This window comes from Otolemur garnettii, unplaced genomic scaffold (genome assembly GCF_000181295.1).
Source record: "Otolemur garnettii isolate 467f Iridium unplaced genomic scaffold, OtoGar3 scaffold00073, whole genome shotgun sequence".
Classification (NCBI taxonomy): domain Eukaryota; kingdom Metazoa; phylum Chordata; class Mammalia; order Primates; family Galagidae; genus Otolemur; species Otolemur garnettii.
In genome coordinates this window covers 1,585,581-1,649,849 of record NW_003852468.1, presented here as the reverse complement: position 1 = coordinate 1,649,849, position 64,269 = coordinate 1,585,581, and the positions used below count along the sequence as shown (strand labels likewise).

Genomic DNA, 64,269 nt, shown 5'->3' with positions numbered 1-64,269 from the left:
TTCTTCTTTTTTTTTTTTTTTTTTTTTTTTTGCCAAGTCTGGGTTTGAACCCACCGCCTCCAGCATATGGGGCTGCCGCCCTACCCTTTTGAGCCACAGGTGCCGCCTGCTTTAGATATGTTTAAGTTAAATACAGTTTTGGGGTGCTATCAGAAGTAACTCAATTATCCTCCTCACCCCACAGCATCCGAAGCTCCTGGGGAATGAACCAGCTAGGCTTGCTCTGTGCCCTGTGCCCTAATTTCCTGTTAAAGGAAAACTAGTTGTTCAGCTAGTTTTTTTTCTCCCAATTTCTAGTAGAGATGGGGTTGCACTCTTACTCAGGCTATTCTCCAACTCCTGAACTCAAGCAGTCCACCCGCCTCGTCCTTCCAAAGTGCTGGAAGCAGCAATTACTTAAATAGAGGCCTTCACAGGACTTACTGCCCACCTTGCTCTTTTCTCCTCTCTATCCCTCCCTCCAACGCTTTCCTTTTACGTGGCTTACTGGACCGACTGTGTGAACCACACAGTTAACAGTTGTGAACAAATTCACAAATACACAAGACATAGTACTGCCTTCACGCAGTTCACACCGTAAGAAGGTTTAGTCAGGGATAATAATTCAAAATAACCTGTATTTAACCACCAGTATAAACTGTAAGCGTGAGCCCGCCTCATCTCTTGCGTCCGGGCCGCTGGGTTTAGCCAGCAGCGTACCGGAGGCGTGGCCACGAGGCAGTGCCGGGACGGGGCGTGGTCACGGGGCGTGCCAGAAGCAGGAGGCGGGGCTGGGCGGGGACGGGATCTGTGAGGTGAGGGGGCGTGGCCACGGGAGGTGCAGGGACGGCAGGAGGTGCCAGAGCGGGAGTGGGGAGGGTGGGGCTGCGCTTGAGTCCTGGATGTAGCCAGTGGCCTTCCTGGGAGACAGAGATTTTGAAAATGACTGGCGTGGAAGACCATCTACCAGAATGGAATCTGGCTGAACTCTGTGGGCAGAATCTTAGCTGTTGAGTAGGAGGTGGGGATTCAAGAAGAGATGCTCAGGGTTGTGGCTATTTAACCGTAAGAAAATATTCCACTTTAAAAAAAACGGTATTTTAATAACCATATTAGTGCATACAGTTGAAGGTCGGTCTAGACACAGTGATTATTCTTTTGTCGGCCAAGTACACCACCACCCTCTGAGAGATGCTTTTCCCACTTACACAATCATGTAATCTAAATGGGAGCTGCCATTTACTTTCAGACCTCTTCTCCAAAGCAACGGCGTTTGGGCCACAGATTACCAGGATTGCTATTTATTCATCTTCATCGCCTAGCTCAGTGTCTGGAATATAATTAAGCACTCCAGAGAATTGTTTATGAATGGATAGAGGCCGCTAACTATCGCTTTGTTAGATCTCACTTGCAAAATTTTTAAGACAGGCAGGATGCTAAGGCAGGAGGATTGCCTGAGTTCAGACTGCAGTGATTTATGATCTGCAGCCACTCTCTGATCTATAGGCTACACAGTGAGACCACATCTCTATCTAAAAAAAAAAAAAAAGCAAATACCTCTGTTATAATGGAAAGTCTTATCCTGTTTTAGCAGCTTAATATGAATTGATTTAGATATGTACATCACTCAGTTACAAGAATTTGAGGCAGGTGTAGCTATGATATTACAGGCTTATGTTTACATTTTTTTTCCTAGTCCGACATTTACAGACTCCAGGGTTCTTGGAGTTTACCCATTTCAAAGGGTTGTCAGGTTTTAGGCAAAGGATATATATGAGCATTATTAATTCTAAAGTTCTGAACAAATGTTTGTTGATACTGTTTTGTTTTTTTTTTTAGACAGAGTCCCACTTTATCACCCATGGCATCACAGCTCACAGCAACCTCTAACTCTTGGACCTAAGTGATTCTCTTGCCTCAGCCTCCCAAGTAGCTGGGACCACAGGTGCCCAGCACAATGCCCAGCTATTTTTTTGTTGCGGCTGTCATTGTTTAGCAGGCCTGGGCCAGGTTTGAACCTGCTGTGTGCCAGCACCCTAACCACTGAGCTATGAGTGCCGAGCCTGTGGATATTCTTTTTTATTCAATGTAAAATAGTTGAAGACTTCTATGTACTGATTACAGCATTAGCTATTATAACATAATCCTATGTTGCTCAAAGTATCAAAGGGCAGGAGCTCAAAGGTAACACCTGGATATGAAAAAAATGATGCTGATCAAGTCATAAGCAAAAGGCCTCAGATTCCAGAGTTCCTAAGGTCTAAGTATTGGGCAATTTCAGACAGAGATTACCCTAGCTTTCTCCTGATGACTGCTCAGCAACTGTTCTCTTCCTGGGATAACACTTTCAGTGTGTCTGAAGAATGCCAGATTCATCTAGTGTGTTTAAGAGAAAAAAGTAAGAGGTATAAGTATGAATGTTGTTGTTCCAATAAATAGTTGACACAGGGTGACTCTGCATTCCTGTATTAGCTACATTTTCTTCTGTTGTTGTAAGTAACAGAAACTAACTGAAAGCAACCTAAGCAAAAAGGCGGGGGGCGGGGGGCGCGTTGTACTGGAGACTGAGGCAAGGGAATCACCCAAGCCCAGGAGTTGGAGGTTGCTGTGAGTTGTGTGATGCCACAGCACTCTACCATGGGCAATAAAGTGAAACTCTGTCTCTAAAAAAACAAGGGGGGGGGGATTATAAAGAAATAATGGTGTCAGGCTGGTGCAGTGGCTCATGCCTGTAATCCCAGGACTCTGGGAGATGAGGGCCCATGGGTTGCTTGAGCTTAAGAGTTGGAGACCAGGGCAGCACCTGTGGCTCAAGGAGTAGGGTGCTGGCCCCATATATTGGAGGTGGCGGGTTCAAACCTGGCCCTGGCTAAAAACTGCAACAGCAAAAAAAAAAGAGTTAGAAACCAGCTAGAGTATAGCCGGTGTTGTGGCAGGCTCTTTAGTCCCAACTACTCAGGAGGCTGAGGCAAGAGAATCATTTGAACCCAGGAGTCTCAGGTTACTGTGAGCTATGACACCAAGGCACTCTACCAGGGTGACAAAATGAGACTCTGTCTCAAAAAAAAAAAAAAAAGAAAGAAAGAAAAGAAAAGACAGAAAAGAAATGATGGTGTCTGGGTGTCTATCTCCAAGGAAAAGAATCAGGGCCTTGGCAAGAGCCTAGAGCCAGGAACTGAAAAGCTGGAGCTCGTGCTCCGAATCTGCTTTTCTGTACATGACTACAACATTCTCTCTCTGCTTCTTTGATCTACACGGCTATAACCTTAAAATATTTATATCATTAATTCCCTTTAGTGGAATTGTGCCAGTTGAGACTGGATGACTATGGCAGGAGGCATGTCTGTAGTGAGTGGGAGGAAGGGAAGTTAGAACAGATTACATCTATGAGCTATTTAAATGTAATACATTATATTCTACCAATTAGATTCCTGTATACACAAGAATTACCTTCCTTTGATCTTTCTCACTGTTTCTGTGAATAACACCATTGATCCTTTTTTTTTGCAGTTTTTGGCCAGGGCCAGGTTTGAACTTATTCTAGCTCTTCATCTTTCATGTGGAGTCAGTCAGTCACTAAGTCTTTTTGAGTTTTCTTCTCAAAAGGCTCTGATGAAATGATGCTAGTTTTCTCCTAAAAGCTGAAGGGCATTAGGAAAGATAACAAAAACATGAGCTCTTTCACCTAGGAGTAAAAGTTAAGACAGAATCACATTAGGATTTGGAGTTGAACCTGAGTTCATATCTTCGTTTCCATCACTGCTAGGTATGTGACGTTTGAAAAATTGCTGAGTTTTTTCCCCAAAATCCAAGGTTGGGACCTAATAAAAAATAACCTTACTGGGTTGTTTGTTTAAATTAATTAATATCTATAAAATGTTTAGCAGTGTTTCTATTAAGGTAAGAACCAACTGTATTTTTTTTTTTTTTTGGCAGTTTTTGGCCGGAGCTGGGTTTGAACCCACCACATCCGGCATATGGGGCCGGCGCCCTACTCCTTTGAGCCACAGGCACCGCCCACCAACTGTAGTTTTTTAATTTTTAATTTTAAAAATTTTACTGAGAGGTGTATTGAGCTGAGAAAAAAACAAGAACCACAGTAAGCACTTAGTAAAGAATAGATATTAAGTTATAATAAATAAATAAAAACAACATTTTTATCATTTTTTTTAAGTTTATGAAACCCTAATATTCACAAAACCGTAACAGGCTGATATCCCCATCTAGGGTACACTTCCTTAGGTGTAATTGTCTGGAAGTTGCTCCAGTACGAAATGATTGCTCAACCACAGGAAGTTCTAGTAAGGCTACCCTGGTACCTATCATAGCTGTAGCAGAGATCTTGGCTTTTGATAGGTTGACTGATCTAGGTGATATTGCGGTCCAGTACTTTTTCATTTATACATGCATGCAATAAATATTTATTGACCTCTTAGCAGAAATTGTTCAAGGATCTGGGGATACAGCATAAATAAGCAAGCAAAAGTAACAGACAAAACCTCTGTCTAAGTATATGTATAAAGATAGAAAATGTTATGTATATAATAGCATATACAAAATAAAAAATTAAATATGAAAATACATAACCTGATTTTCAGTTTTTTTCTCCATACCCTTCAACAATGTACCCTCCATCTCCCACCCTTCTTCCCAGCTCGCTCTCAAAACAAAGTATCAGGAAGTAGAAAATTATGTTTCAGTTTAAATGCTACAGCCGCTCAAAAAGCAAGGCTTACTCAAAGCTCAATATCCAGAAAAGTGGGCTAGACCTTGGAAGTGGATCAAGGAGGCAAGAGAGATTGCGGAACCAGTGTGCCAGTCGTTGTAGTTCTCGGTGGGAAGCCAATTCTGCGGACCGGTAGTGGGAAGCTCTTGCACCGTTTCCGGCCACCTCAGCGGGAATCGCAGACGCAAGGAGTTGGCTTGTAGTGAACTGAGCTGGAGGTGTAACTGTTGTTGCGGCGGAAAAAGTGAAGACGACACCCAAGGTTGTGCGGGCCAGTGCTGCGTCCCAGTAGTCTGTGAAGATGGTGTTGCTAACAATGATTGCCCGGGTGGCGGACGGGCTCCCGCTGGCCGCCTCGATGCAGGAAGACGAACAGGTGAGCTACTTCTAGATTCCCGCGACCCCAAGTCCCTACCGGCGCACTTTGCTCTCAGCACTGGATTTTTTCCTAGTACGTAGGAGATCTTTTAGTGGTGTTAAGACTAGTATGAGTGGAAGTCTTTCCTGAAGGCGCAGTTAGATTTTTGTGTTACCTGTTTATCTTTACAAAAACGCTTCAGAGAAGGGATAGCTTCAGCTATTGTGATCACGCAGTGTTCTGTGAGTCTTCAGGGACTTTGTTAAAATTAAAACTTATAATTTTCTGCTGCTAAAAAAGCTACTGACAGATCCAGAGGGGAAAAATCACCTAAGTTCTTCAACTCTTTTTACTGTCGTATCTGATCCTTGACCCGGCTTGCTGACATCTTTTGAAAGTGGGTGAGGTCATATTGCCACATATAAGTACTTTTTAAAGTTCAGTATAGTAAGATATCTTCTTTCAAGAGTAAGATTAATTCCTACTTCCTCCAATAAACCTTATCAAAATCTTGTAATTCGTCATACTTTATTTTTTCTCTTTGTCTTTCAATAAATTGCAAGACTTGCTAGCTATCAAATGACAGGTCTTAATCATCTTTGTATTCTCCATAGATTTTTACAACAGGAGCTTTGTGCTAGTTGTGTCAGAATCGCAAGAGAAATTTCTGGTGTGAGACAAGTTCTGGACCAAGTTTGGGAGGTTCCTGAAGATATGAGACTGAGGAAAAAAAATTTATAATTTATGTAAAGTGACCAATTTTTATTTTACTTTCCAATAGAACCCAAGTAGTTTTTTAAAACTTGAGGCTTAAAGAAGATGAGTTCTAGAAAAAAATTTTTTGCACATTTCTTCTCTTGAACTTTTCATTCATATATTCATGCAAACTAAAAAAAAAATTATTGAGCACATCAAACGTTCCAGGCATGATGCTAATGCAGGAAGTTAGAGAACACATTCTCTACCTTCATGCAGCTCACAGTCTGGTGGAAAAGTCAGATACAAAATTAAAATGTAAAGTAACTGCTGTGGCAGAGGAAGAGGGTTCTGTGGTTGAATATGTAAAAGGTATCTAAGTAGGTTTGGGGAGATCATCGAAGTCTTCCCAGAAGAAATGACATCTAAGCTGATAGTATCTCATAGTAAGGAACTCTTCTTTTTGTTTACATGCCTTTTTAGGTTTGATTTGGAAATAGGTTTACTTTTAGGAGAGGAGCGATACAGATTTAAAGTTGCAACCATGCTAGGTGAATCTGTTCATTCCACAAAATAAAGTCAATGAAATAAACTGTAAAAAATGTAATATAACTAAATCTTAAATTGTACAATATTTTACTCTTAATTCTCTGATTTGTTGAGAATTTTCTAGGACTATTCTGCAGAAGGAGTAGGAACAAGAAAGATAGTGTGGTAAAATTTCCTTGAAGTATGTGTAATTTGAGAAATAGTTTTCCCTCAGTGAGTGGTGGGTAGACTCTTGTTAGTTTTCTGAGTTTTGCATTGAATTTCAATGTGGTTAAAGAATAAAAAGTGGATTTGAAAGTCTACTAAATTATTAGTAGGCCCCTACTCTCTTCCTTGATACTCTTTTGAAACATTAATTGACGTATTGTTGTTTGTTTTTAATTCTAAATTTGGCATTGATTTGGTATTGGTCTGCCAAGATAGATTCCTTTGTTTACTTGACAAGGAAAGAAATTTTGTGCAAAGATATTTTTGTGATTGTGATTTGATAATGTTTTCCTTAGGAATTTTGACTTTGAATAATAAAGTTTTTCCTAAACTATGTGAAAATACAAATCTTAGACTTATTTTTACTGTTATAATAGTGTACAAAACATTTATAAGAGCACCTGCTCCATACCCAGCCTGTTAAGTGCATTATTTCTTTTCTTTTTTTTTGCAGTTTTGGCTAGGCCTGGGTTTGAACCCACCACCTCCAGTATATGGGGCTGGCGCCCTAGCTCCTTGAGCTACAGGCGTGCATTATTTCATTCAATCCTTACGTCAGCCAAATTAGAATAGATACTATTATTATCCCAATTTATAGATAAGATAGCTCTGAGGCTTAGAGAGAATAGGTCATTTTCCTAAAGTCACAGCCAGTAAAGTAGCGTAATGGAGTTTTTCATCAGGATTTCTTCACCTGGGCCCTTTTGACATTTTGAGATAGGATAATTCTTTGTTATGGAGGACTGTCTTGTGCATTTTAGGATGTCTAGGAACATCCCAGGCCATTGTCCCCGATATTCCAGGAAAACCATGACCCTCACCCGCTTTGTTGGGACAAAGAAAAGTATTTCCAGACATTGCCGAGTCTGGAGTTTTAATAAGCATTTGTCTGACTCTACACTAGAGCCTTAGTGCCTAACTACTATACTCTACTACCTTGTTTTAAGACTTTTTAATAAGGTATTTACTTCTTAGGAATCCAGGAATAACTTTTTTTTTCTTTTTTTTTGAGACAGAGCCTCAAGCTATTCCCCTGGGTAGAGTGCTGTGGCATCACAGCTCACAGCAACCTCAACTCCTGGGCTCAAGCGAGTCTCCTGCCTCCACCTCCCAAGTAGCTGAGACCACAGGCGCCTGCCACAATGCCTAGCTATTTTTTCGTTGCAGCCATCATTGTTGTTTGGTGGGGCCCGGGCTGGATTCAAACCTGCTACCTTAGGTGTATGTAGCTGGCGCCTTAGCCACTTGAGCCACAGGCGCCGAGCCCAGAAATAACTTTTTAAGAAACAAATACCTGGACTAAATAGTTTAATATTTAAGTACCTTGATTATCCAGGCCAATTAATTGAATATACTTTCAATTATAATATTAGATATCAAATTTTAGGTATTTACTAGATGCTAGTCTGTGTGCAAGAGACCTTATTACTAAGTAAAATTCACAAACAAACAAATATAGATGGAATATTTCATACACAGTATTTCCTTTATGCTTAACTACAAATTTAGGCTTAGGGCAGATAGATGAGCTCTTCTCCTCAGAGTTCCTAACTGATATCCTGTCTTTTTCCTTTCCACATTCTTTTACCATTTGTTTCTTCTTTTAGGATTTTTGCAATTTCTGTATCTGCCTTTCTATTTTGCCTCAGAATTACTGTGTTCTCTTTCATTTCCTCTGGTGCTGTAGAGGGCAGTACAGAGTGGAAGAAGGTATTAAATCTAACCAAGTAAACAACAAGGAGCTTCAAGAAAGCAGATAATCTGTTGTAGAGTTAAACTGCCTTACTCTGCCAATCATCAAGGGCTGATTAATCAACTTGCTGTAACTGCTTTTAGAGGAAAATGGTTGGTTGTTGGTGCTGCTGGACTTTGACCAGCTGAGTTCAATAGGGATTTAAAAATGGTAAGAGCTTAGCTAAACTTCTTAAAAAGGTAAAAGATGATACTTGATACGTGTTGTTTAGTAGTCCTAGGTGACACAAAAAAAGTATTTGGTTATATGGCAGACGACTGCCTTGTACCTTGTGTAATATGTAGAGTCAAATCCTAAATATGCTATTAGATAACCTCAAATTTATTTCACAATTTGTCTAGCTATTCTGATCCAATTACTAGAATATACCGTTATACCATATGCAAAGTTTATTAATTTGTTCTAGGTAAAATAGAAAACAAAATAAGGACTTCTACATATTTTTAGGTGGACTAGCTGATTGTGGGCCCTTTGACTTTGATCTTGAAAACAAACTAAAGGTCAGTTTGTGAAGCAGTGGTTGTGTCGTTTTGTGAGACCTAGATCAGAGCTGTTGCACAGCTTCTTAGCATTTTCTATGAATTAGATTTAGTATAAAATAGTAAAACATTACCTAAAAGGTGGATCTACCATTGAAGCAATTGCATTCATAGAGATTGTATAGCACAATACTTATAAGCAGAGGCTGTCTAGATAGAGCTAGATTGCCTGGGATAAAATGCTAGCCCCTCCCCTTTTAGCCTGCAGTCCTTGGGTAAGTTGGACTTAAACAAAAAAAATTAGCATAATTCTAATCACCTCGTAGGGTAGTTATGAATATTAAATAAATGAATTAAATTATATAAAATGTTTAGAACAGTGCTTAGCAGAAAGTAAGGACTTAATAATTTTGTTTGCCCATTTTTGAAAATTTCATATTGCCTTTCTTACAATTCATAGCCTAGGATTGCACACACTAAAGGAGGGTGCAAATGCAATTAACAGGAATGAATGATTTTTCTCATTATAAAATTAATTCATGCATATTATAGAAAGTTCAGTAAATATGTACAAGCAAAATGACCAAAATGTTAGTAATGATTGTTACCTATAATCTGTACTGAAATTATATCTGTTTTGATAGATGGTCTTAAATATACTTGTGTGTGTATGATTAAAACTAAATAATGAGTAATATTGTAAGTCTGTCCCACCTAATTTTTTCCACTTAGCAGTGTCTAACGAATATTTTCCCAAGTCATTAAATATTATACAACATTGTAATGGCTGTATGATATTCTATTTTATGAACATATATATATACGTATATATATATATATATGTATGTATACCAGAATGATTATCATTTAGCCAAAAAGATTGTTCCAGCATTGTATTCTCAGGGATGGTAGTGCTAACCGAACCAGCATTGTAAAGTGTTGGTTGGCATACCATAATCTGTATGTATGTATGTCCCCAGTGTTTTATGTTGGTAATCTTTGCTATATTGTTTGCAAATTCCTAAAATTAAATCAGGCTTTTGGCTATAGTTTCTTGTAGTTGATATAGTTTTAGTCTTTTTTTCTCAGGTTGCAGTAGTTTTTACAATTTCTCATAAAGTCAAGGGGTTTATACCAGTCTTTTTCTGACTGACAGTTTTTTGCCATCTTTTCTTCAGCTAGTTATTTTAAAGTGTTCACCTGCCTTTAGCAAAGAACTTACATGTAACATCTGTGGTTGTGGCTATTTTTAAAATACCAGTGTCAGAGCTCTACCTCTAAGATGCTAGTTTAATTGGTTTAGAGGTAGAGATTGAGCATAAGTAGTTTTTTTTTTTTCTGCAGTTTTTGGCTAGGGCTGGATTTGACCCTGCCACCTCCGGCATATAGGGCTGGCACCCTACTCCTCTGAGCCACAGACGCCTCCCCGAGCATAAGTAGTTTTTTAAGATCCTAAGTGATTGTAGTGTGAAGCCAAGGTTGAAATTCTTGTTAATATTCTTTCTTAGCATTTTAGTAGCATATCCAACATTATTTGCATCCCTGTTGATTACTCTTGTGAGTTCAGATCTCTTCAGAATGCCACATAATGGCACTGGTAAAACAAACAGATTGGTAAGTACCATTCAAAATGTAGAAGAGTAGGATTTTGTGCACTAGTTTTTATTGGCTTAAAGCATGTGATCATATTCATGCTCCTTTATGGGCTGACCATGTATTAGCAGTACTGTTTAATATGCTAATCCTAATATACATTATAATGTTAATTACTATAAAGTACTGTTTAACATATAAAACTGTAGATAGACACATGTATATATACATATGTTAATACAGAAAAAAAAATTTTTTTTTTGAGACAGAATCTCACTATGTCACCCTCGGTAGAATGCTGTGACATCACAGCTCACAGCAAACCTCAGACTCTTGGGCTTGAGCCAGTGGTCCTCAACCTTCCTAATGCCGTGACCATTTAATACAGTTCCTCCTGTTGTGTTAACCCCCAACTATAAAATTATTTTCTTTGCTACTTCATAACTGTAATTTTGCTACTGTTATGAATCATAATGTAAATATCTGATATGCAGGATGGTCTTAGGTGACCCCTGTGAAATGGGTTGGGACAAAGGTACTCCTAACAGTGGAAAGAATACTGGATTAAAAGTTAAGGTGCCTTAAATGTAGTTGAGGTGTGTACTTGTGCTACTTAGCAAATAACTAATGTGATCTTCTTAAAGAACTAGGGTTTAGGTTTTTTTTTTTTTTGTTCTAAAAGTAGGCCATCTAAATGGTCGGCCCCATGTACCAAGGGTAGCAGGTTCAGACCCAGCCCCAGCCAAACTGCAACAACAAAAAAAGCCGGGCATTGTGATGAGCGCCTGTAGTCCCAGCTACTCAGAAGGCTGAGGCAAGAGAATCACCTAAGCCCAGGAGTTGGAGGTTGCTGTGAGCAGTGTGATGCCATGGCATTCTACCAAGGGTGATAAAGTGAAACTGTCTCTACAAAAAAAATAAAATAAAAGTAGGTCATCTTTGTTTTGCTAAGTAAATCTTATTAACCATATATAATTGAAGGACTTTATTCACATTATGTTCGCATAATATGGTGCTTCTCACTAATTAATAGCTTTTTTTGGTGGAATATTCTTAAATGAAAGTGTCTTCTTTCAGTCTGGCCGGGACCTTCAGCAGTACCAGAGTCAAGCTAAGCAACTCTTTCGAAAGTTGAATGAACAGTCCCCTACCAGATGTACCTTGGAAGCAGGAGCTATGACTTTTCAGTGAGTATAATCCTTATTTCTTTATGATCATTTAAGTATGAAATACAGTAATATAACCCCTGATAAGAACAATAACAATTTTGTAAAAGTAAAGATTATTTTAAAAATATAATCTCTTCATTGAAGCAACTTCCTGTGCTCTAATTCTACAAAAGTGAAATCTTTGTTTGTTTGTTCAACAAGCTTATAGTAATTTAACCTGTTATCTAATGAATTCTGTATTCATCATGCCATGATATATAACATCTTGCTTTGGAAATATCTTGGAACCAGATACATGTAGCTTAGTACCCTTGCTCAAACATTTCCTAATAATGTAACTTTGAGCAACTTTCATAACTTCCAAGTCTCAATTTCCTCTGTAAAATAGGGAAAATAATCACAGGAGTTTTGAGAGGATTATAAAGAAACCATGTATATTAGTTAGCATCTTGCCTGGCACATAGGGAAAAGTCAAGAAATATAGTTATTATTTAGAAAAAAGAATATCATAAAAGATAGTCCAAGAGCATCTCAGTCAATGGTTATAGACAACACATATAGCTAAGAAAGGGGTCAAGGAAACTATTAGATTTTAAATTATCTACAAATAATTGGTGTTAAATATTTAATACATATCAAGTTTGAAGCTGATAAAACAGGAAGGATTAAAAAGAAAAGAGAGTATGAAATCAAAGAAAAATAAAAAGATTAGTAAACTAATCCTACTTTTTTAGGTACCCAGATAATAAGGTAATTTAGGCCAGGAAGGAACCTGTTATGTTTAACTTAAAAAAAAAAATCTTCACCTATCAAAAACAAATCCATCAAAACAAAAACAAAACCCATATTTTAAGAAAATAGTGGACATTACATTTCTTAAAGTATTAATTTGCATAGTATCTGAAGCTTTTTCTATGAGTCTAATTTTTTAACAACAAAAAATATATAATCGCTTAATACATAGTTTCTGGCCAGGTATGGTGGCTTACTCCTGTAATCCTAGCACTCTGAGAGGCAGAGGCAGGAGGATCACTTGAGCTTAGCGTTGGACACCAGCCTGAGCAAGAGTGAGACCCCATCTCTACTAAAAATAGAAAAATTAGCCAGGTGCTATGACAGGCACCTGTAGTACCAGTTACTTGGGGGTGAGGAGGGCTAAGGCAGGAGAAGTTTGAGGTTGCTGTGAGCTAAGCTGATGCCAGGGCAACAGATTAAGACTCCTGTCTCAAAAAAAGAGAGAGAGAAAGAAAATATATACATAGAGAGAGACAGAGATTCTTTTTTTTTTTTTTTTTTTTTTTGAGACAGAGTCTCACTATGTTGCCCTGGGTAGAGTGCTGTGACGTCACAGCTCACAGCAATCTCAAACTCTTGGGCTTAAATGATTCTCTTACTTCAGCCTCCCAAGTAGCTGGGACTAACAGTCGCCACCACAATGCCTGGCTATTTTTTCTTTTTTTGTTGCAGTTGTCATTGTTGTTTAGCAGGCCCAGGCCGGGTTCCAACCTGCCTGCCTTGGTGTATGTGGCCAGCGCCCTAACCACTGAGCTATGGGTGCCAAGCCTATATAGTTCTTTATTTCTACCAAAGGTTAGGGAACAAAAGACCTAGGAAAGTTCTCAAGGACTTGAGAACAGATTTTCTTCTGCTTGGTTCCTTTAGGACCTTTATTATCTTACATCCTTTATTTTCATCCAAGGGTTAGATGGAAAAAGATTTATTCTTTGCCAGACCTTGGGTTGAGTCCTTTTTTTTTTTTTTTTTTGCAGTTTTTGGCTGGGGCTGGGTTTAAACCCGCCACCTCCAGTATATGGGGCCAGCATCCTACTCCTTTGAGCCATAGGTGCTGCCCCTAGTCCTATTTTTAATATCTATATCTTTTAGTGAGCTAGTTACTGTAATACTTGGGAACAAAAAACTGCTGTTAATCTGATATGAATGAAATGTTTCAGGAGCAGAGAGAAGAAAGCAACAAATACCCATTTGTGAGGGATAAGTTTGAAGAAAGAGCATAGGGGAAGGGAGAATACAGAGAAGTTCTTTTGTTTTTTAGTTTTTTTGCAGTTTTTGGCCAGGGCTGGGTTTGAACCTGCCACCTCTGGCATATGGGGCTAGGGCCTTACTCCTTTGAGCCACAGGCGAGACCCAGAGAAGTTTTGCAGAAAAAAATCATAGTAGAATTGAGAATATGAAAATAAACAGGATTTTCCCAGGTACATAAAAGAGCAATAACAATTAGAAAAAACGACATAAGCCGAAGGCCATAAAGATGTAAAGGACTTAGGTTCTTGGAGAACAGCATTTGGTTATTAGGATATATGACAGAACATGTCTTACGCTGATTTTGAAGAACTGTAAATACTGTACAGGACTATGACTTTATTCTTTGGGGATTAGGGAACCTCAAGACTTTGTAAGCAGGGTACTGTGGTAATTTGGGGGGAATAAAATTGGTGGTATAAAAGATGGTGTGGACTGAGGGCAAGGAGACCAGTTAATTCAGATGCCCAAGCAAACAACAGTACAGCTGTATTACTAACATTATTTTAAGGGGCCTGAGACTTGATATAATAGTCTTTAAATTATCCTCTCTGATGCCCTAGGATGACTCAGGAACCAAACAGGAAGGGCAAGGATGGGAGTATATATAATGCTTTGGACCCTTAAACTCCTACTTATTTTTTTCTGGTTTGTTTGTTCGTTTGTTGTTGGCATGTAATTATTGTACATACTTATAGAATATGGAGTGATGTTCCAATATGCATATGCAATGTGTAATGATCAAATAAGTGTAATTAGCATGTCTACTGCCTCAAACATTTATCATTTCTTTGTTTTGTGAATATTCAAAATCCTCTCTCCTAGCTTTTTAGAAAATTTGATAAATTACCGTTAGCTGTATTCACCCTACAGTGATGACAGTGTCGCAGAACCCTAGAACTCGTTTCTCCTACTAGCTATAATTTTGTGTCCATTAGCCAACCTCCCCTGTGTTCCCTTCCTTCCTACCCTTCTCTGCTTCTATCACCCACATTTCTACTTTATACTTCCATAAGCTCAAAAAAATATTTTTATCTCCCACATATGAGAACCTGAGGCATTTGTCTTTCTGTGTCTGACCTACTTTGCTTAACATAATGTTCCCCAGGCTCATCCTTGTTGCAAGGAATGATAAGAGTTCGTTCTTTTTCGTGGGTGAATAGTATTCCATTATGTGTATATACCATATTTTCTTTATCTGTTCATTTGTTGATGGACATTTAAGTTGATTCCATATTATTAGCTATTGTGAATGGTGTTGTAGTAAACATGGGTGCATATATCCTTTTGACATATTGATTTCCTTTCCTTTGGATAAATATCCAGTAGTGCAATTACTACATGATATGGTAGTCCCATTTTTAGTGTTTGAGAAATCTCCATAATGTTTTCCATAATGGCTATAATTTACATTCCTGCAAACAGAGTATGAGTTCTCTTTTCTCCACATCTTTGCTGATACGTGTTACTGTTTGTCTTTTTGATAATGGCCCTTCTAACTGGGGTCAGATGATTCCTCATTGTGGTTTTGATTTGCATTTCTCTGATGTTTAGTGATGCTAAGCATTATTTTTAATCTATTTGTTGGTCTTTTTTATGTCTTCTTTTGAGAAGTGTCTATTCAACTCCTTTGCCCACTTTTTAAGAGGATTATTTATTTGTTTCCTATTGAATTGTTTGAGTTCCTTGTATATTCTGGGTATTAGTCTCTTGTCAATAAATCTAGACCCCTGTCTTTTACCATATACACAAATCAACTCAAATTGGATTAAAGATTTAAATCTTTAATTTAAGACTTAAAAGCCCAAACTCTAAAACTACTAGAAGAAAACGTGGGAGACACACTTAAGGACATTTGTTTAGGCAAAAGTTTTATGTCTGAGACCTCAAAAGTACAGATGGCAACAACAATAAAAACTAGACAAATGAAACTATATTAAACTTAAAACTTCCACAGCAAAGGAAATGTCAACAGAATGAAGCCTGTAGAATGGTAGAAAATATTTACAGACTCCTATATAAAACAAAGAACTTCTGAATATAAGTTTTGTTGGAATAAAGAGAACTATGGCTAAAACGAAGTTTGAAAACCACTTAGTAGCCTAACCTTTTCTCCAGCCTATATCAGACATACAGTCATATGGCCCTTTCTAGGGTGCCAGGGAACTCACTATCACAAGAGGAAATCCAGTCTATTGTTGGATAGTTTCCAGTTGATTATAGAATTCTCCTAGCCTGGAAATTAAGAAGTATTATTAGTGCTGAAGTCACCATTTTCTATACCCAGTTAATATTATGACACTAACCTCCAACTTTTAAGTATCCACAAAAATTTCTAGCTTCACTGTTTTTCCTTGTGCCTGTAAGGAGTTTAAATATGTGTAAACTAGTTTAATATACAGAATCAAAGGGTAATAGAGTCACAACGCTGAATTTTTCAAGAAAAAGTCTTAGGTATTAAGATGTGTTAATTGAATAATTATATAATGAGTGAATAAAAAATTATGTCTAAATACTCCTTTTGGAACATACTACTAATAATGGAAATATGTTTGCTTTCTGGTTGCAAGAATTTGTGTTTCAAATTTACTTTCTGATTTAGCCAGCCTCAAAGGATTTAGGCTAGGTAGCTTCAAACGCTTGTATGGTACTAGGTTCAGCCTGTTAGAGGCACTGTTACTTTACAGCTTTGTTTTGCTTTTTGTCTTTCTAGCTACATTATTGAACAGGGGGTGTGTTATTTGGTTTTGTGTGAAGCAGCCTTTCCCAAGAAGTTGGCTTTTGCCTACCTAGAAGATTTGCACTCAGAATTTGATGAACAGCATGGGAAAAAGGTGCCCACTGTGTCTAGACCCTATTCCTTTATTGAGTTTGGTAAGTTTTTGCCCCTCCCTTCTCCATCAAGGGAGGGAACAATATGGAGAAGTTATTTGTTATACTGCTATAATATTGACATATTTGTTATCATGTTTACTGATATAATATTGATACATTTTGATCTTGTGTTCACTTCCTAAAGTTTTGACTGCTGCCTCCTCATCCATTCCACCTCTTTTTGTCTTTTTGAATGAATGAGGCTTCCTTCTTGTAATTTTCTTTAATCTTTTGATCTTCCCCATAAAAACTGTTGCCTTTTGCCCCGTTTTGTTGTTTGGTTTGGTTCACCATGAGGGTCATGTGCTTGATTGGCATAAATTAAATAGCTAAGTTGTCTTTCCCAACCCCATAAACACACACAGTAAAGTTCACAGTAAAGTTCTGATCACGTGGAGATCAGAATTTGGAAATCGGAAAGACTGGCACTTTGTTTCTTTTAGAATAACATACTTTAATTTTAAAAAAAAAAGGAGATGCATGATGTTGATAGTATTAGAGCAGCGGTTCTCAACCTGTGGGTCGTGACCCCTTTTTAACAATGAAAATACATTGTGGCATTAGGAAGGTTGAGAACCACTGTATTAGAGGATAACATTTACTACATTTAGAAGTAGTGAGCATGGGTGTCTGTGTTTGTATAAGAATTATAGAAAGACTCGTCACGGTCAGAGCTGGTGAGTATCTCATGCCAGTTGATCAAAGGAAACGTGCTTAGTACATTAAGTACCTGAAGTGAAAACAAGTAGGATCAGGCTGCATCACTAAAATTTTTAAAAAGAAAGTAGTTTTACTACTTCAGAATTTCTGAAGTGTTTCACATTTGCTAGGTAATTGTGTCATCTTGCTTTTCAGAAAGAGAAAATTTGGCAAAGCACTCAAGTCTAGTCTCATAACTACAAGCTCTCCAAATGCTAATTTATATAATGCCCAGTTTTTCAAATTTTACTTTTGAATACAATAACAGTCCAGTAAGCCAAGAAAAAAATAAGACAAATTAATCAGGGTCATACAGGAAGTAGATGGTATACTCAGATTAGCTTAAGGGATGGTATGAATGGTCTGTAGGGGAACAACAAGGCACAGTAACCTGGAATCAGTAGCAGTAGTCATCACTACCTGTATGCCTGACAGTGTAACGGGAAGGAACAGTTTCTGGAACTGAAAAGGAGAAAATTGATGGAGAAGGCCAACTTGAGAAGTAACTTTTGGTAGAGGGTTACTGCCAGCTCAAAGGGACTTCTGAGGAAGGAGCCCGGGGAATACATAGCCCGACATCACTGTCTGTTCTCCTTCTTCCGACTGCTAAGCTCCTTCATTACCTGAGCCTAACTGGAAGTCATAGGGAAGGAGCCCATTCATGGACTTTATACAGGTCAGTTTCCCAAGGCAGACAGCAAGGTGCAGAAGGGTGGAGAGGAGACCTAAAGAGGCAAATGAAAGGTGTCCTGCACACGTAATTTAAGATTTTTGCTAAAAGTTAAAAAGGTCTTTAGTAACGAGTCACAGTTTTGAGAAAAACAGATACAAGGTAAAGATCATTAAGACTGTAGTTTTATATTGATATTTTGGGTAACTCCCTATTACATGTTTGCTTTATCTGAAGTTTATGACTGGGGTATAATTGAGAATGTATATTAATAAAAATGCATTAAGGCAGTTTCTCATCTTTTTAATGATCATTAACTCTTTTGCTATTTTAGGCTATAATGATCCTAGAGTTGTCAGCATCCTTTAGGGAATGTGTAAGTGAGAAGAGATAATTAAAGAGTTAAGGACCTAAGGGTCCTTAGAATATAATTTCAAAATTTCTGCTTTCAGGAAAGGCTGACTATACTGAGTCTTAATTTCTCTAAGGCTTCTGATAACAGGTATTTCTTTTTTTTGTAGAGACAGAGTCTCACTTTATTGCCCTTGGTAGAGTGCTGTGGCATCACAGCTCACAACAACCTCCAACTCCTGGGCTTAGGTGATTCTCTTACCTCAGCCTCCGGAGTAGCTAGGACTACAGGCACCCGCCACATGCTCGGCTATTTTTTTGTTGCAGTTTGGCCAGGGCCGGGTTTGAACCTGCCACCCTCAGTGTATGGGGCCAACACCCTACTCATTGAGCCACAGGCGCCACCCTGATAACAAATATTTCTAATTCAAAAGTGTCCAAAGATGTTTCTCCTGAATGGTCATCTAGTTCTGTCTTTACATTTTACAAAACCCAAAATGTAAAACTCACCCAAGAACTAGATTAACCAAGAATACTGGCAGATCTAGGCATAAACCCAGAACTTTTTTTTTTTTTTTTTTGCAGTTTTTGGCCGGGGCTGGGTTTGAACCCACCACACCTCCGGTATATGGGGCCAGCGCCCTACTCCTTTGAGCCACAGGCGCCACCCTAAACCCAGAACTTTTCAGTCTATTACCACTTTCTTGGATATCAAAGAAGTTGTTAATGGTCACTTCTCTTCATCATTCTAGATACCTTCATTCAGAAAACCAAAAAGCTCTACATTGATAGTCGTGCTCGGAGAAACCTAGGCTCCATCAACACTGAATTGCAAGACGTGCAGAGGATCATGGTGGCCAACATTGAAGAAGTGTTACAACGGGGAGAAGCACTCTCAGGTATCTGAAAGCAAAAAGAGTCTTATGAACAAGAGGCTTGTGTTGCATAGGCAGGGTCAGCTTATTTTGCAGTATCTTTCATGCTATCCAAGTCTACCTAAGACTGTTAAGAATTCCTTTCTCAGAAGTAGATTACATTGTAAAGCTTCCAAAAGGGTATTTTTTTATTTTATTTATTTATTTATTTATTTGCCTAGCATGATTAGTATTTGTTGAGTTGGAGCACTGTAAAGGGCTCATGCATATTATAAGCAGTTACCATTTCAAAGATGTTTTTAAAAATAAGTAAATTATATGCAGAAACACTTGGACAAGTTAAGGGAAAGAAAAAGAAAAAAGAGATCCTTTACTGCTGCCAGATCACTATTTAATGCCATTTTCATCAAGGCATTCCTTTCTGAAAAACTTAAATCTGGGGCTACAGAATATAATCCCCATTCTACTCATTCATTCATTTAGTCATTGTTACTGAGTACTTGCTGTGTGTGAGGTATTGTGCTCTGTATGTGGAAGATGAGGAATGGCAAACATCTGTTACTGTCCTTCACAAGCACTGTCCCTCAGCCAGGCCAGTTTCCTCACCATCCTTAATGGCCCACTCTCACCTGACACTGGACCTCTCCTTCAACATCTAGACAGGAACTGCGTCTTCAAAGAAGTTTTCCTTGTTCCTCATTACATAGCCCATATCCCATTAATCTCTTCTGTACCTTAAACTCTTAAAAAGAGCTTACATTATATGTTTTACATGTATAGTAGAACCTATAAAGTGGACTACCCAAGACACTCTACCAAACTGCTCAACATACAGAGGTGGTCAACATAAGGAACTAGGTCAACTGTAATAATCTATGTCCAGTCTATGAAAATTAGGTGAACTTGAGGTGGTCAACCTAGGGAGGTGATCAACTGTGGAGGTTCTATATCTATGTGTGTTTGTATTGATTTCACTAATTTACCTCAAATATACATATTTATTAAATATAGTTATGTGTTTACCTAATATATAAAATATGTGTTAGATACATTTATATTATATAATGAATATTGAATATGTATTTCATATAAATACATATTTTATATAGATATTTAAGTATGCTTAAGGTAAATTAGGTAAATATGTATATAAAATTAGATGTTTTTACCTATAATCTAAACATTATAGGTAATCAAATAAAATTAAATTACATATATTCATCTTTTTGCCAGATGTTTAAATGTTACCTAAATATTTAATGTGAATGTGTAAGCTCTTTTTTTTAATCCAAGGTCTTCCTCTGTTGTCTGAGCTACAGTACAGTGGTGCCATCATAGTTCACTACAAATGCAAACTTGAGTTCAAGTGATCCTCCTGGCTCAGCCTCTTGAGGAGCTGAGAATATAGGCTCACATCACTGCACCTGGCTAAATTTTCTTTTTTTTTTTTTTGATAGAGGCAGGATTTCACTACCTTGCTTAGATTGTTCAGGCTGGTCTCTAACTCCTGGCTTTACTTCAACTGATCTTTCTGACTCTACCTCCCATAGTGCTAGGATTATAGGTGTGAGGCACTGCATGGCCCAAGCTTTTTAAATATAGTATTTTTTTGTTTTGTATCTGTTTTAATACTTTCATATCCCTCACATTAATGGTCACAAATGGGTTTCTTAGTATTTCTTGAATTCAGCCTTGTTACATGTTTGTTAGTAAATGAGTTTTTCTTCATTATGAGTAGCAAACATTAACCTTTATGTTAATGGTCAGCAATTATCCCAGCTTTTTTTTTTTTTTGAGACAGAGTCTTCCTCTGTCATCTGGGATAGAGTGTAGTAGTGGTGTCATCAAACTTTCACTGCAACCTCAAATTCTTGGGCTCAAGTGAACCTCATGCATCAGCCTCTGAAAGAGCCAGGACTAGAGGCGTGTGCCATGACATCCAGCTAATTTTTCTGTTTTTAGTAGAGATGAGTTCTTGCTCTTGCTTAGGCTGGTCTTGAAGTCCTGAGCTCAAGCAATCCTCCCACCTTGGCCTCCCAAAGTTCTAGGATTATAGGTGTGAGCCACCATGCCCAGCTTCATACTTTTAAGCATTAAATTTTGAATGAGTGGGTCTGTGTAAGTTTTCATCAAATAGACTTCTACTTACTACCTGGGGTAAAGTAGACCATCACAAAAATTCTTCTTACATCTGAAATTTTTATATTTGTAGTTTATCAGTAGTGCAAAGGATTCTTGTCAAGTGCTTTGTTGTTTGCCGCAAAGCTGATATGCTGAATGGAAAAAAAAAGTATGTTTTTACCCTTAGTAGCTTTGACTGGTTGGGAAGATAAGAAACATTCTCACTTTCAGCTGGAATACCATCTTCCAGTAATTCACCAAAATGACCAACACAAAGGGAAAGAGGAGAGGCACCCAATACATTTTCTCTAGGCCTTTCAAAAAACATGGAGTTGTTCCTTTGGCCACATATATGTGAATCTACAAGAAAGGTGATATTGTAGACATCAAGGGAATGGGTACTGTTCAAAACAGCATGCCACACAAATGTTACCATGGCAAAACTGGAAGAGTCTAAATGTTACCCAGCATGCTGTTGGCATTGTTGTAAACAAAAGTTAAGGGCAAGATTCCTGCCAAGAGGATTAATGTTCATATTGAGCATATTAAGCACTCTTTAAGAGTCAAGATAGATTCCTGGAACATGTGAAGGAAAATGATCAGGAAAAAATGGAAGCCAAAGAGAAAGGGACCTGGGTTCAACTGAAGCGCCAGCCTGCTCCAGCCAGAGAAGCCCACTTTGTGAGAACCAACAGAAAGGAGCCTGAGCTCCTGGAACCCATTCCCTATGCATTCATGGCATAATAGGCATATAACATAGCACAGAGGAATACCAGTGGACCCATGTTTTCAGGTGCTGGAACCTATTTATTCCCCATGAGCTCATGGCATAATAGGTGTACAGCATAACACACAGGATAATGAATTAGACCCCATGTAACAGTGATACAAGGTGCTGGAACCTATTTCCCATGAATTCAAAAGTCAGTCAACACTTTGTCACATTCAATGGCAAGGTGCCTCCCTGAGCTACTGGAACCTCTTCCCTATGAATTAATGGCATGGTAGATAAAAATAATAGCCTACTGCTACTATAAAAATGTTTCGCAAACAAAATATTCACTAAAAGTTTGATATTTTTTCCCCAAAGAAGTATTAAAGCAAATTTTAAAATTTTAATGTGTCCTAAAAGAAAAGAAACATTCTCACAGAGTAATTGATGGTGTAAGGGAACAAAAACCTAGTGAGCACTCAATCAGGTTTAGGCAATATTCTAGGGGGATATGTATTATTTAATCTTTATGGTAATACCATGTGAAGTACGTGGTATTAAAAACAGTTTTATAGATAAAGAAGCAGAGACTCAAAAAAGTTACATAGCTTACTAAAAATTACCATGCTAGCACCTGGCAAATCTGTGCCTTCTGGGTTCTTGTCAATTTTCAGAGTATGATAGTTTTAAGTTAATATATAGACAAGAACCATATTAAAAGTTATATCTTATATAAGAATATAGAAGGAAATTATGTTTTTTGTAAGAATAGATATGGAAAGAAGTGTAAAATAGAAGAAAAAAATAGAATATAGAAGGAAGAAGATAAATGTGAAGTAAGGAAGGTGTGAAGAATGGTATTGTAAGTGGAAAAAAAAACATATGTGAACAGAACATATTTGAAGGACAGTAAAGGGATTGACCTACCTCAAAGAATATTTTCTTCTTTAAGTTTCTTGAAGAGAAAGAAACTAAGAATCCATCTTTCGTATCTTCTTCTCTTTCTGATTTCTGGGTTTAGAGCTATTCTGCTTTGCGTCAAAGACCTGAGAGTAGTTTCTGTGTGTTCTTTCAGTATAATCAAATTATGTCCTTTTTCACTGCCTGAATACACCTATTCTTTTAAGCCACAGGTTTTGGTTTTTCATTCCAAGTTATCACCCCTATGAGATGATCTGCAGTTCCACAAAGGCATGGATGATGTGTATTTTGATCATTTTGTGTCCTGCACCACTAATATTAATATTTGCTAAATGATGTCTTCAGCAATAGCTTTGTCTATAATGTATTTCAAAGTGTTCCGAGATAGAGGATTCTCTTAACTATTAATTTCATGTGACCTAATAATTGTTCTTCTACTCTGTTATTCTCAGCAGATTTAGATTCTTACAGTAAATATTGAACGCTGACTCTATGCCAGGCCTTATTCTGGGCACTAGGGATATCATAGCAAACAGTAGTTATAAAACCCTGTCCAGTGGAGTGTACACATTTTAGAAGACTGGCTTGAAATTTCCTTGAGCATTGTCATGGTTATTTCTCACCCCTAACTATTCTCTTTCATGAATAGATGTTTTTCTAGTTGTTGCTAATGCAGATGTGGCTGTCATGCCTGTGTTACTAAGTAATCCCACATTTCCCAGTCAAAACCATTCCTCTATTAAGCAACTCCAAATATTCCAAAAGCATCCTCTAAAGAAGAACAAACAAATTCATATTGCATAATAGTTTTTAAACAACTAAAGAAGTAAAAAATTGATCAGAATTTATTTATATCAAGCAGAGAATTTGTTTTTATTATTAAAATGTGCTCTATATTTTAATGTGCTCCAGCTTGTGTCCATCTGCCTATTTCTCTAAGTGCTTAGTTAAAAATTATAAGAAGATACAACATTATCCTTGGTTGGGGGAAATCTTCAGAAAATTTCCAAAATCTTAATTTACCAGATATTACTGGGTTTTCAGTACCTGTTATTTTGGGGGTTTGTTTGTTTTATTCTTTTTATAGAAATGAGGTCTCTTGTTACATAGGCTGGTCTTGAACTCCTAGTCTCAAGTGATCCTACTGCCTTCGCCACCCAAAGTACTGGGAGTTACAGGTGTTTGCCACTGTGCCCAGCCACCTGTTATTGTACTTTAGTTAAAATACAGCTTTCATATGTCTGTTGAAATATAATTTGTTAGCTTTAACTTTGTATCAGTCATTGCTATATGGAGAATTTTAGAAATTTTAATAGTTATCCTTGAAGTGTAGCTTAAGACAGTGTCTAGATAATTGAGTTTACTAGGTAACTGAGTCTTATTATATATGGATTATCATTTTTTCAAAATATAAAAGAATATGACTCAGACCACTAAAAGATGATGAAGATGATAATAACTATTAGAAAAATATAAGCTAGAATTTACCAAGTGCTTACCATATGTAGACAGTGTGCTCATTTTACAGCAAATTTATGTACCTGCAATTTTTTTTTTTTTTTTTTGAGGTGGAGTCTCAGTCTGTTACCCTGGGTAGAGTGTTGTGGCGTCACAGCTCACAGCAACCTCAAGCTCTTGGGCTTAAGTGATTGTCTTGCCTCAGCCTCCCAAGAAGCAGGGACTACAGGTGCCTGCTACAACGGCTATTTTTGTTGTTGTTGTTGTTGTTGTTGCCCAGCTATTTTTTTTGTTGCAATTGTCATTGTTGTTTTAGCTGGCCCAGGCTGAGGTACCAGCTTCAGTGTATGTGGCTGGCACCCTACCCACTCAGCTACGAGTGCCACCAGTGTACCTATAATCTTATGATATAGTTACTATTCCTATTTTCTAGATGAAGAGACTGAGTTTTAGAGAATTAATGTGACTTAACCAACGTAGCATGGCTGGTGCCTCTGATATATTTTTTTGTTGTGAGACAGGGTCTTACTTTGTCACCCTGGGTAGAATGCCATGGTGTCACAGCTCACAGCAAGCTCAAATTCTTGAGCTCAAGCAATTCTCTTGCCTCAGCCTCACAAGTAGCTGGGGCTACAGGCTCCCTAAACAATACCTGGTTATTTTTAGAGACAAGGTCTTGTTCTGGCCCTGGCTCAGGCTGGTCTTGAACTGGTGAGCTCAGGCAATTCACCCTCCTCGGCCTCCCAGAGTGCTAGGATTGCAGGCGTGAGCCACCGTGCAGAGCCTGCCTCTGATATTTGAACCAAAGAGTCTGAGGTCAGAGCCTCTACTAACCACCTCACTATGCAGCCACAAGAATTTATTCTGATGATTTTTAAATGTGTTGTAGATTTTACAGTGTTTGGGGATCACGAGTTGATCAGCATATGCAACCTTACCCTTAAAATAAAAATGATTTAACTTTCGTGGTTGGTTTCTATAGTGCCATTCATTTTAGCTACTTTTGTGCCTTAATACTTTTCATAAAATACTTCCAGAGACTAATTTATGTTTTCATTTTTCCTTTTTTGACAGCATTGGATTCAAAGGCTAACAATTTATCCAGTCTCTCCAAGAAATACCGCCAGGACGCGAAATACTTGAACATGCGTTCCACTTACGCCAAACTTGCAGCCGTAGCTGTATTTTTCATCATGTTAATAGTGTATGTGCGATTCTGGTGGCTGTGAAGTAGTGAATGTAGTCACTGGTAAAGGAGAAACTAGAACCTGACAGGTGTATGTTTTCAGGAAGCTGCGCTTACAGGGATGTGTATTAGAATCCAAGTGGAACTTCTGCCTCTAAAGACCTTGCAAGAACAAGTCCTGAAAATGAAAGGTTACACCTCATTTAATGAAGCTTAACCTTATGCAGAAAGTCTCTTTGGGGGGCAGAGGCTTTCTCTGGGTGCTAAGCCATATATGTTAGGGAACAGTAGATAGTTTTATTTTGTTTTTTCTTTCCCAGTACATTTTTAAAATATCACTGACTGGGGCATTCTCATTCTCTAATGGAGCCATCAGTGAGGTTTAGCTTAGCCAGCCTGTGCTAGCAACATTCTTAAATTCCTTGAAAGAAGGCAGCCCTTTGGGAAGATTTTTGACTCTGATCAACATTCCTTTTGTTGGTGACAGTTGTGATTTTCAGTAATCTAAGTTTTTGATGGCCTTTCAAACAAGACTCCAGTATGTGAAGGTTAATCGCTGTGCTGCACAGATCTTGTCTGTTGGCCCCTGTAGGAAGTTAACCTTTGTTGTTTTCCTTCTGTATTTTGCTTATTGCACAATTGCTTTAGGGTTAAATGAATTATATTGAGATGCCTTGAAATTATATTATAGCACTCCTCAAGTAAGAGACTAAAACGTTTTCTCTCATTTACTCCTTCTATAAGACTTAAATTAGTTTGGGACATTATTGATTTTATTTTGCGGCATCTGGTTTATGTTAATATAAGAAAGAGTGAGTATAGCACATGGATAGTGAGGCCTCTGGCTTAAGGGAAAGGAAGGCCCAGCTCATAACTATGGTTTTGTCCTGCCCCTTCCTCACTTTCTCTTCCACAGTTTTTCTCACTCTTTTGTTTTCCTCCTGCCACAATTTGCTAACATTTTAAAATTTCCCTGGGCCCAATAGTTTTATGTTCCATAAACATCTTCTCAGGATATTCTCAAATTTCCAAATGGAAAATGTTCAGCAATGTAGTTAAAGTTTTTGCAGATCAGCTACTCAAACTACTAAATACACTCACCTGAGAAAGTCTGAGAGCACCTCATTCCTGTTTCAGTTTATGTAAATTCTCTGAGAATGACCTAGAGACAGCTAAATAATTAAAGTACCTATGATTTTTTCCTTTTTTGCTCACGGATGATGGGGATTTCCTTTTACCTTCTGGGGTAGAATTTTTTATATGGGGAGAATAGGCCTTTTAAATATTATCATAATATAAACCTATTAACTCCTGCATATACTGCAAATATTTCTTTAAATTATATAGAAAAATGAGCCAACTTCTTAAAACCTTTGAAAGAAATTTAACCAGTAAGCAATTTTATAATCCAGAGGGTTCATCAAAGCCACTGTCCTTATTGCTGGTAGAGAAAAAGTCTTACTTTCTTATAACAAAGCAAGGGGAAATGCATATTTTATTCCTGATAATTTACAGAACTAGAATTGTTTTTTCCTTTCTATTATGGACCGAAATCTGCCAGTTGGAGTTTTGTGCATGAAGTATATGGAATTGCTTTTTATAGAGAATAAGTGCTTTTAAGTCCTTAAACGGCCTCTAAGTAATGATGTTGGTAATAGCCTTTGAAAGGCTGGAACCTAAGTAGTGGTACCATAGCATTTGGTGCTTCTGTAGGACTGGAGAGTGGCAGCTCATTGTTTAGAGTTGCATGCTGCAATCTAATGGTCAGCACTGAAATAAATACTTCTAGAATGTTCCCTGCAATGTGAAGTTTTTGTTCTCTAGTTCATGTATGTACACATATCCTTTTTAGGCACATTTCTGCCTAATCTCAGTGGTCTAATTAAACAAGAAGGGGCAGGGTAAATGATGAACAAAGGACCAAGACAGTGATTTAAGAATGGACCATCAGAAAAAGAGAGAATAGGCTGTCGTAATATGGCTCCTACTTCTGTTCTTGATAGGATGTGGTGGGGAAGATTTTCAGGCGTCCTCAAACTTTTTAAACAGTGCCAGTTCACTGTCCCTCAGACCAGACTGCGGGCCTGGGATGAGTCAGCTGCGGCAAAAACACCCAGCAGGCTGGATAAATGCAGTGGGCCACATGTGGCCTGCAGGCCATAGTTTGAGGACTCTTGGACTAGATACATAGAAACGTATCAGCAACTAAGTGGACATCTAACATATAATGTGATAAATATGACATGGAACTATTGGGGGCACATTAAGGAGGGACACTTTATTTGGGGAAGGAGTATGGTAGGAGACTTTCTGGAGAAGAAGGAGAGAATGGGGCATTCAAGGCAGAGTGAGCAGCATGAGCAAAAGCATGAGGAAAGAGCGAGGCACATTTCTGAACGTTACAGCTTGGGTTCGCTTAACCTCATAGGAATAGTAAGTGTGGGTGATAGAGGGGACATGAGAAAGGGACATGTCTACCCTGGGAGTTTATACTAATAGCTGTGGGGAAGGATGACATCAGATTTATAGTTTCCAATGGTCATTTTGTCTAAAGTATAAATGATTTATTAGCAAGGAATAAGCCTGGAAGAAGTAGATGAAACTATCAAATGCAGAATCAAACAGGCAGGACGCAAGTGATTTTCAAGAAAGGAATGGTCAGAGGTATCAGATGTGACTACAGCGTAACACTTTGTTAGGACCTTATTCTCAACATAGATCATACTTTTTGAAGTAGTATTTACACCATTATATAATAAATTTTACTCTGAGTCACAAAAGGATCAAGTCCTTTGCCCAAAGTCACAGAGCTACAAAGTGATAGAGCTAAGATTTGAACCTGGGCAGTTTGGCTCTGGAGTCTGTGATTTTAACAACTCTGCTATACCACCAAGAGGTCACATAAAGTAAGTACCAAAACACATATTTTGGCTTTAACAACCAGGAACTAATCAGATGGGCAGAAGTACTTCAAGAGAACTGAGGACAGAAGCCAGAGTGCAATGGGTTGAGATTTGTGAGAAGCCCTGGAAGTGAAGATGTAGAACTACTCTCACAAGTAGCATCTCTGATTATTGTGACACTGAACTTCAAGGCTTGTTCTAATTAAGACAACCCACAAATGTCAAAATTTAGAAATATATGATATATTGTACTGAAATATTTAAGTCTGATGAAAGATGTATGCCTTTGCCCCACAAAAATGTCCATGTGTTGCCTTGGCACCTGCAGCTCAGCAAATAGGGTGGCTGCCAAATACACCCAGGCTGGCAAGTTCCAGCCTGGCCTGGGCCTGCTAAACAACGACAACTGCAACCAAAAAAATAGCCAGGCATTGTGGCAGGTGCCTGTAGTCAGTCCCAGCTACTTGGGAGGCTGAGGCAAGATAATCACTTAAGCTCAAGAGGTTGAAGTTGCTGTGATCTGTGACTCCACAGCACTCTACCAAGGGCACAGAGTGTGAATCTCTCTAAAAAAAAAAAAAAAAGTCTATGTGTAGTGCACACACACTGAGGATCACATACAATTTTAGGCTATGTATTTTAAGGACAACAAAGTGTCTGTGACCTAGTGGCCTATGATTTCTCAGTTAAGAATTCCAGACATGGCCAGGCATGGTGGCTCACACCTGTAATCCTCATACTCTGGGAGGCTGAGGAGGGTGGATTGCTTGAGCTCAGGAGTTTGAGACCAGCTTGAGCCAGAGCTAGAGCCCATTTCTGAAAAAAATAGATAGGCGGACATTGTGGCAGTCACCTGTAGTCCCAGCTACTGGGGAGGCTGAGAAAAGAGAATCACTTGAGCCCAAGAGTTTGAGGTTGCTGTGAGCTATGATGCCAGGGCACTCTACCCAGTGTGCCAGAGTAAGACTATCTCAAAAAAGAAAAAAAACTTCAGACACATAGGATGTAGAATACAAAGGTACCGTGTTTCCCCGAAAATAAGACCTACCCAAAAAATAAGCCCTAGCAGGATTTCTATGCATTTGTTAAATATAAGCCCTACCGCGATAATAAGACCTAGTGATGGGTGTGGCTATGCAGCATATCTGCATTTCAGCACAAAGAGGAAGACATCCCCTGAAAATAAGACCTAGTGTATCTTCTTGAGAAAAAATAAATATAAGTGTCTTATTTGAGAGGAAACATGGTAAGTACCAGAAGCCTTGAAAACTGTGCAGTTATAGTGAATTGTACAGTTTAAACTAACTTTGTGGATGAGACATATTCTTGAAAAATTATATGTACAAAAAAATTTATATCAAATAGCAGTTTTCTTTAGTTCAGTCAGGGATCTGATTCTATAGAAAAGATTTTTTGTTTCAATTACTCAAAATCACATTTAAGGAGCTTCAAGTTTTCTTTTATTAGTAAGAATTCTCCCAAAAGCAAGTTAAGAAGGAAAAGAGATGATTATTTCTGCACACACAGGATTTTTTAAAAAGAACACGTATAATAAAATATCTCATAGTTTAAACTCCTACCTTATCGCGAGTTTAGACAGCTAAGGGCTGAGATACTGGTGGCCACACAATCAAGGCTTTGGGCTCGAGTGCTTGGCAGAACTGGCTGATCCCCACCTAGTGGTGGTGGTGGTGTTCCTTCTGACCGCTGAGCAGGACGGCAAATAGCAGTGGTTGTGTAAAGGTTAGTACTTCTGTAAGTGCATGGTAAGTAATTGGACCAAATAGTTTGTACTGTAAAGGTTCCCAGAGGAAAATATGCACCATGTGTGACACAGTTTGAGATAGAACCAGAAAGCTGAGTCTCACATTCCTTACTATCAGGCAGAGTTGACCCAACCATATAAAACTATCTTAAGCAATGTTGTCCCTTAGTTCTAATAAAGTTTATTTCATGTGCTGTAACAATCCTTGTTTCAGATTAGAAAAATCATTGGAAATTGGTTGGACTAAATTTTTTTCTCTCATAACTTCCATTTTTAAGCACCAGGTATTAGGTGCTTAATACATTTACATGCATTATTAGTACAATCTTTGTCATCCTTTCTGTGCTTGCCCAAAGTCACATAGCTAGAAAGGTGAGATACTTGGGTTCCGACCTTGGGCTGCCGAACACCTGTCACTGCCCTGTGCACTCCTGGACGTGAGGGAGACGTGTGTGTCTTAAACATTTCACTCTGCCCTGCCAAGTTATTAGGAAACTGATTTCAAAGGTGTTTGTTTTACAATTTCTTTTTTTCTTGTTTCTTTTTCTTTTACAATGTCATTTTATTATTCCCGGCTCCTTTTTGTTTACTTCTTCATCACTCCCCCTTTATTGTTTTTGAATAGTTTTTGCTCATGTGATCTCGTTTGCTCTCTTCACCCTTGTTTTTGTTTATTCATTTAATCTAAATGTTAATTCAGCAGTTTTCTACATCTGACTCACTAAGAGACGGCAAAGTGGTGTTTTAAAAAATGAATCACCCCTTTTTTCTGTGTCCTTTTTGTCCATTCTCTTCTCTCTTCCCCTCACTTATTTTATACTTTTCCATTTTACTTTCTTTTTCATTTCTGTAGATGCTGCTTTTGCTTACAGGTTAATATAATGCTGCAACTTTGCTTTTGTAAATGAAATCTTCAGAATCAACGGAGTCTTGTATTTGTTCTTTATGCCTTGCTTTTTATTGATTTTATGTTGTACTATGGTCTGTCATTTAAGTCAGCACATATTAGTTGAGGAAGATAATGCCCCTGCTCTAAAGAATCCCTTTATAAAAAGTTTCAGTACATTGCAGAAACTCTTCAAGAAGCAAACTCCTGTTGTTTATTCTCTGTATTTAGAGCATCAAATATTACCTATATTACCGGTAACTCCCAAACACATTGATCTTCAAACTTGTGTTCCAGACCCAAATGTTTTGCTGCTTATTGGATATCTTTTTTTTTTTTTTCTATCCCATGAGCACTTCATTGCATCTAAAAAGTCTTATTACCTCCACTCCATTGTTCTCAAAATTAACCTAACACATGCTTCATACTAAGCTTTAGGCATCACCTGCCACTCCTTTACTTAGGCGTAAATCATAAATTGCATTTGAGTCCTCTGTTTTCTCTTTCCACTTCTAACTCAACTGTTCCTCCAAAGTATTTTTCAGCCATTCCTTCCTTCTATCCTTGGGTTCAAACACTCATTAATGTCAACATCGATTCTTGCAGCAGCCCCCTATTGCTTTCCTTACGTATATCCCTCTTTGATCTCATTAATACCATGGTAATACCAGAAACTTTCTAAAAGCAAAGCATGCTGCGTTCCCTGTAGGGTAAAGATGACATACTCCAGTCTGCATCTACAGTCCAGCCCTGTGGTACCATTCCAGACTCATCATCTGCCAGGTGCCACCACTAAGCTCTAACCAGTCAAGCACTTTTGCTTTGTGCCTTGATTTACTCTATGCCTTCTCCCCAGAATATTTTTTTGTATACCTTACTCTCCTTTCCCTTTTAAACCTGCTGCTATGGCTTGAATATGGTTTATCTCCTCCAAAGATCGTGTTGAAATTTTATTGCCAATATAACAGTTTGGAGAGGTTGTGCCTTTAAGAAGTGATTGGATTATTAAGGCGGATTAATAATATTTTCCTCCCAAGACTGGATTAGTTTTCTAGGGAATGGTTTGTTCTCACGAGAACTGGATTATACAGCGAGGTTGCCTCATATTTTCCTCTTTTTTTTTTTTGCACGTGCCTACTTCCCTTTCTGTTTCTCTGCTCGTGTTTTGACACCATCACCGGAAGCCGCCCATGAGGCTGCCCAGTCTTGAGCTTCCCAGCCTACCAAACCATAAGCTAAATAAACTTTTTTTTTATACAAATTACTCAATCTTGGGTGTTCTGTTATAGCAACAGAACACGGACTGAGACTCCCACTGAAGTTCTGCTCTTCTTTCAAAGACCCAGATGAAATATCTCCTATGTAAAGCCTTTCTAACCTGGTCACACCTTCCTGCCCACTGACCTGGGAGAATATGAGCAATTGGCTTATATTTCCAGTATGGAATCTTCCAATTTAAAATATAGCATTCAGGGCCAGATGTGGTGACTCCCACCTGTAATCCCTCTCTGTAAACTCTCAGAAGCCAACATGGGCAGAGTGCTTGAGCTCAGGAGATAGAAAAATTAGCCAGGTGTCATGGCGGGCACCTGTAGTCCCAGCTATTTGGTGGGCCGAGGCAAGAGGGTTGCCTGAGCTCAAGAGTTTGAGATTGCTGTGAGCTGTGATGATGCCACTGCATTCCATCCAGGGCAACAGAATGAGACTGTGTCTTTAAAAAATAAAATAGGCTCGGCGCCTATAGCTCAACGGCTAAGGCGCCAGCCACGTACACCTAAGGTGGAGGGTTCGAATCCCCAGCCCGGACCCGCCAAACAACAATGACAGCTGCAACCAAAAAATAGCCGGGCGTTGTGGCGGGCGCCTGTGGTCCCAGCTACTTGGGAGGCTGAGGCAGGAGACCCGCTTCAGCCCAGGAGTTGGAGGTTGCTGTGAGCCGTAATGCCACGGCACTCTACCCAGGGGGACAGCTTGAGGCTCTGTCTCAAAAAAAATAATAAAAATTAAAATTAAAATAAAATAGCATTCAGCATGTACTTGTTTGTCTCCTTGGCTACATGTCTTGTAAGGTCCCTGAGGTAGCGCTGGTTGTTATTCACATGGTCTTTGAATCCCTGGCATTCAGTGCAGTGAATGACACATTGGAGGTACTCAGCAAATATTTGCAGGATGAGTACATTGAATTGCAAAAACATATGTACAAGTTTTTTGGAACTGACTGTTTCACAAGTTATAGATGTACATGCAATTTGAGTAAAAGGAGAAGAAAAGCAAGGTAAAATGGAATAGGCCTCACAAAGGGAAAGGGAAAGAAAAAGTCTGAACAGGGCAGCGCTGTGGCTCAAAGGGGCAGGGCGCCAGCCCCATATGCCGGAGGTGACAGGTTCAAACCCAGCCCCAGCCAAAAACTGCAAAAAAAATAAATAAGTAAAATAAAAGTCTGAACAAAAGAGAAGACCAATAAAGATGATTTCGATATATGGTAAATACTTTGGAGAAAAAAAACAGCAAATGAAGTTGATTCTTTGGTGCAGAAACAATCAAAAGGTAAAGGGAGAAGGAGAAGAAATGAAGGCACAGAGACAAATTAGACTTGGCGAGAAAGTCGGGCCAGGAGATCTTGGTCTGGGAATGTGTCCAGTTAACAATAGTTGCTTTTGTGTTATGTAAATAATGCTTAATCGACTTTCAAATCAGTTAACTACTTAACAATTTTTCATCTGAAAAAATGACTCCAGTCAAATATCTTGACCCAATGTGTCTTATAAGGTAAGAAATATTTTATTGTGCTAAAGTTAAGGAACATGGCTTCAGGCTTAGTTTTGACCAACTGATGACAGTTTGCACCTGCAGAACTTCTCCCTGTTATTTTCCAGCAGGGTGTGTAGGTAGCACTGGGCATGCGGGGACAGGTTGTAAGACTGACAAAAGACTGAAGAGCATATCCATGTGTCTACCTTTTGTTTAGCAAAACATTAATATGCAGAGTATTTATTTGCATACTTATGACTTTAGAATAAAAGTACTTTGGCTTTCAAATTGGTTTTTCTTTTTTTTTTTCCCCATCATTATACTCCCAGTAGCCATTTTTCCCCCTAGTAGCCAAGTTGGGACTTAATATTACAAAACTTGCTTGATTGAGAGTCTTTTTTAAAAAAACAAAATAGACACTGAAAAACTTGTAAGCAAAACTTTAAGAAATTCTGCTTCTTAACCTATCCACTTGCCTATGCAATTTATGTTAATGTTTGGTTTTCCTACAATAACAATGTAACTTTGCTAAACATATACAAAGTAGCATATTTTATAAATTCATTGGACATTAATTTAAAATGGACAATGTGGAAGAGGGATAGAGTAATATGAAACTGCAACAGAGATTACTTACATGACCTGGGTGATGAATTGGGAGAAAGAGGATTGTGGGCTTAGAGACTGTAGCTCAGCGGCTAGGGTGCCAGCCACAGACCCTGGAGCTGGCAGGTTCGAATCCAGCCTGGGCCTGCCAAACAACAATGCCAACTCAACCAAAAAATAGCTGGGCATTGTGGCTATTAGCTGGGCTAGCCTCCCGGCTACTTAGGAGGCTGAGGTAAGAAAATCGCTTAAGCCCAAGAGTTTGAGGTTGCTGTGAGCTGTGATGCCATGACATTCTACTGAGGGCGACATAGTGAGACTGTCTGGGAAAAAGGAAAGGGAAGGGAAGGAAATGGAAGGGAAGAAAGAAAGGAGTGAAAGAAAAAAAAGAAAGGAGGAAAGGAAGGAAGGAAAGAAAGAAAGAGAGAGAAAGAAAAGAAAAGAGAGAGAGAGAGAAAGGAAAGAAAAGAAAGGAAGGAAGGAAAGGAAAGAAAGAAAGAGGATTGTGAGTCAGGAGACATGACATCAAGGTCCAGCTCAGCACTCTCTGGAGCTGGACTTTAGGTTACGTTTCTTAGGCACTCACTATGTGCTTCATTTCTCCATGAAAAGTGGGAATAATGTCTTTTCTGCCTACTTCATGAAGACTATTTGAGGATCAGAGAAAGTGTTAATAAAAATGCAGTAATGGTTGTGAGGACATGGAAGTGTCCTGTAAGTATACTGTATATGATATTATTACTATTCTTGGTATTATTACTATTATAACTTCAAGAAAAGCATCTGTGATCAGTGCAGTCCTGCCCCTTTCTCTGGAAACTAGCACCCAGTTCCATAATTATTTTGCTCTTAATAGGACAATAGCCCTAGTTCAATTACACTGCATATTTGGGATCCTTTCCCACAGTCCATTCCTCAGGCCATGACTTAATATTCCCAGAAGAGGGCAGCAAAGCTCCAAGTCAAAGGCTGTCAACCCCTTCCTGAGAATAGCCTTTTAAAAATGATGGTCTTTTAGGTGACAACATTAATCCTCTTGCCATAAATACCATAACAAACATTCATTTCAAATAGTATTTTGCCTTCTGTATGACCTGTGCAGAACACAACTGACTTTTTATCTCATGTTTATGATTTGACCTGTTTGAGAAACTCTTAGCCATGTTTTTCCCATTAACCCCAGATTTTTAGATTTCACTCAGCATGAGTTTTTTAAATAGATTACTTTTTTGTAAGAGGAAAGCAAGGTGTTCAGGGCTGATCTCTAATTTAAGATGCCTAGCTAAGTCAAAAAAAGTGATCCCCAGCAGTACCTAAATATGTTTATGTCACAGAGTATGTCTTTGTCATTCCAAGAAGTCATCTATATCTAATCTTTCTCATTCTGTCATTGTTTAAATCTGTTTAAAACTGTCCTTGTGCTTCCATATCTTTAATCAGTGTATCATCTTGTAATAACAAGAGCAGCTAACATCTGAACTGTTCTTCAGAGCGTGTGAGGCTCTTTCACAGACACATTGTCATCTGGCCCTCACCATAAGCCCTGGGTTGATCACCACGATCTCCATTTTACTGATAAATTTCCTCATCTGCAATCAGAATAGCTATTCTCTGAAAAGTGCAGAGAGACACTCCATGTGTCACGAGAGCCCCAAAGGGTGAGTAATTTCTCTCTCTTAATAATTGCTAAAAGAGCCAACTCTGAATCTGGTTTTTTTGTTTGTTTGTTTTATTACAACCAGAGATGCAATAGGAAGGTTTTCAGTTAAGTTTTTCAATTTTGTCTGCTTTGGCCAGTTCATTTCTGGCTTTGTTTAAAAAAAAGAAAAACCTACACTGTTTCACACTCCACCCTTTCTACCCCCTCCCCCAAGTAAGAGTGCTCTTTCCATTCCAGCTAAGCCTCTTCCTGTTCTTGATAATTGCATCACATTCTTGGCTTAATGTAGACCCACACCCCCACACTGGCACCGGGGAGTATATAGGCTGTCTTCACGGGTTGAAAGTTCTTGTCTGGTGAGCACAAAATAAACCACTCACTTCCTGAATTTCAGCCATAGCTGGAAAAATACACATATTCCTCAGATTTTTGTTTGTTTATAGAACCCCTTCACTCTAGTCCTGTCCTAGAATGAGTAAGATTTACCAAATAGGGACAGTGAGGAAGAGCCCGTAGGGTAGAGGGAACTGTATATGCACTTTGCTGAATGAGAGGTGTACCCTTGCTATTTCTAATTTTTCACTTCTTGCTTTTCAATCCAAACTCCTGTGGTATTGGGTCCCACTGTATTTCAAGGGCCTTCCCTCAGGACACTGATGCCCCTGCCTCTCAAGTCCAGTGGCTTTATCCTTCTTTCTCTTGTCCTCGGAGCAGCCTGGATGCTGCTGACCACACGCTCTTTGACGGACTCGCTGTCTTCCTGTGGTGACCACGCACTATTACTGTTTCCCTACCTTAGTCATGGATCTTCAGTATCCTTTGCGAGCTCCTCTTTCTCTATGACTCCTAAAGTGCTGCTGTTCCTCAGGACCCAGTTCTATGTCCGCCTCGTTCCCTCTGCACATTTTCTCCTCCCCTTTCATGGCCTTATTAAGAGCTACGTGACAATAATTTTCCGATTTCTACCTTCCCTGAATTCCAAACTGAAATATTCAATTGTCGTCTAAAGAGAACTTCTTCAACTGGAAATTCCTGAAAACATAATAACCAGCTCACTCCCTCAAACCTATTCTTATATTATCCAAACATACCTCACACCATCCACCCAGTTTCTCCAGCCAGAAACCCAGGGTTCAGCCTTGATTACTCTTTTGTCCACCTTCCACATTCAGTCAGAATCTTTGCATTCATCACTTCTCCACATCCCCACGGCCACTACCTGGCTGAAGTGATCACCATCTGTCGCGCCCTTTGGCAAGTTTCCTGCCTCCAGTTTTTCCCCCTTGGATCCTTTCCCCCTAGCCGCCAGAAGGTCATTTCTATAAATGCAGTTCTGGTAAATTCACCCCTTCTGTTTGAAGTCCATTAAGTTGCCTCCCACTTTCCTTAGACTGGAGTCCAAACTTGCGAATACAGCTCACAGCCAGGCAGGGCCCGCAGCCTGCTGTCGCCGGTCTCCACTCATGCCCACCGACCTCCAGGCTTCAGACACGCCTGCTTCCTCTGGCTTCTCGGCCTTCACAGATACTGCCTCCTCTGCCTGGAACATTCTCCCATACTGACTCAAACATATCTAGACTAAACTCTGTCCTCAGTTTGTCATTTTCTTATTCCTGACTCATAACTGATCTTGGATACTTAATTTTTTATTAATTCGCAAATTAAAATCAGAATTTACATTATCTCTTCACATATTTCTTATTTCTTTGAAAAATCCATCTAAGGGTATGATCTAATAAAAATGTGTTTGAGCTGTTAACTTAGGATTGACTTTTATCATAGCCAAATGTAAACTGGAAGATTTTTTTAAAATGATACTGGAATGTTTTCTTGATTGTTATTCACCATGACATCGTAGGTCTGGAATTTTTAATTTCTTCCTGGCTCCTACGGCTCTTTCCTTCTTACCTCTCAACTCTTACCCTCTGGTTGCCCTGCACTTACCCCCAGATGAATCCAGTTTGCATGCAGTGGTAGCTTTTGGGAGGCTGTGGTTAAATAGAACTGCTCAGACTGCAACAGGAAAGCACTGAATCGAAAGCAAAGGAGAGGAAGCACAAACCGATACCCACCACAAAGCTGCCGAGTGCCCAGCGTGACCCAAGCCGCACCCTGCGCTGAGGCGTCTTGTGGAGGAGTAAGAAGCCACAGAGTTTAATAGACCATCAGCACAGTCTGTCCTCTGCTCCTCCTGATCCAGCCTTCCTGGGTCACCATGGGCATCACCAGCTGCTGGCCTGAGAAGGGGGTGATGACAGAAAAGCAGCCAGAAATGTAGAGGCTGGGGAAGGTCCCTACACTGAGCAGATCTGGGCTTCATTTCAACCTCCCTGCGTACAGTCCGGCTTAAAGAGCGCAAAGACCTGGGGTCTGAGTGTTGTAAGGAGCCGGGTGATTCCCAGGTGAAGGCTCCTACGTTCCCTAAAAACATTTTTGCTAAAAGGCTACAACTAGTAGTGGCCAAAACTTTTTAAGTTTTGTTACTGTGAGCCACAGTGATGGCACATTTAACTCAGGCTGAGGTGTGTACTAAGGAAAGAGGAAGCGGAGGGAGCCTCGGAGACGTATTTCACCTCCTCTATGATTTTGCCCATGGCCTTCCTGGTGTATATTTGTCCCCTTTGCTATCAAAAGAGATACTAATTCCTCAGAAGCTGGAATTAATAGGGAAGGAAGGGGGTGAAAAGTGTGGGGAAACGTATCGTCAAGGCGCCCAGTCTAGATATGAAACACTGGCAGGGCCGGGAGCTCCTTGGAACCACCGAGCTCCAACGTGGCTCTGAAATTCACGTGTTCAGGGTCACTGCCTGGAATCTTGAGGAGATGAGATTCCCTCTCCTGGGCTCGGCCTTTCCAGGTGGAGGGTCGGACCACAGAGAATCGCAGCGATCAGGTCGGTGGCGGAGGCTGCTGGCTTGACCGGAAGTGGGCCCTGGCTCTGCACGGGGTGCCAGCCTCGCCCTGCAGATAGCGGAACAGGAAACGCTGCCAGTGCAGCTGGGAGGGGACAGAGCTCGCCCAGCACCGCTGCATCACACTTTCCAGCTGTCAGGGACCAGAACTGAGGGGCGCTCTGGGAAACACCCGGCTTGCTTGCGGTCAGGCCTGCCCCTCCCTGCTCCTGCCCGTCCATCGTTGGTCTCTTCCACCCAGGAAATCTTTCAAGGTCTAGCTCACTGCTCAAATTCAGATGGAAGAATTTTGGGCATTGTGATGGGAGATGAGGGAACAATTCTGGATCAGAGGAACCTTCTTCTCTCACAAAGCCGCTCTACAAGTGGTAAAACGCATTAGCAACCCTAACAGCAGTGTCTCTGAAAGGATCTAATAAAGGAGAAAGAAGGGAATTGCAGCCGGACGATTTGGGGTTGAAACTTCCCTCCTCCCCTCCCTCCCTCCTTTCCTTCTTGTCCCAGACCCTTCAGAAAGGGGAGTGAGGAGAAGATAACCCTAGAACGGGAAGCTCCCTGGAGCTGGAGGAACACTGCCACACAGCGTTAGCAGTGGGATGCTGTGAGGCCCAGTCCCAGCGCCTGCCCAGCGTTTCCCCCACTTTCTTCTGTGGTCAAGAACATCCCTCAAGTTGTGTTCAATAATTACGCATGATCCAAACAGCAGGAACTGGGTGATTGGGCTCTGAGCTTTCAGCTTGTGGCCTGACTTAGTACTTTACCTTTCTTGACAAGGAACATTAACAATAGAAGAGGAGGCAAGCAATGTAAGCTACTCTTTGGAAAAGCCTAGTGACAGTATGAAAAAAAGGAGATAAGTTAGCTGGAGAGCATGGCAGTAAAGAATGGATTTTGTTGTTCTTACTTTGAGAGAGATTTGGGTACGTTTATCTACTTCAACAAGGAGAGCATAGTGAGGGATCTGAACAAGTCATGTCATTCCCAAGCTTTGATACCTTCATCTGGGGGAACGAGTTCCTATGATGATTAAAATTAAATTAAAATCATATGCATAGTAGTGACTCAAATAGGGCAAAGCCCTTCACACATGTTAATTATTATAACTATTACCATCTACTGACTGTACAGATGAGTAAGCCCTGGGCACAGCTGTTCTGTCTCTGTCTCTGTCTCTTCTCTGCTGTCTGACAGGGCTGTCAGGAAGAGACAGGCTCTCGAGTGGGCAGGGTTAAGACACGTAAGGAAGAAACTAATAGTGGTGTGATTTGTACCTTGACATACTTTGAACTTTTGAAGGACAGGGTGTGTGTGCTCTGTGCGTGTGTGTCTTACTAGATGTAATGAGTTACCATTTTAAAAATTTATTTTAAGTTGCCTATATTCCTATTTTTAAAATGGTCACATCAGATCAAACATGTCTCTAAAAAGCTCTGATTTGAGAAAAACATTTTTAGAAATTCAGATGTTGAAAAATATCCACCTTGAGATACGAGAGTCTGTACAAATAGGACCGTATGTGTATACAAGAACTTTTGAAGGAGCAGTTTCTTAGGAAGCTACCTAGTGTTAACCCACAATTTTGCTGGTAGGAAGGGTTAAACTTTGGGGTTTTTTTTTTTCCTGCCATTTGCAGAATCACATTATATTAATAATTTTGCTCTGACACAAATTTGGCAATGGCAATCATAATTCATTTTTCCAAATTGGCTACAATGTTTGCATACTTTTACAAAAATTATTCCTATGAGCTGTACCCAGCCTTATCCGCTCAGCAACTCAATGCAGTCTTTCTTCTCTGAAGTATTTACTTTGTAGCTTTGCTTTGAACCACCCTACCCCCATTTCTACACAGCTGCAGGAAAAATATCTGCCAGTTTTCCTCCCCCCTTTCTTTTCCCTTCCACACCTGGTTTTCTAACGAGCTGATCTGTGCCTTCCTTTCTGGGCTCATCTCTCCACCTAGTCCTTATTTCCCTTCTCAGTCCCTTATTTCCTCTTCTTCCCCCGCCCTTCTTTACCTCCAGCTTTTATTCCTAGCAGCTCCTTAGATCAATCCCATAGCATGTTCCTTGCATTATCGCAGACACATTTTTTCTGAGGTCTTTTTTTCAAGAGTGAACAAGAAGCTACTTTTTAAATATAGCTTTTTTGAAAGAACATTTACATACTATAAAATGTGCTGTTTAAAGTGTACAATTCAATGGTTTTTAGTATATTTAGAGAGTCATTCATCTCTTACCATAATTAATTTGACAATACTTTCTTTTTTTAAATTTCAGATTAATATTGAGGGCACATACGATTAGGTTACATAGTTTGCATTTGTAAGCTTGAAGTCTGAGTTGTAGCTGTGTCCTTCAGTCAGGAAGTGTGCTATGTACCTGTGCTCCTGCTGGGCCAAGGGAGCCCTCTGAAACCCTTCCTCCACTACTTGAATTCAACTGAGCTTTTTTCCTCTGTGAGCCTGGAGCTGTTCATCTACTAGTTTTAAATTAGTACTGAGTGCATGTGGTGGTTATCTTTCCTAATTTTAGAATATTTTCATCATTCCCCAAAGAAACCTTGTATCTGCTAACAGTCATTTGCTATTTCTACTCCCCAAACTCACTCCACCCCTTCACTCCCGCCTAGTCCTAGTCAACGACCAATCTAATTTCAAGGTTTACGGATTTTCCTATTCTGGATATTTTATTTCAGTGGGATCGTACAATGAGGGGCCTTCTGTGACTGGCTTCTTTCACCTGGCATAATGTTTTGAGGTTCATCCATATCGTAGCATCTATCTGTACTTTATTCCTTTTATTGCCAAATAATATTCCATTGTATCAATATATCACATTTTGTTTATCTATTGGACAAACACAATGGCCATTTGAGTTGTTTCCATTTCTTGACTTTTATGACTAAAGATGTAATGAACGTTTGTGTACAAGTTTTGTAGAGACATATGTATTCATTATTTTTTATTTACCTAGGATCAGAATTGCTGTGACTGTTGTTAGAGTTATAGGGACTGCCAAGCTTTTCCAGAATGGCTGCACCATTTCACTTTGCCACGAGCAGGGTGTGAGAGTTCCAGTTTTTCCACATCCTCACCAACAATTGTTATTGTCTGCCTTTTTTTTTTTTCTGACAGTCTCAAGCTGTTGCCCTGGGTAGAGTGCCGAGGGGTCCTAGCTCATAGCAACCTTTTTATTATAGTCATTCTAATGGGTGAGAAGTGAGCTCAACTGTGCTTTTGATTTACATTTCCCTGATGACTTTTCATGTGCTTATTTGAATATCTTCTTTTGAAAAATATCTATTGTAATCGTTTGCCCATTTTTAAATTGGATCATTTCTCTTTTATTATTGAGTTGTGTCTTTTAGATTCTGGATGCAAGTCCCTTATCAGATGTAGGATTTACCAACATTTTCTCCTTCTGGTGGTTCTTTCACTTTCTTGAAGGTGTCCTTTGAAGCAAAAATGTTGTAAATTTTGCTAAAGTTCAACTTATCAGCAGTTCTTTTTCTTTTATCACTTGTGCTTTTGGTATTCTATCTAGGAAATAATTGCCTAACTCAAGGTCACAAAGATTTACAGCCTAACTCAAAGTTACAAAGATTGAGAGTTTTATACTTTTAACTCCTCTGTTTGGCTCTGTGATCCTCTCTAGAGTTAATAACTGTATATGATATTAAGTAGGGGTCTGCATTAATTCTTTTGCATGTGAATATCTTATTGTCCCAGCCTCACTTGTTCAAAAGACCATTTCTTCCCCCATTGAATTGTCTTGGCTCCTTTGTTGAAAATCAATTGACCATAGCTGTTAGGATTTATTTGTAATTCTCAATTCTGTTCCATTGGTCTCTATGTCTAGTTTTCTACCAGCAATATGCTGACTTAGTGACTTTAGTTACTTTTAATTACTTTAGTTTTGCAGTAGTGTTTTGAAATTGGAAGCATTAAAGCTACTTTGTTCTTCATTTTCAGGACTGTCCATATGAATTTTTGGATCAGCAGAAATTGACACTCTGATCCTAAAATTCATCAAACCCCCCTGCTTCAATAAACAATTAAAACATTTTCTTTCATAACTAGGTTAAAATTGGATAAGGGGGACTGAGCAGGTACATTATTGGGCTGTGGAGAAGGGGGATGTGTCCTTTGAAAGTGGGACCAAACTGGGGAGGAGGAGAATAAAGGAGCCAAAAAGTTTGGTTAAACTTCCCTCCCTGGTGAGAGGAATGTTTGCTCAGAGGAGGCAGTTTGCTCTGGCACCAGGGGATATTGTGAAAGATAATTGAAATGGTAAAACCCATTGATCTCCCCAGAAGGAAAACAGGTCTCTAAGTAAGCAGTATTGTTAGTTTGTTGATTCTCGCAGAAAAAGATTCTCATCCAACTAAGGGAAACAGCTGGTCCTTTCTCAGGGCCCTAAGACAAGAAAATGAAATGAAGAAATTCTTCCCTGTCTTTCCCCTAACCTTTGTTACCTCTCCCTTTATAAGTTCCCCAAAAAGGGAGGGAGGAGAGGGAGAAAGAGACGGAAAGCACAGTGAAATGCTTAGAGATGCAGGGGGCGGGAGAGAAATTCGGGTGCATTTAGAATTAAAACTCCCCGAGGTGCTGCTGGTGGAACCTACTATGTAGTATGTGTGGCAAGATTCGTAAGGATGACCGCAGTCTTTGACTCCCACTCCTGGGAGTGCACCCTAAGGAAATAAGACATGCGACAAGTGTGGCGGGAATGTTGGTGAGAATGTTACCATGAGAGCACCAACAACCTAGATCTCCAAATCAGAAGCATGTTTGTGACATCACGACATGTGAAGGTGACAAATTATCATGCTGGCTTCACTGTCAAAATATACCCTGAATTGCATCACTTTTCACTGCATTTGTTGTTACCCCCGGCCCAACTCACCATCATTCATCCCCTGAAGTATTACAAAGGCAATCCTGCCTGGTGTACTTTCAACAAAGCACACAAAATTAATCCTTTAGAAAACTTACATCGCCACACCTATGGAGCATATTGCAAGGGTACAAGTCAAATCTATCAAGTATAGAACATAAATGTCTAATTAGTTTGATGTAAGCACTCCAAATTATATAAAAAAATCAACACATTGTACCCCACAAATGCATAAATGTATTCATGAATTCATGATCTACGTGTATATCACTTAATAAAAAGGAAAAAAAAAGAAAACTTAGATCGCCCATCCTCTACTTGAAAGCTTCCCTGGCTTTCCTTTCACTGGGTAAAAAAGCCAACATTGGTGAGATTGCAAACTAGTATGACCATCATGGAATGTAGCATGGAGATATTAGAAAAAACTAAAAGTAGCCCTACCATTTGATCCCCTGCTGGGTATTTGCCCAAAGAGGAAAAAAAAACATTTATTTAAAATTTAAAAGACACCTGCATTCCAAGGTTTGGAGCAGTACAATTCACAATGGCAAAGATGTGGAAATAACCCAAGTGTTCCTCAATGCCTGTGAATGTGTATGCTATGGAGTACTACTCAGCTGTTAAAAAAATAGTGACCTACTATACTACGTCTTGTTAAAACATGGATGGAACAGGAGACCTTTTTCTTTTTTAGAGACAGAGTCTCACTTTATTGCCCTCGGTAGAGTGCTGCGGTGTCACAGCTCACAGCAACCTCCATCTCCTGAGCTTGGGCGATTCTCCTGCTTCAGCCTCCCAAGTAGCTAGGACTACAAGCACTCACCACAATACTTGGTTATTTTTTGTTGCAGTTTGGCCGGGGCCAGGTTCAAACCCACCACCCTCGGTATATGGGGCCACCCAGGAGACCATTCTTCTAAGTGAAGTATCACAAGAATGGAATAACAAACACTACAAGTACTCACTATTAAATTGGAACTAACTGATCAACACTGTTATGCACATATGGAAATACCATTCATCGGAAAGCAAGCCGGTGGGGGGGGGGGGAGAAGATGGGTAAGTTCACACCTAACAGGTACGTGCATGCTATCCCAGTGATGCGCACACTCATAACCGGAGTCCAACTGTACAAAAGCAATTTATGTAACCAAAATGTTTTTAGCCCATAATATTCTGAAATTAAAAATAAAATTTAAAAATAAATAAAAGTCCACTCCCTTTATCAGTCCCAGGCCCGACCACATCTGGCCTCCTCGGCCTCTCTGACCTCACTGTCTGATGCTACTTTCCCTCTCACACGGTCCACGTTGAACACACAGGCCTTCTCATTATTCTGCAAACGTAGCAGCTCCCTCCTTCCCCAGTGACTTTGAACTCACATTTTCTTCTGCTTCATACTCTCTTCTCCCAGAAAGCCATTAGCTTGTTCCTTCACTACCTTCACATCTTTGTTCAAACAAAAGAAATGAGACTTCCTTTTCCTGACCATCTTATTTAAAATTGCTATCTGATGACTTACTTATCCTGGGTACGATGGGCTCCTCCCTCTATGATCTTGTGCTCTGTGAGAGTAGGGATTGGTGTGTTACTCACTACCGCAGCCTCAGTGTCTGGACTGTGCCTGGCAGAGTAGCTGTCTAATAAATATTTACTAAAGGAATGAATACATTTGTAAAAGTAATAATAATCATGAAAACCAGTGCATAATTTTGAAAGTGGGAAAGTATAAAAATCTAAACTGTGATGTGCACGGGGCTAGGGCGACAGTGAAGGGCTGCGGAGAGGTCTGGGTCTGAACCCTGACTCCACCCCCTTACAAACTGTGCAAATTAGGCAAGTGTCTCTAACCTCTTGATTTTTTTCATCTATGAAACAGGTATAATAATGCTTCCCTCCTAGGACTGTTGTGAAAATTAAGTGAGAAAATATATTAAAACCTGGCACATAGTAGGTACTCTATGAATATTAAATCCCTGTCTTCTAAAGAACATATAGGCAGTGAATAAGAAGTGCAAAACTGCAAATAATTTGGGTGTTAAAAAATATTAACATATTTTAAAAAGATATTAACATATTTTTATTTTAAAATAAGTTAATACACAAGTCCTCCATAAGCACGGATGAGTGCGGTGCGTGCCAGACTGGGCCGAGGGGACCTGGGTTCACCTCTGACCCTGGTCGTGTTACATTCAGCCCGTCCTAACCTCTCTGGGCTTCCTTCCTCACCTGCATAATGAAGAGGTTGAATTTAGTAACTTTTAGTCCAATACTTAAATTTCCGTAATTCAAAAAGTTAGGTCATTCCACCTCATTTGGCTCCACTTCGGCTCAGCCCTACTCAGATGTGCTGGCCAGATGTTTCTAATCTGAACATAGAAAGACTCTATTCTTTGGTATTCAGAGCCGGGGGTGGGGGGGGTGGGGTGGGGTGGACAATTTAGGAAAAGTACTAAGCAGATGAGTTTCCCCTCACTCTGATTCTTAAACACCTACATGAGTATTGTTCAAACTTAAGGAAACATGAAAAGCAAAAGCAAATACACATCTTGCACCTTTGGGTTTGAATCAACTATGTGAATGCTTAGCCATGAAGGAAAGTATGTTTTCTTTCTTTCTTTTTTCTTTTTGGGCTTTGTTTTTTCTTGGAGCGTTAGAGCGACAACCAAACAGCAGATGTCAGCACTTTTTTGTAACTATACCCTTGCACCCAGGTGGCGGCCAGCCAAGGCACAGGAGAGAACGGCTGGAAGGGAACATGGCTGGCTAGAGCCTTCCCCTCCTCTGGAAAGCTTTTGACTTTGTTTTCTTCGCATTGCTACACCAAGGCAGAGGAGAGGAGGATGTTTGGGTTTACAGGCCGCGGGTCACTGTCAGCAAGTTTGCGGCCCGGCCCGGCTTCACTTCCCTGAAGGGGTGGCGGGGGAGTGTCAGCCGCCCTGGCCTGCGTCCAGCAACTGAGCCACAGAAGATCCAAATACCCCATCAGCGGCAAGGCCCTGACTTTACCCGGCTGCAAACCGACGATCTCATCTGGGAAGGGTCAGTTAAAAAATGATAGAACTGCCCAAAGTAAACAGAGGGAACAACCACCACAGAAACTTTCTCTACAATGTTTCCTTATAATTACCCGCCCATCCCACCGGGGCTCTGGCTCTCCGCCCCGTCCGCCCTCTCTGTTGCCCCCACAGGGCGTGCTAAGCCCTGGCTGACCCCAGGACCGCCTCCGTCGGGGCCTCTGTGCCCCGCCCCCACACAGCAAGGCGACTCCAGATTGCAGAAGTTTTGAGACTGCAGTTGGAGAAAGGTCAGGTAGGAAGACCCTTTAGAGTTCATTTATTAGGACCCCTAGTGGATGAGCAAATTCAGCTTGTGACCTGCCCAACGTTAGGACACGTGAGGGGTAGAACCGATCTCCTTCCTAATCCAGCTCTCTTTCCAGTTCCATGCACTGTTGTGAGGGTAAAAATAGGAGCGTTAACTTTCTCCACCTTTTCATTCTAACCAAATCCTACTCTGTTGAACTTTAGGGCTGTGTAGGAAAACATTATTTTCAATTTAGGCTTGAAGACAAGAACTAAAATTTTTTTTTTAAATTTCAGATTAATGTGAGGGTACAAATGTTTAGCTTACCTTGTTTACATTTCTAAAGTAAAGTTCAAGTGGCAGTTGCCCTTCACCCAGGGGGCGTGCTGAACACCCTCCCATCCATCTCCATCGTGCACCTTAGGTGAGATCCACTAACTGCCTTCCCTCCTCCTCCTTCCACTCGTCCTCCTTTCCCCTCCCCGTCTCTAGACTATATTTTTGGTTTTTCTTTCATATGGGTGTATAGTTGGTTATAAATTGGTTTCATATCAGTATTGAGTGCATTGGATAATTTTTCCCCCATTCTTGAGGTACTAAGAAGAATGTCTTTCAACTCCATCCAGGTAAATACAGAAGATTAAAGTCTCCATTTTTCTCATGGCTGAGTAGTTCTCTATGGTATATGTATACGGCGGTTTGTTAATCCACTCATGGGGTGATGGGCATTTGGGTTGCTTCCACATCTTGGCCATTGTAACTTGAAATGCAATAAACATTTTGGTGCAAATAAGAACTCCTTGTTCGTACTTCCAAGTTCATGAAGTGTGTTCTTGGTCACAAGTGGAGTGGGTAGGACGTGGGTGTCAGAGACCAGCAAGCCTCAGCATCCTGTCTCTGCACCCTCCAGCTGTACGAACTTGTGCCAGCAAACTATCTACTCTAAGACTTCTCTTCCACACCTGCAAAATGGGAACAGTCGTGGCATGTATCTCATCACATTGTGATGATGATTTCATGAGGTGATATCTGTCATGCACTTAGCACAGCGAAAAACCCACCAAGATATTAGAAGTTATTATGATTCTGGAAGGCATTTATTGTTCCCTTTTTACAGATGAGAAAACGAAGGGTCAGAGAAGGTAAGGGCTGCAGTCATATAACTGGTTAGTAAGTGAGCTAGGATTCAACTCATGACCCCATGTCAAGGACACTGAGTGCAGACAATCGAGGGTGGCTCTGCACCATGGGCCAAACATCTCTGCCCCCATCATCATGGGATGGCATGTTACTTATTAAGCCCTCATATACCTGAGGTGCCAGGAAACGGATGCTTCCGGCGTGAGGCAAGCTCTTCACCTATAGCCTTTTATCAAGCAGCCTTTGCACAGACACTAGCCAAGGGAAGCAAGCCTGGCACTAGCCTTGGCCCAAGCCAGGGATACCATGTGTATGTGGGGGGTGGGGGTAGGTGGGAAGTCCTCAGTTACACTCAGCCTTCCTTTCCTCTGGTGGTGCTTCCTAATTCTCTTGGAATATTTTGCTTACCTGGATAGTAGAGCCCAGTCCACATTCCCTTCTGAGATTGTATATCTGGGTATTCATCTGACTCTCCTGTTGGAATAGTGGGCTCCAAAGTAGAGTGCCCAAGATGACACACTGAGTTATGGGAAGAATGTACGTGAACAGAAGTCTATTTATGTTAAAATCTAAAATAGTAAGAAAATTTGGTTTTACCAATATTTTTAATTTGTTACAGTAGAGCATATGCATTGGTAGTAAATGCGCAGTTATTGGGTGCATATGCTCAGGATTTTTTTTTTAATGGAGTGGCATGATGAACCGAGTTTGGGGGTGACAGTTCTAGAAGGCAAGTTCCTCATGAGCAGATGTGCCTCATCCTACGTTGCATCCCAGTCCCGCCTCATTCTCAGCACTGAATGGCCACTCCTGATTAAATGAATTTGGCATCTACGCAAACTTGGTTGTCTTTGGTTTTTTCCCTCTTTTTTTGTCTTCCATCTGATATGAAACTATGTCTTGCTCAATATTCCACTATGACCTGAGCAAATAATAAAGTTGTGCTCAAGAGGAAAAGTGCAAATTGCCATGAGAAGATTGACAAGTACAAGATTCACAGTCCCCAGGAAGGTAGTTAATGGTAGTGAATAGGAAAGAGGCGAGGTAAAAGAAAAGCTTTCTGGAAGAACTCGGGGACACAAAGCCAGCACGGAGCACCAGCATTACTGCCTGGCGAGTTGGTGTGATGTGAGCCTAGAGCGTTTGTCACACTGAACTGTCTTCTCTCTCCCTCTGAAATTTGCAGAAAGCACAGCAACACAGTATCACTGAGCCAGGGGCTGGGAGAACAAGTCCTGACTCCGTCACTCCTTGCTGCATAATCCTGGGCAAGCTCCTAACCACCCCCACTCCCAGAAACATTGTTCTTCGCCTGCAAATGCAATTGGACTAGATGATTCTGGAAATCCTTTCATGTTCTGAAGCAACACTGAATACAGACAACGTTGGTAGCTTTGCACATGACGTGATTTACACTTTGAGTGAAACCATGAGGCTCAATGGACCAAAAATATCATCTTACCACCAAGCCTTGCACAGTTGGTGACATCCCCTCCTCAGGCACTGAGGCACTCCTCTGTCTGCCTAGGGTGTTTACCTGCCTGCCAGTAATGACTGGCATGAGCTACTTCAAGTGTCAGTTATGATCTTTTTTATTTGAGACAGAGTCTCACTCTGTCACCCTGGGTAGAGTGCCGTGGTGTCATAGCTCAAAGCAACATCAGACTCTTGGGCTGGAGCAATCCTCTTGCCTCAGCCTCCCCAGTAGATGGGACAGCAGGCACCCACCACAACACTCCCCTAGTTTTTGTATCTTTAGTGGAGATGAGGTCTCATTCTGGCTCAGGCTAGTCTCAAACTGGTGAGCTCAAGTGATCCACTTGCCTCAGCCTCCCACAATGCTAGGATTACAGGCATGAGACACCACACCAGACAAACTTTTTAAAGGATAAACTTACAAGGACAAAGAGAATGTGGGAGTGAAAATAGCAAAATAATTCTAAAAGCTGGAATGTAGATAGATTAGTAGTAACCAAATCAAGAGAGCTGAGAAAGCTGAATCCTGAACCAGCAGATGAGATGAGAAAGGTAAAGAAACCCTACCCACTTTACATTTCAGAATCTCCCAGTGCACAACACCAGGTACTTTGGGAAATAGGGGTGAACTTGTAAAAAGAATAGGATGAGCTGATAGTCAGTTCAGGAAGCAATGAGATCCCCAGGCCCCCCTCTTCCTCCTGCTGTTGTCAGCTGGACTGCTCCTTCCCCACAGTACCCTGACAATGGAGGTTTTTCTTCTGGCAGATGAATCAGATGAGATGGGGACCAGCCATTGTGTGTGAAAGGACAAAGCACTGGGGAAAAAGGCCAGGCATGGTGGCTCACACCTGTAATCCCAGCACTCTGGTAGGCTGAGGTGGGCAGATCACCTGAGCTCACAATTTCCAGATCAGGCTGAGCTAGAACAATACATCATCTCTAAAAATAGCTGGGCATTGTGGCAGGCACCTGTAGTCCCAGGTACTTGGGAAGCTGAGGCAAGAGAATCACTTGAGCCCAAAGAGTATGAGGTTGCTGTGAGCTGTGAGGCCATGGTATTTTATGGAGGGCAACAAAGTGAAACTCTTGTCTCCAAAAGAAAAAAAAAAGGGAGCTTTTCTAGAATTGCCTTTTCCATTTTCCCTTGCTTAGCTGTAGAACCCTGGCAGCCAGCTTGGGCATCAGGGTCACCTTCCCTGAGACCCTGACACACTGGAGAGAAATGCTCGAAAGAGGATTTGGAGACAATAGCCTCTCTGAAAAGAAGAGAAAACAAAAATAACTTCAGAGAGATAAAGCGGAATAGCACATACATGAAATATCAGAATGCTATCTTTCAAAAAAGAACATTTAGAAAATAAAAAGAGATCTCAGAGGTTTAAATATGGCAGTAAAAATATGAAAAGCTTAGTAGATGATTTGGAAAATAGAAAGTAAAATCTACAGATAAGAGATGGAGAGAAAAAATATAAGAGCAAAAGTTGTTTCTTTGGGAGATGATCCCAGGAAATGGTCTGTAGGGGCGTGGGAAGGGAGAACGGAAGGTGAGGAAGCTGACACAGACAGCGGGTCACTGTGGACAGCGGGACTCTGGGGGATCTGTGCAGCCTGCTTCACAGTTAAACCCCCTGAAGGCTGAGCAGGCTGGGATAGTTACCTACTGTTACAGTCATTGATTAAGGGTCTCTCTCCGAGAGGAGGGTTTCATTCCCCAACATTTACTGAGCAAACCTTCCATGGTCAGAAAAAGCCCTCAGGCAATCAGCCAATATTCTGGTAATTTAGAAGGCTTGGTAAGTGCCTGCAGAGTGTGGGCAGGGCCCTGATGGTGTGTGTTCTATCTCCCTGCACTCTGTCTTAGGAAACTCCCAGAGATGCTCCACCCAACAATGAAGCTGATCAAGAAGGAGGAAGAGGTAGAATCCAGGAACCAGAACACTGAATACAGAGGAGAAGAAAATCCCCAAGCCTGCTAAAGAGAAATCCGAGGACGACAGCTGTGCTGAAGGCCTCGAGGTCCATCAGCCTGGAGCAGAGCAGAGCAGAAGGCCCTGGAGGAACTCTCTTCAGGATAAAGTGCATGGAAAGCCAAATTTGTCTGAACATACTGAGAGGAAACTTAAATCACTAAAGAAGAGTATGGATTAAATTAATGACATGTGCATAGAAAAACTAGGAAAATGAAAAACAAGACAATTATTAACGCCACAGGAAGCAAAATGTTTTTGAAGAAAGGAAAGTGTTCTTAATTTATTACACAACTGAGGTGTGAATAGTATATATTTGGCCATAGTAGTGCAAACGCTGAGTATAATTTATACAGGTGAATGAACCAGGAAATACACATGCATGTCGTATGGGAAGGGGTAAATGCTGAATCCCCATCTTCTGAGGTGGAAAGTAAATACATAAAATTAAGAAGTAGCTATTTAGAGATATGATGATTCCAAAAAAAAAAAAAAAAGAATTGGTTAAATATTGAAAGTGATTTCTTCTGAAGAGTGAGAAATGAAGGGGTAGAATCAGATACTACTACTTTTTTGTGTGTGCTATTAGTAATGTAGAACTATTTGATTCAATCATTAAATCAAATAGTGGGGAAAGCGGCCAGAATAGGTGGCTCACACCTGTAATCACAGCACTCTGGGAGGCTAAGGCAAGTGGATTGCTTCAGCTCAGAAGTTTAAGACTAGCCTGAGCAAGTGCGAGACTCTGTCTTTACTAAAAATAGAAAACAAGCTGGGTGTTGTGGCAAGAGGATTGGTTGAGCCCAAGAGTGTGAGGTTGCTGTGAGCTATGATGCCACAGCACTCCACCTAGAGTGACAGAGAAGTGAGACTCTGCCTTAAAAAAAGAAATAATGGGGGAAACTGTGGCCTTCTAGGTCTTTACATGTGGCATTTGACTGACTCTAGATTTTACAGAACAAATCCTTTTTAAAAATTTTATTATTATTTTTTGAGACAGAGTCTCACCATGTTGCCCTCAGGTAGAGTGCTGTGGCATCACAGCTCACAGCAACCTCCAACTCTTGGGCTTAAGAGATTCTCTTGCCTCAGCCTTCCAAGTAGCTGGGACTACCAACACCCACCACAACACCCAGCTATTTTCTTGTTGCAGTTGTCATTGTTGTTTAGCTGGCCTGGGCTGGGTTCAAACCTACCAGCCTCGGTGCATGTGGCTGGTGCCGGAACCACTGTGCTACAGGCACCGAGACCAAATCCTTTTATTTTTATTAATACATTGTCTTTTATATTTTTTTTATTTTTTATTTTATTTTTTAAATGAACATATTTAAATACCAAAGAATAAAATATGTTTCAACAAATAATCCTCCCAGTTGTCTATCATAATTAGAATATTAATATGCCATAAGGGCTAAATTGACAGTTCCTATGCTCTTGATTTAGTTCTAACTTCTCCCATCTAACTAGATCACTGCTGCACAAAGCTGGTTGGAGAGAGCTTATGGGGGTTGAGTACACCAGTCTGTTATCAGCTTTTGACCAGGGTACACTGTGTTTCTTTTTGAAGTGGAATCTTTGGATAGTTGCACAGGTTGACAGTATTTTTTTAACTGTCCACTGAACAGCCCATCCTGTCAAAGAAGACCAAGAGAATGTTAAAGGAAGAAAACAGATTTTCTTTAACAAGGATTGGGAATTGCAATATTATCTTGTTTCTGCTAAAAATGATTTGCTTCCTTTGTGAAAGTACAATATCAACATTAAAGAAATTCAGTGCTCATCAGCATTGTAACACTCACAAGGACCACACATACTTTAAATTCGAGGGAGAGGCCTGAAGGTTGTATTGCAGAAATTAAGAGATACAAACAAAAGCAAAGACAGTTCTTTAAAGTAACAATAAGACCTGGAAGTAATGTCACTGAAGCAACTTATAAAGTAGCTTACATATTCAGGACAAAAAGGAAGCCATTCAGTGATGTGGAAATTGGTAAAGAATGCAATGCGTTGTCAACATTGTAGGAGGCTTAGACCTCAATGACATTTCAAAGTACAAACGGCCTCTTTCAAGGAGGACCATAACTGGTTGGCAGTGTAAATTAGCATTCAACTTAACAGGAAAACTTCATGCAATACTTCAAAAGGAAATACATATTGGCTTGGCGCCTGTAGTTCAGTGGCTAGGGCGCCAGCCACATACACTGGAACAGGCTGGTTGGAATCCAGCCTGGGCCTACTAAACAACATTGACAACTATAACTAAAAAATAGCCAGGCGTTGTGGAGGGTACCTGTAGTCCCAGCTACTTGGGAGGCTGAGGCAAGAGGATCGCTTGAGCCCAAGAGTTTGAGGTTGCTGTGAGCTGTGACACCATAGCACTCTACCCAGGGTGACAACTTGAGACTCTTATCTCAAAAACAAACAAACAAAAAAGACATATATATTGTTCAGTCACTTTGGATGAATCAACTGATACTCTGATTATACACAGGTTTTATATGTCATTAGGGTCATAAAAGAAGATTTCCTTTGCTAGGAAGAGTTATTGAGCTTGGGTACTCTTGTGAACAGAACATGGGCAATAAATATCTTCAACAACTTTCAAGATAAATGTTATGAAGTTGGACTGAATTTGGTGAATTTAAGGAGCACATGTACAGATAGCACCTTCCATGTCAAGAAAACAAAGGTTTTTATCACACAGATTAAAAAATATATCTATTGATGGATCCAGATGCTATCATTTCTGTTCTTTGTATCGATTTACTGATTTACATCAGGTAAAATCTCTGTGCTAAAGCTACTGTTTTGAGTGACACTTTGTAACAAATTATAAGTATTGTTAACTATATTTGTGCAACTGTCACAAGGCACTGTCAGTTTTGTAACATGCTAAATTCGAAGGATAAAGTATTCACTGTGGATTTGCTGTATCAATCTCAAGCGTGTTGGCTATGGTAGGAGCAGGTGTTAGCCAAAATTTTATCTCTGTGAGAACAGATACATTTTATGAAGAACAGAATCAGCAATGTAAATAATTGAAGGAAAATTTCTGTAGGAATAAAGCGTTTCTGTGTGATACCATGTCAAATCGAACAACTTCAGTATTTCTCTGCAAAGTAAAACGGTCTATATATGATATGTGACAAAAAGTCCAACCATTTCAAGAAAGCTCTTTTTTCAAAACACTTCTTTTTCAAAGGGAAATTTTTGTTGAACATATTCCCCAGTTAGCAAAGGCCACTGATAAGCAGAATGATACATACAAATCATTAAAGACTATGCAGTTGCTATGCACCTTTTAATTGGAGAATACAATGAAAGGTTCACTGATTTTAAAAATTGTACCATCAAATTAACATTTCCATCTCACCTAGTTGAGATCACTAAGGCACATAAAGAACCACAGATGGAACTGATTCACTCAGCAGATGACATTTAAAAGTCGGACTGTTTGATGCTAAGATCCAACTGAAATATGGAAAAATGCAGTAGAATACCCATGCCTTTGGCAACATACCCCCCAAAATGTTTTCTTTTTCTTCAAACAGTTATTGCTGTGAATCTACATCTCCTGCTTAACCCGTGTCAACACACCTTTAAGGTCACAAATGACTGATGCCCGTCTAGAGGATCAACTGAAACTGCCCACCTCCATGCTGCAACCAAATATTCAACTTTGTCTCCAACAAAAAGCAGATGAAACAAAATGAAAAGGTTAATTAATTTTGAAACTAACAAATAGTTTTCATTTTTTAATTATTAAATGCATAGTAGATTTTTACAAAATAATATACATTTTTAAGTACATCTAATTCAAGTTTCTTGAATGTGGCATTATTTAATTATAGCTAAATCAATGCAGCTTTCTAACATGAAAAAGTTCCCCACCCCTCCTTTCAACTATGTGCATATTTAACTTTGTTATATATCACTAAGGAAGAATCAGTAATCTATCTTTTCCCCTCTGTTGTATGAAAAAGGGAGGAGGTAAGATGGAAAATGTGCATCATTCCTAGCTGACAAGAATCCAGGCAGGCCAAATGAAGCTTTCTTGTTCTGTGAGACTATCAACCCAGCAGGGTCAATATCTTCCCATCCCTTACTGAGGCAGAAGAAAAACTATAAGCAATGACTTAAAAATCTTAAAAAGAGTTGTTGATGTCAAACTGACCTGAAATCTGGGACTAAGTAAGAAGAAAAAATTCTATCAAATGCACAAATGAAACCAGGACGATATTAAAGGGACTATTAATAGTAGCACTTAAATATCAGTAGAATAAATTATTAATTGCATCTGGATATGAATTTCTTGAAATTTCACTTTAAATCCTTATTATCTTAAAATACAGAAATTAAAAATATGACTATTTTGATTTAAAGTTTTCTACTTTATCAGCAGTTTCCTTCATTGTTTCCATCATCTGTATTCTAAATTCCCTTTCTCTCATTTCTGACATTTCTTTATGGAATCCTCTGCAGTAGCTACCTCGGGGTCCCTTGGGGCGGGGGGTGCTCTGGACTGATTTTTCACGTTGCCAGGATTTTTCTGCTGATTCTTCCTCTTGAGTGTTTTCTTTTCTTTGCTTCCTTGCCCTAATTTTTCTTCCACTTCCTCTTGCTCTTTAAGTTACCGTGCCTCTGGACTAGGATTTCGATGAGTCCTTTTGGTAAAGGACCAGAAGGATGAGAAGACTGAAGAGCAAGAAGGGAAAAAGAAAGAGGGGGGTGAGTAAAAGGGAATATTGACAAAAAGAAGAGAGGCACAGAAAGAGGGAGACAGGAGCAATATAGGTGCACAGTAGGGGTGCTTTGACCCAACCTTAAATACCCCCAACCTCTGGGGGTGCTGGGCTGGGTGGTTCCCTTGAGGTCAGCAGCTCTTTGCTAGCCTTTTCAGACACAGTATCCCACCTCTATCGAGTAGAGAGGAAAGAAAAAAATGCTATAAATCAAACCAAAACAAGCAAACAGAAAACTTTACAGGATAAAATTGGGGGGGACCTAATAATAGGGGTAGAAACACTAGCAAAAATGAAGGTCTAATTGTTAAAGAAGGCAACAATGGAAAATTATATTTAAACTAGATAAAAGGAAGAAAGAAAAAAGAAAGAAAAATCTAGAGGGAAGTGTTGACATTAAAAGAAAAGCAGTATATATATCTTGCTGAATATTGTCTGGGCAACAGGTGATCTTCTGGGGTATGAGATGTTAATCACAATGCTGATACAGCTATATGAGATGGAGATGGAAGCCTCTGCTGACTTCTCAAACCCCACAGGGTGGAGAGCCCAAATCTCTCCTCAGCCAGCTTAAAAGGCACTTTAAACTGCTAACCTTGGCTAAGCAGAAGCTTTCCCAGGAAAGCACTTGTCACTGGGATCACTCCCAAAGTGGCACTCCACTTATCCCTTGTGCCAAAACTGGTCTCACTCTATGCCTCTGAGGGCCAAGGCTGTAAGGTGTCTTAGTCCCTGCCTTTACGCTGCTCAGTCACTAGATTACTTGCCCAAGGTCTCTGGCCCAATCCTTGCTCTGCGACCCTGAGGGCGGAGCTTGCCGGGGCAGTTCTCCCATAATGGCTCCACAGCGGCTCACAGCCAAACACTATTAGCTCCATTCGGCTCAGCGGCTCAGTCTGGGGCTTTAGACAATGCTTAAAGTCCTCTGCACTGTTGCCCAAGTTCTTCCAAGGTAGTTCAACTGAGTGCCAAGTCCAAAAAACCCAAAACAGCTCACAGGTAAGGCCTTTCCAGTTTGCAAATTCCCTGCTGCTGTACTTACAGCTGCCTGTGGGATTAGGTCAAATGAACACATGCAACCACTTGCTAGTTCTCCACTGCTTTTGGCCCCCTCATGGGGTCCAGAAGTCTCTCACTGACTCCCTGTGTCCCCAAAGGGATGTTTCTGGGCAGATCCCACCAGCCAGAGATGCCTGGAGTCTTATCTCCCCAGTCTCACCATGCCCAGTTGCAAGGAAGCTGTTACTCAGCTTCCACCTTGTTCCTCCCCTCCTTGATTTAAAGTTTTAATTAAAAATTTCAAAAACATGTCTATGCTACATACAGTTTTTTGATTAACCATATCTATGATTGAAATTGCATTGTTTAGGTCTCTGGTCCTATCAAGACTCCAGAGTCTACAACTTTCTATTTGCAGACAAAATACCCATGGGAATGAGGCCTTCTGGAGAAAGACTCAGTCCTAGTTTTTCTTCCTATTTTCAATCTCTATATCCATTGGATCCTTCTCAGGCTAGAAAAATACTCAAAACTTCTCAATCTAAAATAAAAATAAATTGGCTTGGTGCCTGTAGATCAGTGGTTAGAGTGCCGGCCACATACACCGAAGCTGGCAGGTTCAAACCCTGCCCAGGCCTGCTAAACCACAATGACAACTGTAACAAAAAAATAGCTAGGCGTTGTGGTGGGGGCCTGTAGTCCTAGCTACTTGGGAGGCTAAAGCAAGAATTGTGAGCTGTGGCTCGGCGCCTATAGCTCAACCGGCTAAGGCGCCAGTCACGTACACCTAAGGTGGTGGGTTCAAATCCCCAGCCAAACAACAATGACGGCTGCAACCAAAAAATGGCCAGGCGTTGTGGCGGGCGCCTGTGGTCCCAGCTACTTGGGAGGCGGAGGCAGGAGACTCGCTTGAGCCCAGGAGTTGGAGGTTGCTGTGAGCTGTAATGCCACGGCACTCTACCCAGGGGGACAGCTTGAGGCTCTGTCTCAAAAAAAAAAAAAAAAGAATTGTGAGCTGTGATGCCACAGCACTCTACCAAGGGCAACAAACTGAGACTCTGTCTCAAATAAGTAATAAAAATTTAAAAATAACTAAAATAAAAATAAAGAAGCAATTCTCACTTTAGCTATCACCCCGACTTTCTCCTTTCCTTTATCACAACACTTCTAGAAGATAATATATGCTAACTTCCTTCTCTTTTTTACTTCCTCCCCACATAGTACTTTTTAACCTCCTGCAATCTAGCTTTCACTTTGACCATTACACAGAACCTGTTATCTCGAAGGTTTTGAAGGACTTCTTACTTGCTAAAACCCTCGATCCTGCTTGGTCCTCACCCTCCTCAACCTCTCTTAGCCTTTGACTTTTAAGTCATCTCACTGTCTGTCTGTCTGTCTGTTTCTCTTTCTCACTCCAGCCCTATATTCTAGGTCCCTCATCTTCCTTCTTCTTCCTTCCTCCCTTATCATTCTTTCTTTTGTTGTTCTTGCCTCCTCATTCTCTAAAGACTAGACACCCAACGAGAGCCTGTGACCCCCTGCAAGACCTGCTGTCTGCCTGTGTCTCCAGTCTCATGTGTGCCCAGGTCCCCTTCACTCACTGCACTCCAGTTAGATGGATCTCTCAGTTCCCCTTATGGGTCAAGCTCCTTATTACCTTAGGGCCTATTTCCTCTACCTGGGACACTCCTTTGCTCTCCACCCCCCTGTCCCTAAGCCTTTCACCTGGCTAGTTCCAACCAAACTTTCAGGTCTCAATTTCATATCACTTCTTCAGAATAACTGTCCCTACACGCCTCCCCTCCACACCCACCACACTAACCAGTTTCCTCATTTTTCTATTTTAGGAATAGTTTTATTTTCCTTGCATAGTTTAAAATCAAAAACTTCAATTGTATTTTTATTTGTTTAAATAAACTTTCTCTCCAGATTACAATTTCCCTAAGGACAAGAACCATGTCAGTTTTGCTTAAACACTCTCTACTTAGCACATAGCACAATCCTTAAAATAATAGCTGATAGATATATATTGAATGAATCAATGAGCAAAGTACTTTCTTCAGGCCAGGAATGACAGTAAGTACTGTCACCCCATTTTTACTCTCACAACAACCCTGTGCATAGACACTAAGGTGAGGTTCATTTTCACATGAGGAAACTGAAGCTTACAGAGACTGAGTCATACAACCAAGAATTCACAGAAAATGAATGCAGCTATCAAGGCATGAAGACACCAGAGGAAACTTACATGCATATCACCAAGGTAAGGAGCCAGTCTGAAACGGCGACTACCGGATGATTCCAACTATATGGCATTCTGGAAAAGAAGGACCTGAGGAAACAGTAGAAAGATGCGTGCTTGGCAGGGGTTAGGCAGAGGGAAGGATGAATAGGCAGAGAACAGAGGATGTTTAAACGTGAAAATACTCCGCACCATACTGTGATAACAGATACACGTCATACATTTGTCCAAACTCAGAGAATGCCCAGCACCAAGAGTGACCCTGTTGGGAACTATGTCTAGGTGGGTTCATCGCTTGCTCAAGTGCACCCCTCCGTTGGGAGAAGCTACTAAGACGGAAGGCTGGTGTGGGGCGGGATGGGTAGCATGTGACACATCTCTGTTCCTTCTGCACAATTTTTCTATGAACTTAAAACTGCTCTAAAAAATAAAATCTTTATTTAAAAAAAATGCAAGTTAGAGCTAGGATTTGGTACCATATTTGACTTTGTGTAGGACTTCTCAATTATATTATATTGTTGCCTAGTTGACAAATCTAATACATTCATTTTCCAAAACTTCCTCCTCGTGTCCTATTTCCTCTTGTCTGTTTCTGTGGTTTCTCTGTGGCCTCCTTCCAGGGTACATTCCAAGCTGGACGACGGTGTGCAGTGGGGAATGGCGGCCATGGTGGGGGCTGGGCCCGCCTGCAGCTTTCCTTTTCTGATACGCATTTCCCATTTCCGAGGAGCCCTCAGGAAAACCACCCTGTGTCTGCCTGTGCTCATGTTTCCCGTCCCCCGAGGCTCTGGGCTGCTCCTCTATAAGGCCACACGGGGCTTCACTCCCTGCCCACATGTGTGCATTCTAGTCTCTTTCCCTGACAACAGTGTATTTGTCCTGGAAAATATTCACAGTAGAATGCTAAGTGGGGGAGGAGGGTAAGATGTAATACTGTACAAATAATTGTTAGCAATTGAATTGTGCTCCCCCAAATTCATATGTCCCCCCAGTATCTCAGAATGTGACATTATTTGAAAACAGGATCATTGTAGATATAATTAATCAAGCTAACATGAGGTTATAATGGAGTAGGCTGGGCCCTAATCCAACATGACTATTGTCCTTATAAAAAGAATGGCATGTGGAGAGACAGACACACAGGGATGACACCACATGAAGAGGAAAGCAGAGATGGGGGTGAAGCAGCAGAAGCCAAGGAAAGCCAAAGATTCCATAAACCCCAGAAACCAGGAGAGAGGCCTGGAACAGACACCCCCTCCCCGCCCACACAAGGAACAAACTGCCAACACCTTGATCTCGGACTTCAGGCCCCATAACTATGGGACAATAAATTTCTGTTGTTGAAACCACTCTAACAGACGCCTAGAAATAATGCAATACCAATTCTGTAAAGCCACACAAACTCATATGTATTATGGGTTGTCCTTTTAAACAAATATACACATAGAAAGGATGAAAGGAAATGGATTTTAAAAGTTACCAGTGGAGAAAAGGGAACACATCTACACTGCTGGAGGGAATGCAAACTAATACGTTCCTTTTGGAAAGACATCTGGAGAACACTTAAAGAATTAAAAATAGACCTGCCATTTGATCCTATAATTCCTCTATTAGGTATATATCCAGAAGACCAAAAATCACACTGCAATAAAGATATTTGTATCAGAATGTTCAGTGCAGCCCAATTCATAGTTGCTAGGTCATGGAAGAAACCCAAGAGCCCATCAATCCACAAATGGATCAATAAATTGTGGTATATGTACACCATGGAATACTATACAGCCATTAAGAAAGATGGAGACTTTACCTCCTTCATGTTTACATGGATGGAGCTGGAAAATATTCTTCTTAGCAAAGTATACCAAGAATGGAAGAAAAAGTATCCAATGTACTCAGCCCTATGAACCTAATTTATAGCTTTCATAGGAAAGCTATAACCCAATTTTAGCCCAGGAACATGGGGAGAGGGGAGAGGGAGGGGAGGAAAGAGGGGAGGGTGAGTGGGGGGAGGGTGATTGGTGGGATCACGCCTATGGTTCATCCTAGAAGGGTACATGTGAATCTCTCTAAATGTAGAATATAAATGTCTTAACACAATAACTAAGAAAAAGACATGAAGGCTATGTTAACCAGTTGGATGAAAGTACTTCAAATTATATAGAGAAACAGTACACTGTACCCCATGATAGTATTAATGTACACCGTTATGATTTAATAAAAAAAATTAAAAAATAATAAAAAAAGTAAAAAAATAAAAGTTAACAGTGAGTCTTTTGGGATGGTGGATGATGGATGATTTTGCTTTGTGCTTTTCTCAGTTCTCTTTCCTCTTTATAATTTTATCTATTATTACATAGACAAATTCCTGGGCTTCTGTTTCCCCATCTGTAATTTGAGAATAGCCATCCCAATCTTCCAGCGTTATGAGCACGCAAGTGCCCAATTCATATGATAGGTCAGTTGGTCTCCCTAGAATAGGAGAACAGCGGCCAAAGAAGTAAAGGAGGAAGGAGGTCGCAAAAGCCTCTGCCCTTCTATTCATCTGTGAGCTTCACCACGGCTGCTAAGCAGGGCACGTGGAAGCCGCTGGCTTCAGCCTCTGTGCAGTGAGGGAGAGGCTGGCAGTCTTGGGTTTGGGGGATCAGCACAGAAAGGTTGAAAGTTTGGCATGGTGGCTCATGCCTGTAATCCCAGCACTCTGGGAGTCTGAAGTGGGTGGATTGCTTGAGCTCAGGAGTTTCAAGTCAGACTGAGCAAGGGTGAGACCCTATCTCTCATATAAATAGAAAAACTAGCTGGTATTATGGCAGCCCTGTAGTCTCAGCTCCTCAGGAGGCTGAGGCAAGAGGATCCCTTAAGCCCAAGAACTTGTGGTTGCTGAGCTATGACACCACAGCAGGCACTCTCTCCAGGGTGACAGAGTGAAACTCAGTCTCACCAAAAAAAAAAGAAGAAAGTTTGATTGGATGAAAGTTGATTCCAAACAACTTAACTTATTTTGACTACTAATACTTAGTGTGGGGTAGGGCCTGATGGGGCAACTGAAAAGGAAAGACGGACCAAGACAGAGCAGAAAACAGCCAGGAAGCCAAATCCCTCCCTCGGACAGGAAGAACGTCCTGCCTCCCCATTTCTTCTCTGAATGGGTGGGGGTAACGTAAATTACTTATCATTTTCCACAGCTCATGGGAAGATGTTCTTTCCCCAGGAGGAGTGTTCCCCAAACATCCCTCCTTCTGGCCATATCTGTGATAAACTGCTCTCTCCAGAGGACTGTTAGGGCAGACGTTACCAAAACATGTAGCCTTTTCCCGGCAGGGAAGGTTAATTGTTTTGCATCCTGATTTAACCTTTTGTAATTTCACATTAAACTTTGGTCTCCAAAAAAATTGGGTTATCTTGCCTCTTCATACTCAGTTATGTGCTCTCTGTCCTCATTCCCAGCCACTAACTTGGGGAAGAACTGGGTCCCCACAGACAACATTCACAGTTCATTGCTTTATGAGAGATCAGCGATTCCCTTTCCCTCTCACCTTGTCAAAACCTACGTCTTCTTTCATTCCAAATTTATAGCTAAAAGATTATGTAGCAACAAGAGAAACATTTATAATATTAAATAGTGAAATGAACAGGGCATAAAAATTGCACGTAATTTATGCTTCAATGTGAAAAAATGAGCAAAAAGATAGACATAACACAGGAAAATAAAACTGGAAGAAAACAAGCTAAAACAATAATGGCTATAGTGAAGTATTGAGATTGTGGATTTTTTTATTCTCTCTCTCTTTTTTTTTTTTTTGGACAGAGTCTCACTCTGTCACGGTGGGTAAAATGCTGTGGCATCACAGCTCACAGCAATCTCAAACTCTTGGGCTCAAGAGATCCTCTTGCCTCAACATCCCAAGTAGCTGGAACTACAGGTGCCTGCACCACCACACTCAGTATTTCTATTTTTAGTAGAGACAGAGTCTCACTCTTGCTCAGCTCCCAAGCTCAAGCAATCCACCCACCTCGGCCTCCCAGAGTGCTGAGATTACAGGCATGAGCCACCGCTCTCACTTTCTCTTTACCTAAAATTTTTAATGTGAAGGAAAAATAATTTCATTATTATGAAACAGACATAGGCATGTTAGGTGGCAGCTTGGCAGGCAATCATGAATCAGGTAATGCAGTTGGTTAAGCCAAATTGGCAGTTTGTAAAGGACTCTATTTGGCTGGTTCAAAGATGCCCCAAACCTGATAGAAAAGAACTTCAAAAGATTGCCATGGCAACAGTGATAGGATTTGCTATGATGGGATTCGTTGGCTTCTTTGTGAAACTGATCCATATCCCTATTAATAACATTATTGTTAGTGCCTGAATACGTTTTCAAGAGTGTTTTTCATTTTAGAGACTGGTGAAAAACTGAGGATTTGAGAAGTTCATGGAATAAAAATTTGCCTATATATTTTGTCATTTTTTTCTTCCAAGATGTTTCTTATTTCTAAATTAAAATAATTTCAAAGTTAAAAAAAAAAGAAACAGACTTAGTAAGATGAGGTAAGGAACAGACTGAATAACAGTTTGCTTAAAAAAAAATCAGGGAAGCTAGTT

At 40.2% G+C, this 64,269-nt stretch overlaps 2 protein-coding genes across 2 annotated transcripts; both read left to right on the top strand.

Annotated features, from left to right (window-relative positions):
• Positions 1–4,692: 4,692 nt before the first annotated feature.
• On the top strand, positions 4,693–27,211 carry SEC22B (SEC22 homolog B, vesicle trafficking protein). The gene is made up of 5 exons (XM_003793803.3): positions 4,693–5,081; positions 11,418–11,527; positions 16,263–16,423; positions 18,896–19,042; positions 25,305–27,211. Exons 1-5 carry the CDS (start codon positions 5,007–5,009, stop codon positions 25,457–25,459), a joined length of 648 nt encoding a protein of 215 aa, XP_003793851.1. The 5' UTR covers positions 4,693–5,006; the 3' UTR covers positions 25,460–27,211.
• A 36,613-nt stretch (positions 27,212–63,824) lies between these two features.
• LOC111726613 (protein transport protein Sec61 subunit gamma-like) lies at positions 63,825–64,191 on the top strand. Its single transcript, XM_023515510.1, has one exon. The coding sequence runs from the start codon at positions 63,830–63,832 to the stop codon at positions 64,034–64,036; it is 207 nt and encodes a 68-aa protein (XP_023371278.1). The 5' UTR covers positions 63,825–63,829; the 3' UTR covers positions 64,037–64,191.
• The last annotated feature ends 78 nt before the right edge of the window (positions 64,192–64,269 follow it).

Excerpts from the sequence above, each read along its gene's own strand:
- SEC22B (XM_003793803.3), top strand. The coding sequence starts at position 5,007 with ATGGTGTTGCTAACAATGATTGCCCGGGTGGCGGACGGGCTCCCGCTG. Across the intron at positions 11,528-16,262 it reads GCAGGAGCTATGACTTTTCA|CTACATTATTGAACAGGGGG; the intron begins GTGAGTATAATC and ends TTGTCTTTCTAG. Across the intron at positions 16,424-18,895 it reads CTATTCCTTTATTGAGTTTG|ATACCTTCATTCAGAAAACC; the intron begins GTAAGTTTTTGC and ends TCATCATTCTAG.
- LOC111726613 (XM_023515510.1), top strand. The coding sequence starts at position 63,830 with ATGAATCAGGTAATGCAGTTGGTTAAGCCAAATTGGCAGTTTGTAAAG.